At 33.2% G+C, this 68,085-nt stretch overlaps 8 protein-coding genes across 11 annotated transcripts in view; 4 read left to right on the top strand and 4 right to left on the bottom strand.

The window, feature by feature from the left end:
* Nucleotides 1-7,905: 7,905 nt before the first annotated feature.
* On the top strand, nucleotides 7,906-9,021 carry LOC127093439 (UPF0496 protein At1g20180). The gene is made up of 2 exons (XM_051032363.1): nucleotides 7,906-7,982; nucleotides 8,077-9,021. Exons 1-2 carry the CDS (start codon nucleotides 7,940-7,942, stop codon nucleotides 8,991-8,993), a joined length of 960 nt encoding a protein of 319 aa, XP_050888320.1. The 5' UTR covers nucleotides 7,906-7,939; the 3' UTR covers nucleotides 8,994-9,021.
* Nucleotides 9,022-9,032: 11 nt separating this feature from the next.
* Nucleotides 9,033-10,380, bottom strand: LOC127093438 (peroxidase 64). 2 transcript variants are annotated; one of them, XM_051032361.1, is made up of 4 exons: nucleotides 10,136-10,380; nucleotides 9,872-10,060; nucleotides 9,639-9,801; nucleotides 9,033-9,554 (listed from the first exon to the last, which is right to left on the bottom strand). In XM_051032361.1, exons 1-4 carry the CDS (start codon nucleotides 10,343-10,345, stop codon nucleotides 9,157-9,159), a joined length of 960 nt encoding a protein of 319 aa, XP_050888318.1. In that variant the 5' UTR covers nucleotides 10,346-10,380; the 3' UTR covers nucleotides 9,033-9,156. The 2 variants fall into 2 exon arrangements, with proteins under 2 accessions (XP_050888318.1, XP_050888319.1); XM_051032362.1 differs by having other exon boundaries at nucleotides 9,872-10,027.
* A 7,069-nt stretch (nucleotides 10,381-17,449) lies between these two features.
* LOC127093435 (expansin-A11) lies at nucleotides 17,450-19,447 on the bottom strand. Its single transcript, XM_051032357.1, has 3 exons — nucleotides 18,938-19,447; nucleotides 18,360-18,681; nucleotides 17,450-18,155 (listed from the first exon to the last, which is right to left on the bottom strand). Exons 1-3 carry the CDS (start codon nucleotides 19,074-19,076, stop codon nucleotides 17,849-17,851), a joined length of 768 nt encoding a protein of 255 aa, XP_050888314.1. The 5' UTR covers nucleotides 19,077-19,447; the 3' UTR covers nucleotides 17,450-17,848.
* Nucleotides 19,448-20,500: 1,053 nt separating this feature from the next.
* Nucleotides 20,501-24,637, bottom strand: LOC127093434 (probable 26S proteasome non-ATPase regulatory subunit 3). The gene is made up of 8 exons (XM_051032356.1): nucleotides 24,411-24,637; nucleotides 24,119-24,315; nucleotides 23,648-23,788; nucleotides 23,418-23,554; nucleotides 23,216-23,270; nucleotides 23,031-23,141; nucleotides 22,568-22,807; nucleotides 20,501-21,182 (listed from the first exon to the last, which is right to left on the bottom strand). Exons 1-8 carry the CDS (start codon nucleotides 24,487-24,489, stop codon nucleotides 20,667-20,669), a joined length of 1,476 nt encoding a protein of 491 aa, XP_050888313.1. The 5' UTR covers nucleotides 24,490-24,637; the 3' UTR covers nucleotides 20,501-20,666.
* Nucleotides 24,638-25,931: 1,294 nt separating this feature from the next.
* On the top strand, nucleotides 25,932-30,084 carry LOC127092699 (pentatricopeptide repeat-containing protein At2g15820, chloroplastic). Of its 2 annotated transcripts, XR_007792264.1 has the most exons (3): nucleotides 25,932-26,558; nucleotides 27,368-29,281; nucleotides 29,535-30,084. XR_007792264.1 is itself a non-coding variant. In XM_051031579.1 (2 exons), exons 1-2 carry the CDS (start codon nucleotides 26,043-26,045, stop codon nucleotides 29,207-29,209), a joined length of 2,358 nt encoding a protein of 785 aa, XP_050887536.1. In that variant the 5' UTR covers nucleotides 25,932-26,042; the 3' UTR covers nucleotides 29,210-29,508. The 2 variants fall into 2 exon arrangements, 1 of the variants encoding a protein (XP_050887536.1); XM_051031579.1 differs by lacking the exon at nucleotides 29,535-30,084 and having other exon boundaries at nucleotides 27,368-29,508.
* Nucleotides 30,085-43,536: 13,452 nt separating this feature from the next.
* On the top strand, nucleotides 43,537-44,317 carry LOC127098688 (E3 ubiquitin-protein ligase ATL23). Its single transcript, XM_051037348.1, has one exon. The coding sequence runs from the start codon at nucleotides 43,859-43,861 to the stop codon at nucleotides 44,243-44,245; it is 387 nt and encodes a 128-aa protein (XP_050893305.1). The 5' UTR covers nucleotides 43,537-43,858; the 3' UTR covers nucleotides 44,246-44,317.
* A 17,552-nt stretch (nucleotides 44,318-61,869) lies between these two features.
* LOC127098686 (calcium-dependent protein kinase 29) lies at nucleotides 61,870-67,514 on the top strand. 2 transcript variants are annotated; one of them, XM_051037346.1, is made up of 8 exons: nucleotides 61,870-62,599; nucleotides 65,482-65,625; nucleotides 65,711-65,863; nucleotides 65,989-66,104; nucleotides 66,228-66,395; nucleotides 66,670-66,797; nucleotides 67,004-67,103; nucleotides 67,209-67,514. In XM_051037346.1, exons 1-8 carry the CDS (start codon nucleotides 61,915-61,917, stop codon nucleotides 67,287-67,289), a joined length of 1,575 nt encoding a protein of 524 aa, XP_050893303.1. In that variant the 5' UTR covers nucleotides 61,870-61,914; the 3' UTR covers nucleotides 67,290-67,514. The 2 variants fall into 2 exon arrangements, with proteins under 2 accessions (XP_050893303.1, XP_050893302.1); XM_051037345.1 differs by lacking the exon at nucleotides 61,870-62,599 and adding an exon at nucleotides 63,414-64,267.
* A 381-nt stretch (nucleotides 67,515-67,895) lies between these two features.
* Nucleotides 67,896-68,085, bottom strand: part of LOC127098687 (uncharacterized) — a 2,379-nt gene continuing 2,189 nt past the window's right edge. Inside the window, exon 2 of the mRNA XM_051037347.1 lies at nucleotides 67,896-68,085. This exon is cut by the window's right edge and continues 80 nt beyond it. The gene's annotated coding sequence lies outside the window, so the exon portion shown is untranslated.

The following is a 68,085-nucleotide window of genomic DNA, read 5'->3' as shown; positions in this document are numbered from 1 at the left end:
GGTTTAGGATTTTTCTACTTAGTATACAAGTTAGTTGTATATAAATAGGCATATTTTGAAATTCAGTTTGTATAATCATAATTCAATAATATCAATTCTTATTTTCATTCTCTCTCATTCTTTTTATCCTTATTAAATGTGCCTCATGCACTAACACAAACCACTCTACTCTTTGGTTTACAGCCTAACCAATTCGATCCGCATTTAAAAACACTGATATATGTTCTCTATTCTTCTCTCTCAATCTCTTCTCTCTCAATCTCTTCTCTCCCAAATTGTTATGCTTAACAAAATTAGTATTAAGAGCAAGAACGATGTTAGAGATTCAACTGGTTGTAAGTGAATTCTATCATGGTGGTTCATGGAAATTTTGCAGTACCAACTCTTGATGGAAGGAGTTTGGATAAATGAGTGACTCAAATGAAGGTCTTTTTTGATGTAAAAGTTGTTTGTGATACAGTGGAAACGAGCTTGAAAGCTTTACATGAAGAAGCAAGTGTAGTGTAAAGGAAATAATTCAAAAAAGACAAGAAAAAAGAATGCAATATCTTATTCTTTATCCAAATAAGTGTGTATTTAAAGGTTTTTAAAAGATATTAGGGGAAACTAGATCCAAGGCCGTATGAGATACGTTGGAATATGTATTATGGTTGGGATGCCAAAGTCAAGAAAGTGAAGTTGCAACCATTGAGAAGGAAATTTGAGCTATTGAAGATGAATAATGGTGAAAAATAAGTGATTACATCTTAAGGTTACTGGCTCTTACAAACCAAATGAAGCAACATGGTGAATCCCCAAGTTAAGTGAAGATCATTGAGAAAATCTTGAGAACATGTCCCTTTCTTTAATCACATAGTGGTGACCATCGAAGAGATAGAGAATTTGGATAGCATGAAGATTGAGGACTTGCAAATTACTATTTAAGCTCATGAAATGAAGATAGATAAAAAAGAAACTGAGAACCAAGATGAACAAGTTATTTTAGAAAAGTTTAAGAAACAAGAAGCAATCAGAGGAAATGGAAGAAGAACAAAGAAAAGAATCAATATAAATAAAAACACATTTTGAAGTAAAGCATGAATCATCATGTATGAATGGTGGAGGGTTTGTTAAGAGGAAAGAAAGAAGAAACGCTTTGATAAAGGAAAGGCATAATACTACAATTGTGAGAAGCTAGGACATTGTGCAGCTGAATGTTGTCTAGGCAAAGGAAAAAAAGTCCAAGAATGAAGAAGAATGAGCCAATGTCATGGAGATTGATTGTTTTAATTTGTTTAATTCAAAGAAGAGGATATTTTTGAAGTATTGTTTGTCAAAAAACATTACTTTTGCGACATGTATTCAAAATGTAGATGTGAAATGCTTTGTTGCAAACACATGAACAAAAAGTTGAGTTATAGCACAAGAAGTATGGTGACTTAAACTTCAAGAGCTTGAGTCAACTGAATTCCAAAAGAAGGGTTATATGAGTTCATAATATGCAGGTTCCTGGAAGTTCATGTATTATATCCTTAATATTGAAGCAACATATACTAGTTTTTAAATCTAGTTTTCTTATGAGAGCTAAGAAAGGGCTAAGTGTAGTTCAATCAAATATTTATGGACCACAAGAAGTACCTAGTTATAGTGGGAGCATGTATTTAATCATCTTTGTGGATGAATTATCCATGATGTTATGGATAATTTTTTAGCAAGGCTAATAGTGAAGCGTTTAATGTTTTTTTATTATAAAAAAATCAAAGTGATGGTGGAAAAGTAGAGTGATAAGATGGTGAAGATCTTGTGAACTGGTGGTGGAGTTGAGTACACATCAAAGAAATTTGAATCTTTTTGTTCAAGCTAAATGTATCATTAATGAAGTCATAACTCCCTACACTCTTCTATACAATGGTCTAGATGAGATGAGGAATAAAAGCATTCTCAACTTTTCCGAAAGTATGATAAAGTAAAAGAAACTACCACATGAGTTATAGGAAGAAGGTGTAACAACTGTGACATAAATTCTAAACAGGTATCCCATAAAGAAATTAATGAATAGAGTTCCATAAGAAACTTAGTTAGTAATAAAGCTTAGTGTCAATAGCCCAAGTGTCTTTGGATTTTTATGTGAAAAACATATCTCTGATGCCAAGAGAAGGAAATTGGAGGAAAATAGTAAGCCATTGATTCTTGTAGGTTACCACAATACATGTGATTATAGAGTGATTGATCCTGAGGCAAAGCAAGTTTTCATTAGTAGAGATGTGGTTATCTTGGAGGATGAAGCTTGGAATAGGGACGTCAAAGGTGAAGATAGGGCAAGCATATTAGTGTCATTTCATACTAAAACTTGTGAAGTATAAGAGAATAACACATGACATATAATGCATACTCGGAAGAAGAACCTGCACCAGCACAAGCTAGGCCACAAAAGGCAAACCAACATCCAATAAGACTAACTGATTGTGAGCTAGTTCATGACAATGAAGTAAATCTTGATCGAGAGATAATGCATATTGTAATATTTGAAAATGTTGAACCAATCTAATATTAAGAATCATTGAAGGAGAGAACATGGAATGATTTTGATTGAAGAACCAACTTCCATTGAGAAGAACAAATCTTGGGAGTTAAAAGAAGTTATTTATTGGTAAAAAAATATACTAATGTGAGATGGGTGTTCAAACTCAAGATAAATCTTGAGAGAAAGGTTGTCAAGCGCAAATTTAGGTTGGTTTCAAAAGGCTTCTTACAAAGGTAATACGTTAATTATGATGAAGTCTTTTCATCTATGGGAAGCAGGAGACCCTCAGACTAGTGATTGCCTCGACCTATATAAGAAGTGTTCATATCACAATCTCTAGAAGAATAAGTGTTCATAGAATTAAATCTTGATTTTGTAGTTAAGGAGAAATAGCATAGTGTATACTGGTTGCACAAAGTCGTGTATGGTCTGAAACAAGCACCAATGACCTGAAACAAAAGGACAGGCAATTTCTTCATGGACAATGGATTCAAAAAGTGTAATTCTAAAAATGGAGTCTACATTAAAGGCAAATAAAAGGAAATTTCACTTATTATTTTCCTTTATGTAGAGGACATCCTTGTAACATAAAGCCATAAGAAATAAATCTACCAGTTCAAAGCTAAGATGAAACTAGATTTTAAAATGAATGATCTTGGTAAGGTAATTTATTTTCTTGGCATGGAATTATTATACAACTCAATGGGATTGATTATGCATCAAGAAAAGTATGCAAATAAAATTTAAAAAAATAATATTTTTAACACAAAGCCGTGAGAAATAAATCTATCAAATCAAAGTTAAGACGAGATTAGCTTTTAAAATAACTGATCTTGCTAAGATAGCTTATTTTCTTTGCATGTAATTTTATACAAATTTATGGGATTTATTATGCATCAAACAAAGTATGCAAATGAAATATTGAAAAAAAAATCATATGTTACAATGCAACTCTGCGATCAGACTAGCTGATACAAACTTGAAGTTTGGAGAATCAGATGGAGATGAAGGATACAAGGTATATGATACCTTGTGCGTAAAATTGGTAACATGACTGAGAAACTTATGTCAAAGAAGGCCAAACATGAGCTCTCAGTAGGATTGGTAAACAGGTTTGTGGAGTTAATTTGTTGTCGCTCACGAGTCAAAAACGAGTTAATAAAAGGGTAGTATAAGGAAGCGAGACTCAAGTCGTATCATAAGGACTCTAAGTTAATTTAACCGAAATAAAGAAACTAATGGGAGTTAGGTTTTTGAAAATTGAAAGTAAAAAGAGTTTGTTCTGATTATGATTAACGAATTACTGGTTCGGTAATTTCAGACTTATCATTGATTATTATATTGCCAATTCCCTAAGAGGATTCCAATTCCTATTTGATTAAAGAATCGATTAAACAAGCGTTATGAACACTATATGAATTATATTCCTATTTCCTGCATTAAGCATGACAACTATGTCGCGGCGTAAAAAATTACACGGGTGCTCGCACGCCCGAAATAGTAACAAAGTCACCACTGAAGTTTATTTATTCTAAAAGTAAAGGAAAAATATCGATAAAACCCTTAAAGAAAAACAATGGTCATCGCAACCAAATTCGATCGAGAGTCAGTTATGTGAGAGGAAGGTATTAGCTTTACGAATATGAGTATTAACTTTAGTTTGGTTCTTCTAATTATTAAAAGTTTGAAAAAAAGAAAAGGACTAAAAATAAGTTTTTTATTAGGGTGCTTGACGAGACGTTGATTCTCGCTCCTACGTATCCCTAGGTGCGATGGAGAACTCAAGGCTATATAGTTCTGGATAGCAAATGTTTGTTGGTTGTTCGTGTTTAGCGAAAGGTACTTAGTCGCATTTGAGAGGAAAATATTGCTTGCTATCCAAAACATGGCGAAGTGAACATTAGTGTCGCATCAGAATGGACAATATAACTTGGAATGTCACAGGGTTATGTTCTCACCGTATTCAAGCGGAAAGCGTTCTTACTTGTTGCGCATGGTAGGAATGAAGCGTTATTTGCATCATCTCGGAATGGATGAAGCATCTTTCGTTTATAAAATGATTTTGACATCACACTAAGGCGGAAAAAATGTTTGATTGGTTAAGTTTATTTTTGGTAGATGGTGAGTATTTCATGTCTTCCCCTTTATTTTGCAATATTCTTCACAATCTCCCCCTTTTTGATGACGACAAAATATATTTATGGCAAGTGTTTGCTTGACACTTGATTTCTTCCCCTATCTTGTATATCTTTCCCTTTCTTGTATGTATCCCCCTTTCTTGCATATCTCCCCCTTTATTTTTCAATATATTCCATGTCTTTGGTATCCTAAAAAATAATAAAAACAACCATCTCTCTTCTCCCCCTTTTTAACATTAACAAAAAGAAAAAGACTAAGATCCAAGGAAATATAATATAAGGGAAATGATATATTGTATATACAAATATTTATCTTCTTCACAATGATTTCACGTCAATGTTGATATCAAAATGTCAATGATTTTCAAATAATCTTTTAATCCAATAAAACTTTATATCTGCCATATCATATGATCTTATATCTTGAACGACTAATCTTCATTTGACAATACTAGTATATGATCTTCAAGTACCTGCAAAAAAAAAATAATAGTATTTTCTACGTACCCAATATTCTTTGGGTCATCTTGGGATAGTTCCCTTCCTTACCCATACATACTCACCATAAGGAACACCATGGGTTCTTATGTAACAAATATTAGGAGTATGACATTTTTTACTACAATAAGAGCATGTAGGTCTAAAGACATGATTCTTTTCATAGACATAATAATCATTTCTAACATAAGACCTTTTGTGCAAGATTTAATAAATATGATTTTACTTGTGCTTGATTTATCAAATTTGGAGTATCTAATCCATATTTATCATTTGAGTATCTTTGTTTACTAAGAAAATTATAGAAACTATTTTTTATTTTTATATTTCTTGATCATTTGGTTTAATTCAAAAATATTAAATTCAAGAAATTGACATTTATTACATGTTATATTTTTTACTCTATTTAATTCCACTTTCATGTCATTAGACTTATTTCTAGAGATAAAATGGTTTTCTTTTGATTTGAATATTTTCTATAAATATTCAACCATTCCTCATGTAAATTTATAGAAAGCCTTTTGCAATTCATTGTATGAAGGTATATCATTAATTTCAGAATCAATAACATCATTTTCTTCATTATTAGAATGGTGTGAAGCCACTAATGTCATGCTTGCTTCCTCTTCATCTAAAGATGAACTTATCTCATTGTCATCTCATGTCACATATGTTTTCTTTGACCTTTTGTCCTTCTTGCTATTGACTTTGTTCTTCTTTAGAAATATAGGGCAATCTTTTTTGACATGTTCTCTTATTCCACATTCAATGCAAGTAACTTTTTGGTGCTTCCTTTTGACTGATTTCCTTCGTTCTTTCCTTCCTTAAGAAAATTTCAAATTTCTTGATTAGAGCATCATCTTCATCACTAGTGGATTGAAATTCATACTCTTGATTACTATCACAATTTTTTACTCCAGTTTTTAAGATAAGACTTTTGGATTTCTTTTTTGGATTTTCATGTTTTTCTAACCCTTCAAGTTATATCTCACGTTCTTGAGGTTTTCTTAACAATGTGGCAGAAGACATTTTGTAGAGACTTTTCTTTTTCAATGTTGTCGTTACCTTTGGTTTACATGCCCTTGTCAACGATCTAAGAATTTTAAGATTTAAATCATCATTTTAAAATATTTTTTCAAGAATCATCGTATGATTTATTAAGTGTGAGAATCTTTGTTGCAAATCAAGAATTGATTCAACTGGTTGCATTATAAATAATTCATAATCTTGTGATAAAGTATTTAGTTTGAATCTGTTTACCTTTACACTGCCTTTGTGTGTTACTTGTAACGTATCCCAATTTTCTTTTGTTGTATTACAATTTGAAATACTAAAGTATTCATCCATACCTAATGGAAGCAAGAATATTTTCTATCTTTTTATCATACAACACTTTCTTTATGTCTTCATTGTTCCAAGAGGTTTTCACACTTGGTTGTTCTATACTGTTTATGACAACTGAAAAATGAATGAACAATTTTCAACAGAATCTCATATTTCTTCTCCTTGTGATTCTAAATAGATTTGCATGCGAGTTTTCCAGAAGTCATGTCGGTTGACCTCCTTAAAAATTTGAAATTTCTCTAACTTAAAGATGCAACTTGAAATCATTTGATGCAAAATTGTTAGGATTTATTTAGATAAAAATATTCGAGCACCTAAAGTATATTTACAAATTAATTGTATTGATACCTTATTACATGATTAAATCTCTTGAATTCCAAAGCTTAAGAAATCTTGATACATTATTCCAATCTTTTTTTTTCTTTGATCTTTCTTCATTTATAAGCTTTTGTCTTCATCAAAACCAAGTTATGATAAATGATCAACATCTTCACATTGTGTTGGTGTTTCTGATTCACAAAAATACAGGTTAGAAAAATAAGAATTCTGTAAAAAAAAAAATATATATATATATATATATATTTTAAAAAATTAAAATATTTCACCAGGGTTGATTCTGACAACTGTAGTGATAGTTATAGAAAAATATTTCAACCAGTCACCTTTAAATTTTCATTATGGTTGTTCGTTCCAACCGTTGTGATTTATAACGCGTTTTTCAATTTATTACTACACTTAATAGCTCGTGGTGGTAAATATCTCACTTACAATCACACTCTACATACCCACATACCTATAACCGTGTTTAAATGTTTATTCCAACCATTATGAGATATATATTTTGTAGTAGTTATTAAATTATTTAAATAATTAATAATGTTTTTTTTGGATTAAATAATCACTTATAAAATAATATCTTATTTAATTGTAAAAGAGAATGAAATTAGTAAACGCTTTGAATATTAGTTTTAGATTAACCTTAAATTTGTCATTCATTAAGAAGTTCATGATTAATTTAAATTCTTAAAGATTTAATTTCTAATAAAAGCTACGATTTTATAATCTTGGAGATGGATAATATCTTACTCACAATACAAGCGCGTTGGTTATGAATTAACAACACTCCATAATAATAGTGCAGCAAAGATGACATTTGGATATTTATTTATCCAAATCCATACATTGGAAGGAGCTACGTAAACGTGTCAGGTTCCAATAACTTGCGCTTAAAGCTAACAATATATCCATTTTTGTGGTTATTCTAACTGCCAACTCGATTTCTTTCTCTTTTCTTTCTTAATTAACTTCTCCCTAAGCTACACCTATAGATACACAACACGTATACACTCACCCTCAAATATTCTCTCTCTATATATATTCTTGATACTCATTTCTTCTTCTAGTTTTAACATTCAAAGCTATTAATTGGAGTCCAAACATCTACAACATTTTCTACATGATGCCATGTACTAGATGGCTTTGTTCTTTTCGGAGATCAGGTTAGTTTATAGATTCAACTCTCACCTTCATTCATTCTTTATCCAACAAATGATAATATTGAAGTTCATTATTTTGTGCAAATTAATTAAACAGGTAGGTCACGAAAAGAATGCGACAAGGAAGATAGCTTGTGTAACAAGTCAAACGTAAATGAAGAATATCTCCGAACATTTAGAACTAAGTCTTATATTGAAATATGCAACAAAGCACAAGCTAGCAACAGATCAAGACTCTCTTCCTCTTGCTCAACATCTCTTCCTCCTATATGTATGAATCTAACCGAGTCTTTGCTTGAACCGCGACAAGAAATCATAAACAACTTGACACAAAATTTTAAGGTTCATCGTCTTATAGTTGATTATTTCGAAGCTAGCTTAGATGCGTGCCGTTGTTGTGACATTATCCTTGAAGGAATTCACTCAACAAGACTTTCTTATACAAGAATCACACGAGTTGTTAAGCTAGGTAATATCGTGCTTAATGATTTCAACGATAGCGGCAATGAGAAAACAAAGAAGGATATACACAAAGAGGTTGCTTCATTTTTAATAAAACTAGAAAACAGCCGTTTGTCGGTTATTAGTACAATGCAGTTCCGTGACAGGTTCATTGAACTTCTTCAAAGACTAACATCAAAGAGGAAGAAAATGAAAAGAGAATTAACATTGATTCGTGTTTGCAAGAAAGTTACAGGAATTGCTCTTGTTACTTCACATGGTGCTATTCTTAATGCTGCTGCGAAAGGGGTATTTATAATGATAAATGATTTGGATACTATGAGTAGGATGGTGAAGAGGCTGAATGATGAGGTGGAACATAAGAAAATGGTCGCTGATGTTTGTGTGAAGAATGTTAGAAGTAAATGTGAAATAGTGAAGCAGGTTATGAATGAGTTCAGTGATCAAGAGAGTAGGTTTTTGGAGCAATTGGAAGAACTTGAAAAACATGTTTACTTGTGCTTTCTCATGGTAAACAAATCCAGAAGACTTGTTATGCAACAAATTATATAGACTAATAAATATATATAATTTGATTGAAGATTAATTGGATCATAAACAAAATAAATTTCACTCAACACTTACCTGCAATTTCAATTAAATACAACATGATATGCTATGGAGTTTTTTTCTTCTCCATACATTTAACATTAAAGGGTTAGAATGCATAAAGTGATCATCTAATGAGATTACATTGGAGCCTGATTTCTTGTCCACCATTGATGATGCTACTCATCTTAATCATAGATTTAACAAAAGCTCTTTCAAATTCAATTTGGGAATCAGCATATTTGGAAACCAAAGCTTTAGTGGTTGGATGAGTGAGTAGAGCTTGATCAGAAGAGAGTATACTTTTTCCTCCAAGTAGTAGTTTGTAGTAAGCATTATCAAAATATGTTGCACTTGAATCCAATGTGGACCCTGCATTTTTCACCTTGTTTTCAATGTGACATTTGCTTTGGAGTGTGTTTGCAAATGATGGGTTCAAAGATGGGTCAATGCCTTGTTTGGGGCTGAATTTATGTATTCTATTTTGGAAGGATGAACAGTGTGCAAATCCCAAGGTGTGACCTCCTACATATTATACCATATTAAAAATCTTACTTTTTGATTATGAATGAAATGAATTTACTCAACTGAATTAACTATGTTCTTTACCTGATAGGGCAACAAGATCTTCCAAAGAAAGTCCCCTTTGCGAGAAGCTTTGTTGTAACTGAGAGATGTTGAAAGTGGGAGCTGGTAATTGTCTTGTTTCAACAGCCTTTGATATTCTACCATCCTTTCTTCCTTTAGGTACTTCCCAACTTGGTCCTCCACTCTAATGCCACTCACACATTTTAACACAGAAAATCATAATTCATAACTAAGAAAAGCTGTGAGTGACTAACCAGAGTGACAGCATCCCTAGCAGCAAGAGCCAAAATATCAGAACAAGATACAACACCAGGACAAATGGCTTCCAATGCTTTCTTAGCATTCTCAATTACATAAAATGCATGCAATGATATGTTTGGTGGCCCGTCTTTTTCTGCTTTATTCTTTCCCTTTGATTCCAAAAGAATAGACCCATCACACCCCTTCATAAATTATCAAATTTACTAGTATTATATAATGTGATTCATATTAGTGGCTAGAAAAAGAAGCATGCATACCCTTATGAAGCAATCATGAAAATGCATGCGAAGCAAAGCAGATGGAACGGTTTTGTCATTCATGGTTGCTTTGTGTACTGCACCAGCTACAATGGAGTCTACATGAGGGCATGTATGCTCATAGTAATCCACACTTAGTTCACTTGCTAGACAAGTTAAGGGCACCATCATCATCATCATCATCATCACAATGCCAATAGTTGATGCCATGTTTCAAATAAATAAACTTAATTAATCTGTGATTTGTGAGAAACAGTAACGAGAGTAGTATTTATAGGGTAGGTGACGATGACACATATGAAACTTGGAGTTGTTAAATCCACACTTAGTAGCAGGTATGTCTAGTTGTTAAGCATATTTGGTTATCTACTACCCAATTAGTGGAGTGGTCAGTTCAAGTATCTTCTTTTAAATACCATGAACCATGTTTTATTATAAAAATGAAATGATTTTTCATTTAAAAAATATAAAATTATTTTTATTTTTATTTTTAAAAAAATTGAATTAAGGGGTACTGAAATAATATTGTGTGATTAATCAATTTTATGATTTTATTAAATATTTTATTACTAAAATTATTTTTAATATACGGACGTTTATTAATCAACTTCATCACTTTATTAACCAATTTTTTACTTTTCATTAACCAACTTTGTTTTACTATAAAAAGTCATTATACATGCACTGTGCACGAACACTGTTCATGGGGGTAGTGTTCATGCACATGTTAATGTTCACCTGGCATTGTTCACGCCATTGTTCATGCGCCGTTCACTATTCACCGTATTTGTGAACAATGTGATTAGATAAGGAATAAATCATATCTATATATGATAATTCTAGATCGGAAAGGAGGTCTGAGACTTCCTGGGAGGAAGAAATATCTCTCTTATGGGTCGTTAGATGCTCTTATATCAAATTTTGGCAGAAGAGCGAATCGAGTCGAGGTCCCCATGCCCCCTCATATCTTGTCTGAAAATGAGGTATGAGCCAACTTACAAAGGAGAGAACGTGCCATGGATTTCATTCAGACTCGCCTGAAGATTGTAGGTTGTGAACCTAGTGACCCTAAGGTGTTGGAACATTTAAATCTTTCATGTCGGTCGGGTGCGGTGATGTACGGCTGGGTAGATGCAATGGTAGCGGGCACTTCCTCGACTCTGATAACTGAGGTTGCCCATAGTAATGTTGACATTGTGTTCGACGATCCTTTGGAGTGGTTGGTCCTTCCAGTGTTAGGAGAGAATAAGATATGCAGCTCTTTTGATGACTGCATGGTTTTGTTATATATGTTTGTTTACAAGACTAGAACTCTGGCTGCCTTTTTCTGAAGTTGAGGTAGTCGTCCTGAAACATTTGAAAGTTGTTTTTTCCTAGCTTCATCTTGAATCTTAGGCCTATATAAGGGTCTTTCAATTGTGTTCTAAAGACAAGTCTTGGAAGCCCTCTCTTAATTTATTCTTCGGTTTTTTCTATCTGAGACATACATCCCCACATAACTTTCGTAATCTGGGGCTCATTTATTTCCACCTGGTCAACATTTGGTTTAACCCCTTCACTATGTATTGGGGCGATTTTCTAGGACATTTCATATAAGTGAAGCTCTTCACCCCCTACAGGTCACTCTATTTTTTACTACATCTCTGCTGATTCTCATCGTTACTATCACTTTTCATACCCGAAATATTGGTCCAATATCCACTTTAACTAGTATGCTCGCTCTTATTGTACCAAGTCAGGAAAGAATAGGATATGCGGCTCATTTGATGACTGCATCGTTTCAAGGGCTTGGTTATGAGGAAGGGTTTGGCCCTAGTTAGGGTTTTCATGTTTTTTTTTTACATGCATGATTGCATTTTGCATATAGCATGCATAAATAAGCAAGTTAAGCATGTCCTATAAGCTTGTCGATGCTCAAGGTATTCGGATTGTGGTGAATACTATAACTTATTCTTCTACCCCCACTCCTGCTTCGACCCTTTCTTCTACCTCGGCTATAGAAGCTCCAACTTTAGTACTCGAGGTGGATCATCTAATGGATGTTGCAGCCACTTTAATGGTGGGGGAAGCAATTTCTCCCCTAGTTTCAACAAAGAGGGTCTAAGAGGAGGAACAACAATCTCCTCAGGATATGCTTCTCCGAAAAGGACTTGTGTCATTAACGATGATGCTTTTAGGGAGATGTCTCATTTCATAAAGATACTAGATATTTTCTCTTCCTGAATTCCACGCGCTCTTGTGGAGGCAGCTGCTATTGTTTCGATGTCAGATTTATCCTTTGTCCAGAATCTCCCTGAGGGGGAATAAGATGGAATTGGCTTCCCAACTTGCTCATATCATGTTTAAAGTCGGTATCGTTTTTTCTCTTGTTTCTGCTGGATGGGATGATGTATTAGCCTCGGATAATCCTTTCAATGAAAGGGATACTTGGAAACCTAAATCTAAAGTTATGGAGTTGAAGTGCACCAACCTTCAAAAAGAGCTTATTACTCTGCAGAAGGAAGTTGAAGTTGCGAACTCTTTACAAGAGGCAATGAAATTAAATGGCCCACCTTCTACCTTGGTACCTCGTGTGACTGAACTGGAGGGTTGACTCTGAGATGTAGAGAAGCAATATAAGGCCGCTTTTGATTATGTAGAGGAATATGCTTGCTAGGTGGAATAGTTCCAAAAATATGTAGAGGACTTGAAATATCTCTAGGACGAAGTGGTCGGCTTAAGGTGGGTGCTTCATGATGCTCTTGTATAGACCATGTGGTACATGCTTGGAGTCCGAGAATGATTTATGGAGTAGGCGAGAAGGCTCTACCCTAGTGTAATAATTTATGTTGAGGTACTAGACCCGTTTAAGTCTGTTACTAGGATAAATCAGGGAGGTGGTCATCAGTAGCAATCTTCATGGTTTCTTCTCCTAGCTCCCTTTTAGCTTCAAACCTTATTTTAAGAACATAGTTCCATTTATGAACACTTGTTTTATAATGGAAAGACACATTATCCATTTGAGCACAGGTGATATTCACATGAGTTCTCTTTTATCTCCTCAGGGAAAACACACTATTCTGGACCATTGCTTCAAAACCTATATGAGATTGACAAGTTTGAATAGGCTTGTCAATAGCAATGGAAGCTTGCCCATCCTTCCTCTGAGTTGGAAAATAAATCAAAGACATGTCACACATGTTATCTGGAGTATCTTGGTTGACATCTTCATTACCCTTTTTGATGACATCATAGTTAATTTGGTTGCTCCAAAACAATTGAGATAAATTTCTAGCATGAACACCTTCGTAACCACAAGAGAAGTTCTTCTCTAGAAACAGGAAGGAATCTTACATCTTCTACCATGCTCAACTCAAAGTCATGTTGCATTTGGTGAACAACATGATCCACCACATATAAGACCTCTCTCAAGATTCTCATTAATCTTTCACAATGACTTCCTTCAGTAGTTAAGCATTCTCTTTAAATGTCAAAGCCTCTTTTGGAAGCATCCTTTTAGGGTCTACATACTCCCACTTCAGCATAATATCGTCATAAATAAGAGACATGTTACAAAGATCATCATCCTTAGTAACATATTCATTGACTGGTTCAAACCCATCATGAATGTCATTATTCATAAAGATAGAATCCTCATCAGCACTAACAGAGTCTTTAACAACATTATCAATGTTGTTACTCATATTTTTCTTCTCCTGATCCTTTCCTTGAGAAGCCTTGTCTTGAGACTTGGTAAAATTCTCAATTATGTTGGCAATATAAAAGTCTTCAACTTCTACATTCAAGTTCCTATTGAGGAAGGTACTTTGTACATCCATCTGGTTAAGTTTGAGCTTCATAATACATTACATTCTTGGTATCAATCAGATGGCTCCAAGACGGTCAACAATATCGGCATCACGAAGACTTCCATCTTCTTCAGTATATAGCGTTGTCTTTCTTAGCAAGACAGTAATAACTTGCTCCATATCAAGATCCATGGGATCACAATCTTCATCATTAAGGGGATTCATATCATCTATAGATTGTGTGCCCTTGGTAAATAATCTACATACCTTGTTATCTATAGCATAAACTACAAGTAAGCTTTCATCCTTATTTATCATATTTTCACACAATGTCTCCATATAATCATGAGTATTAACAGCTCCATAATCAACCTTAGTGTGATCAACCTTAACATCTTCATGGATATGATCACCATTCTCCTTAAGCCTTTGAGACTTTGTCAACATGTCGGACAAGATGTCTGGCACATCTTTATCAGCATCTTCATTTCCCATATTGGATTCCTGGGATTCTTCACCAACAAACATGAGATGATAATTTCTCAATGGCGCACACATGAGTGGGACATCCATCATAATTCCACCAGTAGTCAGATCAGACTTATCAACATGTGGAATGTCATAGAGAGCAATATCTGGAACATATTTCTTGACATACATCTTGTGGTTGGACTTCAAGACATTAAGAGTAACACTATTTCCAGTTTTACCAAACGCATTATCATGATTTTGGTCAAACAAAACTCCAAACATATGAGAAGGAATTCCATAATTCTTATTCTTCTTCTGAACCACTCTTGGTTGTTCAAAGTTGGGAGGACCTTCTGACTGACCATCAGTCACCCCTTTAATGACAACTCCTTGCAATAAGAAGCATTTAATGTCACCTAACAAAATATAACAACTTTAAAACACATGTTATAACAACATTACAAGTTGTTGGACAACATTTCAAGATGTTTGGCAATATTTCACAATAGTAAAAACATGTTAAAACAAGTTAAAAATTATAGCAAGTATCTGATAATGTTATAAAACAAACTACATACATTTAACAAACTATTATTTAACATGTGAGAACTTGATTATCCTCTAGCGGTAGAAGATAGATTTTGAGAGGTTATGGATGATGAAGTATGAAAGAAAATATACATCTCAAATAGAGTGTACAACTTCTACTAATTTCTTCTATTTGAAGTTTTGAGGTAAGTGGATCAAATTTTTCATACATATATTCCATAGAGGTAAGCTTTATCCTCGGGTCAAGAACCGCTCCTAGAGCAAGAACTACATTATAACCACTCTAATACTTCTCAATCATGATCATCATTCTTTCAGTCATTTCTCTAATAAGAGTGTCTTCATATTTGATGTTTTCTATCAAAACACATTGAATACTCCAATTTTTCAAAAAAAAATACAAATTGGAAATAGGATATCGTGTTCCGAAATCGAGTTTGTGGTCTCATAAATAGCAACAAGAATGTGCATATCTTATCTTCTCTTTTACAGTCTTCTTCTGAAGGGAAAACCTTAGAATTGTCATCATGAAACCTAAGACTTCCAAATACACGTTGGAACTTCAATTCACTTTGGACTTGTTGGTTGAGTTAAGCAAGGGTAACGACTTTGTTAATCAGCATAGTAGGCGCATCAAAAACATATCCATACACGTTGGAACTTCAATGCACTTTGAACTTGTTGGTTGAGTTAAGAAAGTTTGTACGATGTATTTGTCACATTTTCCCTAAAAAAAACATATCAAAAAATTTAAATTAAACAACTTATAATTAGAGGGTCATCTCTACCTAGAAACCTTTTCATAGTCCAGCATTTAAGAAGAAACATTTTGTCCTTTCAGTTAAAGACCTGTCCATTCTCTTTGTCATACCATTTTTTATGGTGTCTTGAAAATTGAGAAATGAATTTGAATATTATGTTCTTCACATAGTCTTTTGAACTTCAAATTAGTGTATTTTATCCTATTATCTAATCGCAAATACTTGATTTTTTTGCTTGTTTAATTCTCTACCTCTTTCTTCAACAACTTGAATTTTGTAAAGACTTTAGATTTCAGTTTCAAGAAATACACTCAAACCTTGCGAAAAAATCTTTTGTTAAAGTCACAATATATAAAACCACCCATGGAAACCTCTTTCATAGGTCCCCACGTGTCAAAATGCACATAGTCTAAAATTTTCAGTGTATTGTGCTTTTCAGGCTTGAATCGAACATTGTGTTGTTTCCCAAGATTACAATACTTGCATAATTCCAACTTTAAACTAAGAACACCTTTTAATAGATTTCTCTTATGAAGTTTCTTCATCTCACGCTCATTAAGATGATCGAGACACATATTCCATAGTTTGGTTGAATCATTATCATACTCAACTGATGCAACATCACTTACAACAGTGTTCTCCAACAATTTGTAGATGTTAATTGTTGTCCTCCATGCTCTCATCATAGTCAATGCACCCTTTCTAACCCTCAATTTTAGAATATATCTGACTTCCTTCAATATTCACACACTACCATCCTCCATTGAAATTTTAATTTGGCTCATTACAATGATAGTGCATGATTTATCATCACCTAGATAAACAAATCAAAAATTACCTAACATGGATGTATTGAACCATTCTTGTTGCGGTGTCATGTGGTAAGAGTAACCAGAGTTAAGAATTCACATATTTGTGCACTTTTCTAGATGAAACACATGGTACATCTGCTTCACTGGCAGAATCATCAATTTGAACCATATTTGCAGAACTAGGTGAACCTTGCTTTTGGTTTGGACAATCTCTCTTCCAATGCCTAGTGTATTTGCAACTATAACACTGAGCACTTTTACGATTTCTAGATTTTGACCTTTTTCTTCCAAAACCTTCATTACCTTTGTTTCTCCCACGATTTTGATCTCTTTCTCTTCCAAAACCTTCATTACCTTCATTATCTTTGATACTAAGACAAAAGCGTAGCAGTAATCACATCAAGACTAAAAGCATTTTTCCCGTAGGTAAGAGTAGTCACCACACCAAGTGATCATAAGAATTTGGTAACAAGCAGAGTAAGATAATTGTCTTATCTTCGTCATCAATCTTCACTCCTAACCTAACTAGATGGGTGATTATGTTGTTAAAGACGTTGACATGTTGTTGCAAATCATATCCTTCATTCAGATTGTATAGTCGTTGCTTAGATTGTATAATCGTTGCTTCGCGAACAATTTATTCATCCGCATGTTTGACATATTAACTCTCTAATTTTTCCCAAAACTCCTTCGGAGTCATCAGATCCAAAATATTATAAATCCCCTTGTCTAAAAAACATAGACAAATCAATATTGCAATTTTCTCATTCATCTTTACTGAATCACCATATCCTTAACCCTTATTGATGCAACTTGTAGTGATGTTCTTCTTTAATTATTATCATTTTATCAAAGATATTACTTGCCATTTTGTAACATGGTGACTTTTTTTAAATTTTCAAATGTTTGATGGAGATAACAAACAGTACAACATTAAAAACCAACAAGTTAACAACACTATAATAATCGAAAATTCTCCAATGAAACAATTCAACTACAAGGATAACACTCCAGGAAAGAAAAAGTACAATAATAGAACTACTCGTATTACACTATTACATTTTGTAGTCTAAATTATATAAACTTGAAAAATGCTTACTAATTTCTGCATTCCAAATAATAAAGTGATGAATTTTCATAAGAATGAATAACAAATCCATGCAAGCCAGAGAGGTATGGCGGGCTGCTCCAGTAATAAAATGAAAAAGCACGCCTCAGCATTAAGATGATTTCTTCGAATTATCTAGCCAGATTGACTTTGAGAGGAACACACTCTCAAAACTCGAGTTTTCACGACTAGATCACACACACGCAAACTGATTTTAAGGTTAATTAAAACTGGACCCTACTGGAGAAAGTTTGGCCAAAGCCCCAATTAGAAGGAACAATATTTTCGAAAGTTCTTGTTTCACCATCTGTGGTTTTAACCTGGAATGACAAGGATTGGCCATTCAAATAAGAGTTGGATTGCCAATTAGCACCCCAATTTCTTGACATAGGCATCCAATCTGTTTTCGATCCTTTAATCAAAACAGATTGGACTGATCCAGCACCCCCAAGATTGCTAATCAACACTAACTCAAAGTAGTCTCTCCCATTCACACTGAATCTTACTCCTCCATGCTTTTTGCAAGGTACCCTGCTCAAAAATAAATTAGCATTTAATTTTCAAAAAAGAATAAATTATGATATGATTCATATGTTACTATACTATAAAAATATATTATGCTACAAAGAGAATATTACATTATTATGCTACAAGTTAGTAGTTACGTCAGATGCAATTGTGCAGATTCAATTATTATGTATAATGTATAGTACGAGTTCATTAAAATTCTCTAACCTTTGGAATAAGACAGGGATGATTCCTCCTCGGTAGATACCAATTTTTTGCCAAGCTGGTTGAGCCATATCAAAATGTTTGAGAGGTGGATTGCACCATCCTCCATTGTCATTGGGTAGATCATAATTAGGAGGACAGAAATTTGTGGCGGTTACGGTGATAGATCTTCCTTTTACGCACCATCTTGGGTCGGAAAGAAAATCACAAATGATTTTGTAGCATTGTCCACAAGAAGCACCGTCATTAAACAAAGCAGTACTTAATGCAGCAGTTCTTGTCCCGTATCCGGCTGAATATAGATCTCCGTAACCACAAGCTCCTCCTACATCACACACATCATTAAAAAAACTAGCTTGTAACTAACTACCTTAAACAATGTTAACAATGTTCAATTAAGTACGTTTGTTATTACAACAGATTTGTCATAATCACGGTGAGTCGCGATTTAGTTTGACAGGACTCACTCAATCGTGATTCTAACAAATCAACTGTGATATCAAACGTGATGCGATTTAGATTGTGAAAATTGTATTGGAAATCTATAAAACTAGAAATAGAATGATGAAAAGGTGGCTTACCCATAGTGCCTGAGGCATCACTGCCTCCATAAAAAGTGGCATGACCTTTGGTCCATGCAGAAGGTGAAAAGGCACAGGAGACATTTGTGAAACAACATAATCCAATGAGAGAAACCAAAATTAATAAAGGTTTGACCATTTTGATCTTTGATTTGTTGAATGTCGAAACCAAAAGCTCAAGTGAAGGATTGTAGAGGGAAACAACAGAAATAGAATGGAATTTGTATTTAGAGTATTGTCATTTTCAAGTAGTAAGGTTTGTGTTTAAATAAGGATTAGAGTAAGGTAAGGATGGGACATGTGATGTACTGTGAGATGAGATAGCTAAGAAATGATTATTTTTATGAATTTAATGTGTGCAAGTGCATAAGGTTTTTTTGAGGGTTATTCAATAATTCCCATGTTCTCTTCGGACTTTGTCTTACAACCCACATGCTTGTTCCAACGTAAGAGGCGTGAATGAATCAAATCCCACAACTCCATTTGGTCTCTATATTCTTCTCTCCTCCTTATTTTCCTCATTCAAGATCGCAATGTTTGCTTAATACTTGTAATACTAATTCTTAAATCTTTCTTTGTTAAAAATTAATCTCTATTAAACTCTTAAAACAATTTAAGTAATAATTTTATTATTTTATTTTATGAGTTTTTGATATTCACATCAGAATTGCTCTGGTACTTTTTTGGTCCTATATGGATCTCTTGTGAATAAAACGACAGAGAATAGTTTTAAGAAATGGAACAAGCGGCATAGATTGTCACATGGAAATGCATGGCAATGTCGTTTTTGATAAGTTACATCCACATGTCTCATAATACCTATATACATTGTCAGTTGTCTCTTAGCAAGCAACTCTTAAATAATCACCGATGAAAATTATTCAATATGAAAGATCCAACAAAATACTAGTATAGATTTATCCATCTAACTTTGAACACTTAAAATTCATTCTTAACTGTGTATAAGTTATGTAATAGTTCACCAAATTGAATATTTAGAATTCATTCTTAATGCTATATATGTTTGGATTTGTAGTATTGGATGAAATACATAACTAAATTAAATTTCATTTTTTGTATTTGTACATGATGAAATGAAACAAGAAAGGAATCTATTTCATCTAATTTCATTTTTTTTTAATTTGAGGCCTAATTTGAAGTGTATGCAAAAAACTTAAATATTATTAACAAAATATATAAACAAGACTGAAATCATTACACACAATTTGAAGTGTATGAAAAATATATATATTATAAATAAAATATTTAAATAATAAATTAAATTACATCAATCCAAACAATAATAATGTTTAAGCTTGATTTAAGCGAGCCCTTCTAGGCCAACATAGCACCCACAAGCAAGTTCACAATGGATTTTAATGGATGTCCATGCCCAACAATACTTAAATTATTTGTGTGGCCAGTGAGTAAATTCTTTTTCGACATTCAAATTTTACAACTAAATCACTGATATGGTTTTAAATAATTGATTTAAGTTTTTCAGAACCTAAGATAAAAACCTAAGATTATTTTCCAAACAAGAGAAACCATAGCTAACAATGGTTGGAAACAAACAGTGAATATTTCAGGGATCTTCCATCTAAAAGGTAAATCCACATTACAAAAAGCTGATATTTAATGGAAGTTCTCCACAGTATAAATATGAGCAAAGGTAGCAAATGGAGATCCTAACAGTAATTGTTAAGATAAAAAGAACATAATCATATCATCAGAAGTCGTCGTCATCATCTTCCTCTTCAATATGCTTTGCCAGTTCTTGCTCTTGTTGTTGCCTCTCTCTGCGCTTCTCAGCTATTTCCTTTTCCTTATGAGTGTTTTTTGGAAAACGCAGTGCTTGAACAGCCTCATTGTGCATGTTAAGACAGAAGGCAATCCGAGAATTAAAGGCCAACTGAGGCTCATTTGTAGAGTAAATATCTCCCGTTTCCTTGGACAACATCCATTTATTAGCATGATCTAATGTTGCATCAATTGCTCCATCACGGATAGCCTTTGATATAATGCTTTCTGCATCAGCAATGGGATCTGCAGAGCTCAACCTCAACTTCTGAGCTACATCAGCCAGTGAGATGCGAGAATATGATATACTGATGTTGCGCAAACCAGTCCTAATGACATTATGACGCAATCGAACAATCAAATTATTGGTCCCGTCTGTCTTGAAAGTGGTGGCATACTTCTCTGCAACATTCCGAAACAGCTCTAAATCACCAATCCTGACAGCCTGAAATTCCATAAAACATACAAAAATTAGCACAAAGAAGCACCACAATAATAATAAAAACTTGCATGTTGAATTTGGAAGAGACCTCGATCAAATGAAAAATTGTGGATTAAGATTTAGAAACAGAAAATAAATTAGCTTCTTTCATATTTCACAATAAATCAGTCCGACTTCTTAATTCAAGGTTTTTGTTCATACTATTTTGATTGGATACAACTCTGAAAATAAAGTTTAATGATTGAATGTAGAGAGTATTCAAAAGTCAACAACAGTATTTAATTATGAAATGATGCTTGTCTATTAGCTTCTATTATGTTTCAAAATAAATAAATCAGATTAACTCAATTTGATGTTTGTTAACAAAAATTGGCTTTGATATAACAAACTCTTCAATAAAGTGTGACAACTGCAATTTAGAGAGTAATACAAAACTTCTATGCATTTTCTATTTCATTATAGTAAAAGTATTGCTAACTCATTATTATGAGAAAATAAATACAGAAGGAAAAGTGAATCACAAATCAACCTGTTGGGTTATCATCCCAAACTTAATATTTATTCAAAGCCTAATGCACTTTCAAATAATAGATTCACTAGAACATTATGTCCCTAAAGTTTCAGCTTATTCTGAAATAACAAGATTTGGAGTCGGATTAAATTTTGTTCTAATTGATTAGTTATTTATAACAATCTATGGGAGTATGTGTACGTTTCAAATGACACATAGTCTGGTGAGGCTAGATGACAAAGGGACTGCTGAGTTTATTTTAACAGGACAACATTTGTTTACATCAATGAAAGTTCTCCCCCAATAACTGCCAAAAAAACTCAGATGAAAAATCAACTTTTTTTAAAAAAAGTATCCATACGTCCATATTCTTCATTGTCCACTTTACTTTCAGCTGAGCATGACTATGCCTTCTCTTTCAGTTAAATCTAGCTGAAAGCAGCACCTAAACTTGGTTCACAATTCTTCTATTTAGGTCAATGTAAATTTGCATTGCCAACAGAGAGAAAAATAATGCTTGGGAGTTTCATCACTAAAGAGATAATAGAGCAGAAATAAAGAGTTCAGAGGATAGAAATTAGAATAGTGGCAAGGCACCACCACCGACACTAAAAAATAGTAGGGTGGCTGTGTTGAAAATTTCAGCCACACTATACCAGTCATGTGGCTGACATTTAAACTGCCACGTCATGATTTTAAGAGTTACATAATACAATAATAGCAGCTATATATCCGAAAGAAGAAGAAAAAAACTGTAGGAACTATATCAAAATAGATGAAACTAAAGAACTATGTTTATAATCAAACCAATAAAAAAAACGTTCAGTTTTATTCCAGACCTTAATAAAATTAAGCATAGTGGATAACATAAACTTACATTGGTAAGTTCAAAGTATGGCCTCAAAGCTTTCTCCATTCCTTTCTGCACAAAGACAGTCCTCTCAGGAATTTCTCCCAACAGTAAACGAACTATAATGGCCCACTTGTTACACTGAATTCGAAAACCCTGTGCTGCAACTGGTGCTTTACGAGCAGCCTGCAGGAGAGACTCCTTTGCATCGGTATACTCCAACTGAATAGTCCGAATTTTCCCAAGGTAGAAGAGATAGCGACAAAACTAAAACAGATGCAGACATGTCAAGAAAAGACGAATAAAATGTGGATTTTCAACAACAATTAAAGAGAAGAAATAAAAAACTAAAATGTAGAATCATCAAGAAAATTCAACACAAGGGTATCATTTCAAACAGTCCTTAGACTTTAACAACAGTAAGAGAATGTGGAAACTGCATTCACTAAAAAGGAAAAAATATTGGTTGACACATAGAATAACGGAATACCTGCTGGTTTGAATGTGCCTCGAATCGCGGAGCCTTAGACCTCAGCTTCTCTGCCTGATCATATAGGTTATAGTGGAGGTAGTTACGTAGTAACAGATTAAGAAGTGTTTCCTGCATCACATCACTAGGTAAGTACATGATCCATAACCTTCGTAAAAGGAACCACAGAGGAATTCAAAACCAACCTGACCAAGTTCATCATGGCGCAGGGTAGCAATCCTGTGCAACTGAAAGAGGTTTCTGAAAATAAACATGCCATTCGATTAGAAATATTTCAAACGCCGCTCAGTTGGAAATCTCACTAACTGTTGAATCAAACACATATATATACACATCTGTCTCTGAATTCACTTGTTCTTAAACTACATAGACAAACCCCTAACTTACCCACGAATTTCAGCAAGATCTCCAGTAAGCTCATAGCTATATGAGTAATAAAAGTACAGTCTTGAGGCTATAACATCAACAGTTCTTCTATTCAAGTTCTTGAGCCGGTCAATGCTAGCTGAGGAACAAGCTTTGGCCTAAAATGAACAATTAAAGTAACCTCAGCATATACTCAACCATCAGTTGCCAATTAACATAGTAACATATTTGATAACAGTATATATTCTAACCTCTTCATATCGTTTCTGATCAATAAGAAAAAGAAGCACAAGGAAGTAACAGTAGATTTCTAGCTCAGGCAACAAGTATTTGGCGGGGGTTTGAATAGCTGCAGATGTTGCAGAATCCACTTCCATCTCATGATCATCATCCTATACAACCAATGAAAAAGAATATCGCTTGAAGACCAAACCATAAACTATAAAATAAAATGGCTCTATTAAAAGTCAGTGAACAACAGATGCAATAAATTATAAAACATAAAGCTATATCTCAGCTCTAAAGCTGCAGATGTTTATAAGATGCTTATGAACTGTTTCAAATATAAGTTGTTTTCTGCCGACGCAATAAGTTTTTATCAGCTAATGGGCGTGTATTAAGTTGTTTTTAAAATAAGTTCTGTCACAGTAGATAAGCTCAATTAAGTCAATCCAAACAGACCTAATCCAGTGTAAAGGGTGAAATCAAAGAAAACGAATTACCTTGGGATTGGGAAGATAAGAAGATAACCTAGAATGAGACTCAGAAGCTGTAGGAAGAACGTGATCGATGAACGATGAGAGAACCGGAGCTGTGAGTTTGGACCTCAAAGCAATAGTAAGGCGCACGGCACGAGAAATTCTGCGAACTTCCTTAGAGTTTGAACCAGTTTCAATGATTGATGCTATTTCCTTCAAATCTGTTAGGTCGTGATTCAAAACCAAAACGAAATTTTAGGTTAAACAAAACTAGAGTTGGAATCAAGGAGAAAGTGGTTTTGAATAAGATACTTACGATGCAATGTAGAAGGAATAGCTGCGGAAACGGAGTGAGAAGGTGTAGGGTGATCCTTCATTTCTTCGTCTTGAGTCATCTTCTTCTTCGGAAACTTGAACTTCTATAGAAGATGCGAGAATTTGAGATTGAGTTTGAGTTGACAAACCCTAACACGGTGGAGTGAGGAATACGACGACGGTGTTTAGAGAAATCACAGCGTTTTTCTTTTCAAACAAAGTCTAAACTGTGAACTACAACAGCAATTACAAAAACCCCACCACTCAATGGGCTTTTTCACTAATTCATGGGCTATGTCTCTAATTAATTCGGGCATTACTCATTGCATCCCCCATCTTACAATTACACACTGACAAAATTATAAAAATAATCCTAGATTATGGATTTTTAAATTATGACGCGTTTCAAATACACTAACATGTCAAATTTAATGTTAAAAAAATTCCAAAATTATCAATTTCGAATAATAATAAAAAATTATCCTAGGAATATATCCGGATTTTGAAATCCAAAATATATCTTATTATAAAAAAATCATAAGTAATTTTAGCTAAAACATGAAGAAAATAAAAGCTAACATAAGAAAATAAAAACTAACATAATATATTTATCATATACATCAAATATGTAACATTACGTCAATGATGATAATAGAACAAATTTACTTTTTGAGAGGTAAGTTTTTATGGTGGATAATCCACAACAAATTTGGATTAAATCTCTTAGATCCATAAATTATATGTTGTAACTAATTTTTGATCTCATATCTGTATCATTGTTGATATAGAAGTCTCTTTAGCTTAATTGTTTAGTAGGGGTTAGGGTAAGTGGGTAGTTGTGGCATAAAGTTTATTTGAGTTTGAGGAAGAATCGGTAAACTGTTGTATGATTTGTTAGGTTAATTCATTTTACAAGATTCAATGTTAACTCTTGATCATTGATCTATTGTGTTTAGGGTGAATACACTTTTAAGAAAGTTATAGATTATTGGCTCAAGTTGACCAGAGTATAACATTATATTTTATGATATTATTTGAAGAAAGTTAGATTATGATGAAATACGAAGAAGTGGAGTGCGAGATTAAATGAAATAAAATTCTAATGTTTGTATTAGTTAAAATTCTATCATTTTCTTGACAAAAAAAGTTCATCAATTTCTACCATTTTTCTTCTATTTTGATTTGAGAGAAATTAAAATTTTACTATGATTCCTCATAATACATCTAGACAAAAATAAATCATCACTCCATTCAATTTTAGGATGATTCATTTTATTTTATAACAGAGTCTTCACTCGACTCAATTCTATTACGACTCATTTCAGATTATAATAATAAGTCTTCGCTCCACTCAATTTTATTAAAACTCATTTCACTCCGTTTGATTTCGTTATTTCATTATGCTTCAATGATTTTAAAATATCCCCACATAATTGTAATTTTTAAATAAAAAATTATTATTTGTGTGAGATAGTTAAATAATAAGGCATGGTGCAAATAACAGATATGAGGTTAGTGACGGTTTTATGGGCTGAAGCAAGAAAACCCAACCGCAAACAACATCGGTTCCTAATCCCTCTTCTCTAGCTAGCTTCAATGGAGGAACTTGACAAACAAGACATACAAACGGAACATGGTGGTTAGAGCCACAGGTTTTGAACCCTTTCTTCCTCCACTTCCACTTTCACCTTCACTCACTACATTTTCCCTCAACTCTTTCTCAAACCCTAACTTCTCCTCTTCAATGCGTTCTACATTCACACTATTTCGCAATCTCATGCTCTCCACTTTCCACCAACCCCGCACGCTCCCTTCCCAACTCCTCCCTCGCCGGTTTCCGCGCCTCTGCGTTGGCGCCGAGCAGTGGGCACTCCATGAAGAACTTCCGGAACACGAAATTTTCCGTTTTGCGGCGGAGGCTGGTGAGAAGCGGCTGCCGCGTCCGGAGGTGGAGGTGAAGGAGTTGAGTGAAGTTCCGGAGCTGTGGCGAAGGTCGAGAGTTGCTTGGCTGTGCAAGGAGCTGCCGGCGCATAAGGCGGGAACTCTAATTAGGATTTTGAATGCGCAGAGGAAGTGGATGAGGCAGGAAGATGCCACATATGTCATTATGCATTGCTTGCGGATTCGCGAGAACGAAACTGCGTTTAGGGTCAGTCTCTTCCTCTTTCAGTTGCATTTATTTACATTTTGGCATCTGTTATGAAGTGTTTATGCTGATGGGAATTGATAAGAACAGTATTCTTCAATTCAGTTTGTTTGAGGGAGTTTTTATATGAATGCTAGATATTCATGAAATTAGCATTTTACCGAAATTCCGGGCTGTGAAACCAAGTCTTGTTTATAGTTTTTGACTATTAAGTAGGGACACCGGACACAGCATCAACACTGACAAGTTGATATAGTTTTTGACTATTAAGTAGGGACACCGGACACAACACCAACACCGACAGGTTGACATCGATAACAATTTGAAAAAACAAGTAAATTGAACTTATCACACATGTCGTGTGTTGGTGTCGGACACGGACACATGTTACACACATTACATACCATTGTCCAAGGTGTCAGTGTCAGATATTATTGATGCTGCAAGCTTAGGGAGGAAATATAGTTTCAGCTAAAGATTTTAGTTTACTGATATCGGTTGATTATTAGTTGGTATGCCTGTATTTCCGGTGAATTATAGGTCAAGGGACATAGAATTGAGTGGTATAAAGCTTCCTTGTTGTTAGTTCCATCAATATTTATTATTTTTAGAAAGAAACCTTCAATTCTTTATCAAGTCAGTCCTTTATGCCTCCAGGTTATTGGTTGTTTATTCGGCATTTCCTTCTACTGATTGGAGTTGGTATGTGGCTGCAATTATTTATTTGCATGATTACTTACGTTGAACATCTTAGAAAATATCACTAAGCTGTAATTTGTTCTCAAATTTAATTATTTTTATCTTATCTAAAGGTATACAAATGGATGATGCAACGGAGTTGGTACCGATTTGATTTTGCTCTTTCTACCAGGCTAGCTGATTACATGGGTAAAGAGCGGAAATTTTCTAAGTGCCGTGAGGTATTTGATGATATTATCAATCAAGGCCGTGTTCCCAGCGAATCAACATTCCATATATTGGTCGTGGCTTACCTTAGTTCTTCTGTTCAAGGTTGCTTGGATGAAGCATGTGGTATTTTCCACCGAATGATTCAGTTGGGTGGATACCAGCCATGTCTTAGCTTGCATAATTCCCTCTTTAAAGCTCTTGTTGGCAAACCAGGGAACTTTTCAAAGCAGTACCTTAAGCAAGCTGAGTTTATATATCACCGTTTGGTTTCAACTGGACTTGATGTACATAAGGATATTTATGGTGGCCTAATTTGGCTGCATAGCTATCAGGATTGCATAGACAAAAAGAGAATAGAAGCATTGAGGGAAGAGATGCGACGCGCTGGAATTGGTGAGAGAGAAGAGGTGCTGGTGTCAATCTTGAGGGCTTGTGCAAGGGAGGGAGAGGTGGAGGAAGCAGAGAAAACTTGGTCCAAACTTTTGCAGTTTGAAAGTAACCCCCCATCACAGGCTTTTGTGTACAAAATGGAAGTCTACTCTAAGGTTGGCGTGCCTATGAAGGCCTTGGAGGTATTTAGGGAAATGCAGTTGAAACTAGGTAAGACAGGTGTGCCAGCATATAATAAAATAATAGAAATACTGTGCAAAGCACAAGAATCCGAATTTGCAGAATCAATCATGACAGAATTTGTCAATAGTGGTCTGAAGCCCCTTACACCATCATATGTTTATTTATTAAACATGTACTTCAACTTGGAATCACATGATAAATTGGAAGAGGCGTTCTCTCAATGCCTAGAGAAATGTCGTCCTAATAGTGCCATATACAGTATATATTTGGATTCTTTGGTGAAAGTTGGTAAACTTAACAAGGCTGAGGATATCTTTTGCCAAATGTTTCGTGATGCAAGTATTGGTGTCAATGCCCGATCATGTAACAACATCTTACACGGATACCTATATTCGGGAAACAACTTCAAGGCGGAAAAGATCTATGACTTAATGTGCCAAAAGAAGTATGAAATTGATGCCCCATTAATTGAAAAGCTTGACTATATCCTGAGTTTGAGAAGGAGGATTACTAAAAAGCCAATGAGCCTGAAGCTAAACAAAGAACAGAGAGAGATGCTGATTGGGATGCTTTTAGGTGGCTTGCAGATTGATTCTGATGGTCAAAGGAAGAACCACATCATTGGCTTCAATTTTGATGGCAATTCTGTGAGCCATAATGTCTTGAAAAGTCATATACATCACCAATTTTATGAGTGGCTACATCCTACTTTTAAGCCAAGTGATGACAGTAAGAACATACCAGATAAGTTTTGCACCATTGCAAGCTCTCATTTTGGCTTTTACGCTGATCAGTTTTGGTCAGGAGGTCAACCTACGATTCCAAAACTTGTTCATAGGTGGTTGTCACCGTGTGTTCTTGCATATTGGTATATGTATGGGGGCCATAGAAACTCATCAGGGGATATTTTGCTGAAGATTAAGGGAAGTCGTGAGGGTGTGGAGAACATTGTCAAAAAGTTTAAAGCCATGTCCATTGATTGTAAAGTCAAGGGAAAGGGAAAGGTATTCTGGATTGGTATTCTGGGAAGCAATACGACATGGTTCTGGAAATTGGTTGAGCCATATATTCTAGAAGATGTAAGAGATTTCACTAAGTCAGGTGTGAATATGATGGGACGGGATTTATTGGAAACTCAAGACATTAACTTCAATAGAGAATCAGAGGAATGAGAAAGGGCGATACGGAATTGATGATAATGGTTGGACTTTGGAAAAGCTTTTCTTAGTAGTTTGCCAGACTAGGTTAGTTTTTACCCTGGTGGCTAGAAGCTGAAAACATGTCTGACTTTTGTACTTCATGTTTTTTTTCTTTGGGCTGAAGTAACCGCCATGGTTGCAAAAATGAAAGCCTTGAATATTTTGATCACTATCCTTTGAAATATCTACATGTAAATGTTTTTGAGAAGACTACCTGTATATGTTTACATACTTATTTATGTCCATTTTATAAATGGATGCTCTATTGATCATGCTTATCTATCTATTACTCTTTTAGAACTTTAAACCCTTCTGAGACACACTAAGTTCTGGCGCTTCAGTTTCCCACACAACTCATGCCAATCTTCAGAAGTACACGCCATTTTAGATTATGTTATTTCTCTGTTATTCTCTGTCAGGTGAGTTCTGATGATCTTCTGAATCCTGCTCTCCTTGTTGTATTTACTTTAGTTCTTATTCGTGCCTTTGATTTTTTCTTTCCAGTGGTCTTCATAATATTATTATGATGTCATTTCATCTATGTAGCCAACCCTACCTTGTGGGGTAAGTCTTGGTTGTTGTTGTTGTTGTGGTCTTCATAATCTTCTTTAAGTTTTATAAGGTATGAATTGTTGACAGAGAATAACGTGGGTTGCAACTTTTTTACTATTATATCGGTCAGTTTTCTAAAAACAATTTCTTTTGTTTTGTCTCATGATTGTCCAGAGATTTTCGGTGAGTTTATCTTTTTGTTTGCTTTTTATTCGTTTGATGATTGTCCTGCATTTATGAAAAGGTCATTGACTTTAGGAATTAGAATGATTCTTTGATGGGGGAATTCTGTATCCTTTTATAGGATCTTATGAAGATTGGTAGATCTTTTTATATCTACCTGAAAGATAGCCAGGATTATGGAAATTCCTACACAATGTCAATCTAGAGATAAATTTTCCATGTCTGATGAAAAGTTGAAGTGTGATTAAAATAATACTACCTTGGTTTCTTTATATAAGAGACAATTCAATTTTTAGGTTCATTGAATAACCAATGTATTTGGTCAGTTTATAGACTAGATACATTGTTTCTTTTTTTACTTTGATGAGATTTTTTTTTTCTTCATGATTCTGTGTTTCAATAATTTCTCTTTTGTTAGAATTAAGAATGATTTATTAATTTGAGGAGAACGTGTAGATTCTCTTTTAGTAGCACTGCATTGAGAAGACTGTAGAGAGTGAAACATTCTTTTGTTGATTTTTTTTTTTTTGCAAACAAGTTGTGTTAGGCCTTATTTCTGATTCTCTTGTCATATGAAAATACTATATCTAAATGATGATATGTCAAATTCAGTTTTCATGACGTTAATTTGGTTGGACATACCTATGATAGTCTATCACATAATTCTCATTCTTAATAATATCGTCTATAAATTGAACTACATGAGGGGGAAATTGGTACATGGAAGAAGAAAACATAGCCAACTTTGTTCTGCAGGTTCCAACTGCTTTTAGGCATTTCACCGTGTTTGCATCGTCCAATTCCAACGGTACACTATTCTGTTCTTTTCTTTACCCTAATTAAACTCTATCATTTAGTTTTTGTCTATTTCTCTTCCTTTTTATGCTTAAAGATTTTGCTTTAAAATTAAGTTACTTTTCCTGGTGGTTTTCAAGGAGTTTTGACAACGATGGAGTAATGCTGGAGCTTCCTCTAGATTAGACAAGAAAGAATGTGATAAGGACAACAGGAAATGATCCAAACCAAGTTCAAAAACTCAGATAATAATAATATTAGTGAAATTGGTCTTCAAGTGCTTGCAAGTATTTTTGTCCCTTGTGCAAATATATGAAATTCTGCTCTATTGGGTTCGCAGATTGATTGCTTTATGGAGAAGTGTTGGAAAATAAAGTTTTTGCTTTTGTGTCTCATCATGTCATGAGGATCCAGTGGATCAAATTTGAACAGGACTGCACTGTATCAGCTGATATAGTGTATGTATTCTTTGTTCTATAAGTTTTGTTTGCTCAATGTGAGAGATTTTGAGAGTACAGAAACATGCAAAAATACAAAATTTGAAGTCATTGTTTATGGATTTGTTGCAACTATTTTCACCTGCAAGTTGGGATGGCTATATTTTCGTTACATGCTACCGAATTAGTGCCTATTATTTGTATCACAACACTTTTATAAATGTCAGGAGAAAGTTAGTAAACTGGCAAGTTTTTCTTTCTTCTAATTGTTGTTTTTGTTGACATTATTTCTGCAATTCATGCACTAAGATAGTATATTGTATCAAATCAGATTGATTATGCGAAATACTGAGCGTCAAATCAAAAAAAATCGGGTAAAGGTTGCTTCTCTTTTTTATGATGATAAAACTTTAGGGGGAGGAGATGATGCTTTAACTATAGGTATGGAACAAAAGGGTTTATATTTATCTCTCTTCAAAGACAGTAATAGAGTGAACTCAGAATCTCCTAATTTAATACGAATCTGTTTGCCACCAGACTAAATTTATTAGAGTTTCCTATCCTTTTACTTTTTCTTTGATATTGAGAAATAGAGGGGATCTAAACTCCCTAATGTTAGTGCAAAATCAAGACTAAAGAGGTTGTAAATTGCCATCACATGCCAAAATACATGTGGTTTATTACATTGCTATAGTTTAAAATCTTATTATTTAATTGGTTTCCAAGGAATTACAGAACGAATGGAAAATAAAGTAAACGAATTACCAATTGTATTCATTAGTGTTGCAACTTGCAACAAGAATTGATGTTCAATAACAACTAACGCATACAAGTATCTGCCTACGGTCGGTATGTACTTTATGGTTTATGCTAAGCACCATCATTATTATTATTATTTTTAATTTGTGAATCTTGTAAAGGCAAGTAAGTTACATGACATGATAGATTTTAAGATTGAGTTGTCTTAGTATTTAACATGATTAGGGTTAGAATATATTGAATGGAGTTAGGCTTGTCAAATATAAATTTCAACTATTAAAAAATTCAAAGCTAATTTTTGTTTGTAATCTATTAAAAAATTATTTTGAATTCTGAAATCTGAAATTTTCAATGGTTTGATTCATCTATTAATCTACCTAAAAATATATTTTATTTAATCATTTGTAAATAAGTAATTTAATAATGTTTAAATAGATTAACAAATTAAAATATTAATGAAATTAAATATTTGTTTGTATTGATTTATTTGAATTTTTTTAAAAGACTATTTGCTTTTGAATACTTATGAAAATAAGTTATGATATTGTTCATATTTTTTTTTCAATATTATTTTTCTAAGCTCTTCAAAATAAATAAATTTTATTTTTTTTAATTTTAATTTAAAGTGTAAAATAAAATATAATAATAAATTTGTTATATTTATTTAAATAAGTCGATCTGATTAAATATTTTTATATGACAAATAATTCAATTCTTTTAACCAATTAGATTTTTAAAAAATCAAATCTAACTTAAACCTGGGTTAGATTGTATGTTCTTGTTAATTAATCCGACTTTTTTTATCCCCTTCTATATTTTTGATCCATCGGCAAATCTAGTCATCAAATTTAGTAACAATGATATATCACATGTTTTTTTTTTAAATTCTAAAAAAATCACGTTGCTTTCCACATGGATTTTTAATTTTTAATTTTAATTTTTAAAATATATATTTATTAAACTATAATTATTTCGTTTGATAATTTAGCATTTATATATAATTTTTAACATTATATGTATTTAATAATGAGCATACAATTTTGTATATAAAATCAATTTAATTATGAACACATCATTTTACAAATAAAAATTCATTTAATTATAAATACACTATTTTGCTATAATGATTTAAAATTCATACAAACTAAAATCACATTTAAATGGATAATACCATGTTTGTAAAGGAAGTTGGAAATAAAACATGGTTGATATATTCTTTATTATTGTCTAATCAAACTTTTTTTTATACTTTTTTTAAATTGTGTTTGTACCTAATTTAGCATTCATAAAAAAAAAACTAAGTTACTCGAGTACAATAAACGAGATAAATAATTTTGCATCAAAAATTTAAGAGACTGAGAATAAATACTATTAAATGAGAACTTTTATTAGAATTAGAATGAAAATAAACACAATTGTGTTTTTGCTAACCTACAAACTTTAAATTTAAAAGACTCAACATATAATTGAAAAAACAAATATGAAAATATATACTTAATTATTTAAAAAAATGGAGGAGGTTCAAGGCGCTTATGTTGAAGTCAAATTTGTGAGATAGAAGAGGAAGACTCGGATAGGAGACAAGAGGACAACATCTTTTTACCATCTAATACATTAGTAGTATAACTCGTCCTTTTCTTTAGCAATTCCAATAGTCTCCCTTATGGTAAAGTCCTGGAAAATATAATGAGAAGAAATGTTACTTTTCAATTTTGATCGCAAGTTTATGGATGAAAATAAAATTGATGGAAAATATGGGAACACGGAGCGTAAATTATAGCTTGAATGAAGTTTGCAATTCAATATTTAAAGTGCCAACAACACGAGCATGAGATCTTTTTAGAAACGATTATATAAGGAATACTTAAAGGTACATGAAAGTAATGATGAATCAAAAGTCATACGGTTAGTAGCCCTAGAGTCAAGAACCCTTGTATTATTAAGTATAATATCACCAATAGTAAAAGATTGAGAGCACAAAATTTTCTAGTGATCCAATTCTAGAAGGCTTACTAATGGGGTTGAGAAGAGATTTCAAATGTTCTACGTCCTTCTGAATGAAAGAGGAAAGGTTTGTGCTCACTTAGCGAATCTTTCAGTATCATCGGGGGTATGTGCAACTAAATGTGTCTGATTCTAATGCATATATCGAGAGCCTCCTCCTTGGCTAAGAACTTTCTCCTTTCTATGTAGTTTGAAACACATGTCCTTTGTATGTTTGGTCTGTTTGTAGTGCTTATAGTAGTATTTATCACGACCATTCTTGAATGAGGATGATGTTGGTCATTGTTTTCCTTTGTCGGGTACTAGTACTAACACATCATGAGGATGCTCATTAGTCATCGATCGAAATACCTCCCTATTTGGTTTTGTAGATTTTCCTTTTTAAGTTATAACAAGCAACCGTCATGTTTCATGGAATAACTGCGACAAAGATGATCCTAAATTACTCGTGTGGGAGGGAGGAACATGCAATTTTTGCTAGTTTCTAGAGAGATAAAGTTCCAAATCCTAGTAATAATAATAATCTTTATTCTAAAAATAAAAATAAGGAGAAATGACTGAAGGAAGATTTCCTTCAAAATGGTCAATCATATCACATATTTTCAATGTCTGACAAATCAATTGAGATCATTGGATATAATTTTTTTCCATTGAGTGAATAACCCTTTTAAATGATAAAATCCTTAAAATTGAACATGGTAGGTGGATATTTTGGAGGTGGTGGAGGTAGTAAAGGTGGTGAAGGAGGCACTTGTGTACCTTAATTAACAACTTATTCCATTGGATAAACGAGAGTGAAAGATGTAGTAAAAAAATAATTGATCGATAAATAGTGATGATTCAAAAAAGGTTATGGAAAAAAGTAACAGGAATCTGCAGTAAAAGAAAAAACAAAATGAGCGACAATTCCAGCTAGGGTTTATGCGGAAGCGAGTTCCAAAAATCGAGATCTATGTGTGTTGCTTGAAAACATGTTATATGCAAGTATACATGTTTGTTATAAGTATAAAGTGATAAAAAAAAAGTAGGAATATCGTACCCACAGGGAGTGGAAGTAACTTAGGTTGATATTATAAGAAACTATCTTTAGAAATTAAGCATGAGCAAAAGTAAAGAGAATAACAGGTTGTCACAAGTTTAGTGTTTCTCAAATCAGTAAATTAATATTGCAAAGAAACTGTTGTGAATATATCAAGAGAGTGCATGTTGAGTTGTGATCCATTAATATGCCTGAAGCAATTATGTGTATATGTTGTAAAGTGTCGTTCTAGAAAAAGTTAGTGAGTGATCTAGGAGTGTATTTCTACAACATCAAAAGCATGAATACAAGGGCAAGGGACCATATCTCTAAGTCTCACTTATAACCCTACGTTTGTTTGTCTCCTGAAATTCCTTTATAGTTGTAGTTTCTTATCTCTAAGAAAACTAAATGAATGAATATTTCTATCCTACTTGTGCAACTACTTTTATTCTAAAATTCACTTGTTGTTGGATCTCTCACAACAACAAGCTTTTATCTTTCTCTAAGTTGATCATTCAAAGAAATAGATTTAAACATGTTACCACATAATAAAACAAGGCAATAAACAACACACCATTTCAACATAACACCAACTTCATATTAACTTCTCATTGCTCAACAAACAAAAGGTTTATCTCATGATGAGTTGAGTACAACATACAAAGATGGTTCTGAAAGGAAACAATCTTAAACAAAAGATGAAAAAGAAATAATAACCTAAGAGTAATGTGAAGCTTCCTTGTGGTAGATAAACAACAACTGATGACTCCAACCGCGCCAGGCTTCAGCGATTAGCATTAGAAAAGTTGAGAAGAAGAAGAAGAAGTTATCTTTTCTCTCCACTCTTTCTTACAATAATATTCACTGTGTTTTTCTCTCTAAGATGTTGAACTCTTCGAGCAAGCTTCAATATTGTCTATTTATAGGCCTTAAACTAGGGTTTCTATCTCTCTTGTCTTGGATCATGGGCCTTTGTAGGATCACATAAAGCCCAAATATCAAATTAGATTATTCCCTTCCTTCCTTCCTTCAGCTTCGTCTACAAGAAATCGCGTACAAGGATAGTAATGGGGGACAAAGTGTATCATGATAATCTACTGTGGCAGGAGGTGTAGGCGGCGTTGTCCTTTTTGTATAGAGTGTTCCTTTGAGGATGTACTATTGTACCTTATTTTGTCTTCTAGCTCCATGAGTCTTATTCACCCATCTTAAGGGAGCTCTACCAACACACGAACAAATATTCCTTCCCAATGTAGCTCCTTATCAATGTATGCCCTAGGGATTCAGCTGGTTCTTCATTTCATTCCTTAACTAAATTCATTTTTGTTCTAGCTTGAACTCCCAGGTCCCTTCCTCAAGAGGTGAAACAAACCTAACAAGTGGTGAAAATACCACATGGTCAAGAGCCATCATATTGACGACATCCACAAGCTGATGAGGGAAATATAGCCTTTTATCCAATAAGGTCATTTGAGAAAGTATCTTCATGAAATTCTCAACGAATTAGAGGAAGATCTCTCCCTCATGGGAGGGACCAATCTATAGTCCCCGTGTCCAAGAAAGATAAAGAGTCAAAAGGAGTACAATTTTGATCTTCCATACAATCAACACCATAAAGGTTCAACTGTCAGACTGGTAAATAAAACGAGTTTTGATATATCTTGGAAGCTTGATTAACGTCTTTCAATAGGATATAATTGGATCTAAAAGACCCACAATCGTTCAGAGGATCTCTAGTTGTAGTGTCAAGCAAGCAAGTCCAAGTCAAGGAGTACATCACCCTTAAAATTGTGTTTGTGTTGAAGGAGAATTCCAAGTGACTCTAAGGTGTTTTTCTGAGTTAAGGGAAGGTGAAAACAAAGGATATTGTCATGAAACTATGTGCTTCCAAGAACTGTTATCATCAGATGTTCTTGGTGGTTTTGATAATGAAAACACCTAATGAAAAACAACGTTCGATGGAGTCCCTGAGAATTTATAGTCAAGCAACCTCTGATGATGGTGTCTATTAAAGAAGTTATATCAAGCCTAGTTACTTAGAAGTCAATCCCCTAATGAAGATAGTTAAAATAATGATGAAACAAGCAAGGGATCTTTAAACATCAAGGTTGTGAAAGAGAGAAAATGTGAAAGCTTCCCTAGTTATGTGTTTGAGTAATCATATATTATAAAATTATAAGAGTATCCCTAAGATACTAAGGCAATTCGTACACACACGCACACTCAAGTATTTTTGAAGCCTATCTCATTTTATAAAATCACCAGAAAACACTAAACGCGAGTACCTAATTGGTTACTAGTTTAGTTAAACCTCTAGAAGTGATTTTTACACTGGATAATTGATTAATAATTTAGAATTAATCAATCAAATATTTTGTATGGATCTATGTGTTTATATGTATAAAGTTAAAGTTCCCGCAAATGATCCATCTGAAGTTTTAATGACAAAGATGATTAAATTCGGTGGCAATAGATTTCAACTCTCTGATGATGGTGACATAGCCAGAGAAACATCACATACCTCATCTACAGAAAGAGGCTCAAGAGTAAAGTGCATATATGATCAAAATAATCCAACAAAGAATCTTGAAGCCTTAGATAAAGTATGAAAGCTCTCCAGTTCATGTCTATTTGTCTGTTTGAGTGACCTGAGTTCTATAAAAGTAACGAAAGAGTTTGGAAGTATTAAGGAAAATCACACACATACACACACGCACACACGCACACATACACATGCGCACACCCTTACACACACTGTAACACCTTGTATAAATTAGTCGTTTATTTATTTCTTGATTTATTTAATTAATTAATTTAAATATTATTTTGTGTGATTTTGGACGGTTTGACCGGTTAGTGGCGGCTTCAGAAAATTGTGTTAATTAATTAGATTTTAGTGGAATTTAATTAATTAATTAATTGAAAATTGGAAGGTCAGCAAGAGATTGGGTAAAAAAAGTGTAATTATAAGAAAATAGTGAGTTAGTGGAGAGAGCTTATGTTTTAGTTTAGCCATAATTGAATTAGAGAAATTTAATTAGGTTATAATATATATTAAGAGAAATAGAAGAGAGATGGGTTTTTAGAGCATTTCTCAGTACGTGAAAAGAAAAGAGGAGAGTAAGAGCTTTTGGAAAGAGAGAGTTAGGGCTTTTGGAGAGAAGACCATATGAGCTTGCTTGCTTGTGCTTTTGTTGAATTTACAAGGTAGGGGAGATTACTCATCTAAGAATGCATTAATCATGAAAGGGTAGAGAGGTTTCCCTTAACCTCCAATAGGGTTCTCTTTTCTCTATTTTTTTGATGTTAATATGATAAATGATGATTGTGATTATGTTTTTATGCCATGAATTAATGGAAAATTTGTGTTTGATGTCATGATGCTTTATGTTCATGAGTTAATTGATTAATTGATGAATTTGTGTTGAAATTGGGTGTTTCAGAGTATGAACATGATTGAGTTAATTCATGATAAAATGGATGGAATAATTGTTTAATCAGTGAGTAATCGATGTACTAATCATAGTAGGATATGTATTTGAAGTGTTGTTGTTGTTTGGTGATGTTATATGATGTATTTGAATGTTATAATGAGAGTTGGGATGATGTATAAGGGATAGGGGATGGGTAAGATGAAGTTAACGTGTGAAAACTAGCAAACTTCCATGCATTGCCCTGTGGAGCCTCATGCTCTGGAAACTCTCATGCATTGCCCTATGGAACCTCATGCTCTGACAACTTTCATATATTTCCTTGTGGAGCTTCATGCTCTAGAAACCCCCTTTATAGGTCTTTGATTTAGATACACCTACCTTATGGTCTCAAACAACACACCATGGTCCAAACAATAATGTCAACAAACTTTCATAATACTTTTCACTTCACAACACTTTCTATTTCTACTATTATCTTTCTTTTAATGCAATTCAATCAACTCTTTATTTTATTTTATCACTTAAACCTTTTCAAAATAATTTTCTTTCTTTTCAGAAAATAACTTTTATAATGCGTTCCTTAGCAGTCAGACTGAAAGCTTGGAGCATCCGAACTATGATTAATTCAGCTAACGTCTATACACTTTTAGGATACGATTATAATTTTTCCCTAAAATCAACCAATACATCCTATTTTCTACCACAAACTACGGAGCTCTGATTTCCTTATTGCACTATGAGTATGCATAGGCACAATGGTTCGAATCCTTGGCGAACACACTAATTATTAAACCTTTTTTTACCTTTTGCATTTTGCAAGTAACCACTAGATAACACCCATTCGAGCAAAGAAAAATCAAAATGGTTCCTGTTGAGTACAATGGATGTGAGATGTGTTAATACCTTACCCTTGTATAACCGACTTCCTTACCCTTTTTCTCTTCCCGTTGGGTTTTATCGATATTTTTCCTTTCCTTCGGGAATAAATAAAGTTCGGTGGAAACTTTATTGTATCTTCGAGCGTGTGGTGCGCTCAAATATTTTTCGCGGCGGGACCCCAAAGTAATTAAGCAAGAGTTGATATGAAAAAGGAATATGATAAAATAAGGAAAACTAGGTACCTAAATCCAAAGGTTTAAGCCTACTATCCCAAATTATCCTACCTTGACATAAGTCACGTTACAACCTTAAAAGACCTCCAAAAGCGTGTGTTTATATGACTTTGATTTATTTTATTATAAATTTTATAAACTTATGGTAAAAATACTTTTGTACATTGATTGTGTGATTACCCTGTCAATTCGAGTGAAAAAATAGTGACTTGAGAGACAGGTTGAGTACTTGTTGTGTTGGAAGAAGTTTTCTAATATTTCTCGATTAAAGTCAAGAACTGGGATGATGATCAAATAACATAATTGGTGATGTTCATTCGTTATTATTTCCATTCATTTTTCATTTTAAATGTGCAGTTGCAGACGAGTTACTTGAGGACAAACAACAAATTAAATTTGGGGTTGTGATGACAGTTTGTCATTACATGATTTTTATGAGTATTTGAATTCGATGAAATTTCAAGTTAAAGATGAGGTAAACATGAATAAGCATGGAGAAAATGAATTAGTCTAAGAAATAGAGCAAAGCAGAGAAATCATGAAGAAACGAGCATTTCTCAGCACAATTTACATCTTGATATATGTCTAGTAAATTGATCATATCTGGAGAACCGTAACTCGTTTTGAGACAGGTTTTTTTGCAAAATGAATCTAAAAGGAATAACTAACTTCCAGAATAATCACATGCATGATGAAAATTATTGCACGCGCGATGTAGCATGTGCAAGAATCATGTGCGTGATGGACAATAACGCGCGCGCGGTGAGTACGTTTTTTGGGCTTTTCTGTCGCATTCTGATCCTTTCTGAAAGCTTTAAAAGGGGAAGTTTGATACTTTTTTGAAGGTTCTGAAATTTTACTTATGAAGTAAGGATTTTCAGCACCAAAAGGTATATTTGGAGAGCATTTGATGCCATTGGAGGTCAATTCTTCAAGGGATTTCTCATTCAACCTTCTTATTTGTATTTGGTATTGTAATTTGCATTATGAGTAGCTAATTCTCTTTAGGTTTGGATGTGTGTGATAAACTTACTTTAATAATATTGGGACACATGTTTGATTTGATATTGCATGAATACTTTGAGTTATAATTCTATTCAATTTCACATTGTTCTTAATGCTTTTTATGTGAGCTACTCTTTTAATCTGAATTTGGGCACATAGGAAATACTGACCATTAGCCTATGTGTTAGATCTATGACAATTTTTGTGCTTACGCCGATTGAATAGGGATAGGAGACCTCGAGTAATGGCTTAGGAATTAACGTTCTATTGCATTGCCCAATCTTGCTTATGCTGGTGAACTAGGGATCAAAATCTCTGAGTATAGATTAATGAGTTATACACCAAGGGATTGGGTATATAGTTTTTGTTAATTTATTGTGGAATTATAGTTACAATCTAATTCATGTAATACATCGAACATCAACAATAAAAAAATAAGGGATTATATACACAACGTGACTACTTCTGTATTATTGTCAAAACACTTTATTTTATTTTCGTAATTAAACTCGACCCCCTCCCCCCCAATTTAGTAATTTCTACGCATTTCACAATATTGTCTTGTTAAATAGTATTCATTGTGGATTTGATCTTTTTATTACTGCAACATTATCGGTACACTTCAAAAAGTCATCAGGGAGCGCTCCATAATGGTCATAACGTAAGACACTTCAACGAGGCTCTTGCCCAGAATGGTCTCAAATATTGGTTTCTTCATGTTTTTTAACAAAAAAAATTCACTAAGAAATGATAGACAATTTTCTAACGTATCTCCAATCAGATGTGTCATAGCCTAGTGAGTTATGTTTGAGCCTTACTTTTGTTGATTCTAACTTCCAAATCTCCTGTGACAGTTTCACCTACATGAGGATAAAGGTGTATTTGACTCATTCCCTTCATCACAACCAACAAACCACATACAAATTTTAAATTTTAGTTTTCCATAGCTATTTTGTAAACATTTTCCTCTAAAACACCAAGAGAAATAAAGTTTTTTCTACAAATTCAGAATGTGTCTCACATTCATTAGAGTTCTCATTGTTTCATCATGCTTCTTGATTCTTATTGTATTAGACCTCATAATTTTACAAGCACGGTTGTTTCCCATTAAAACATTTACATCATTTGTATTTTTGTAGGTAGTAAATCACTTCATATTTATGCTCATATAGTGTGAGGCTACTGAATCAAGCATCCACTTACCAGAAGTATCATGGTCTTTCTTTGAGACAAAGAAACATTCTCATCATTCGAGACATAAATCGCCTTTGACAAATCTTATTGTTTTCCTTTAGAGTTATTGTAGTTTTTGTACTATTTATTAAATAATACCCTTTTATTTGGACAACTTTCTTTAAACTTACCAAGCTAATTATATTTAAAGCAAGTTCTTTCTACAGGAGCTCTAGATTTAGATATAGACTTCCTTCCCATTCTTTGTCGTCTTTCATTAGTCCTCTCTCTAGTAGCAACAAACCCTTGAGCTTATTACCTATGTTCTCTTCTACTGCTATACATCCCAATTATAGCAACCTTTAAACGATAATCCACTCAAAGTAATGTTCTAGTCTCGTCCATGGTTAGAGTATCACCTACAAGCATAATTTATGAACTAGTTTTGATATGACTCTGTTAATTAAAGCAAAAAATTGAGTGCTTGATGTTATTCATCAATCTTAACTTCTATACCCTTCAAGTATGTTATAATCCTATCAAACTTGTTGGCAGCAACCTGGTGATCTTGGAACATCTCTTCACGGTGTATGGTGCCTTCGATGGTGGAGATGACCTGGTGATATTGGAACATTTCCTTGCTCTAATGTAGGTCGATTCTGGAAAAACGACTTGATTTCTTTGGGAGGCAATTTATTGCTTCGTTCTGTTCTTCGGGTTAACATGTTTTAGGCTTTCTTCAATTATGAATAACCTTTCTAATAGGGCCTATGAATTATGTTGTTGCACCAAGTATTAAACATTATTCAACATATTATTTGCTTCATGCATGCTGAGGTTAGCCTGTAATTGCTGAACATGGGGAAGTATTTCTTGTCCAGGTATCACAGGTAGTGGCAAAGGCCTATGTGAATGCTCTTCTTGGTGAAATCATTGTGCAAATTCGGGGAACAGAAAAGGCCGAAATACTTGCCCTGGGTTGAATATAATCTTGTTGTTAAAGGGCGAATAAAGATGTTATCAATACGAGATCATCTACTCTTTGAGGAAGAGGCGATAGATCTTTGGCAGCTTCATCAGTGGTGGCATTGCAAATGGCTTTGAACATCGGGGAAAGTGGTTTTATATGCCACCATAATTGATGGATTTGACTGAGAGGAAGTTGAGATTCGAGAAAGGTGACAAGGAAATGGAGATATGTATTTTGAATGGAGGAGATATAAACTTGGAAATGAGTTGGAATTAGATTTCGCTTCCCACAAACAACACGAATGTTCCATTGTGGAACCATAATTGATCAGTAAACAAGGAGGCAAAGCTTACTCCGATGATCTTGAAGTTCTGATGCAGTGGAGAAGGGGATGACCTGCAAAATTAGCCCTCCAACATCCAATTCAGTAAAAGAGTGAAAAGTTATGTGTGAATGAGAATGAATTCGAATACATGAGAAATGACACGCTTTCCTTCTTAAATAGAAGAAATGATTATCAACTAATAACATGAAGTGAAACGTGTATCACGATCAGTCGTCAGATTGATCTAACCGACCAACAAAATTTTCTTGGATGAAATTGTCTGTATTTTCAGAAGAGAGAAACTCTACCTATTATATCACTTCTACCGCTTACACTGAATCTTTCATCTTTGAAATTTGCAAACCACCTAGAACAATTTATAAATCATTAATTCATTTTTATTGCAAAAATTTGAAAGTAAATTTAAATTGTTTACATTTAAAATAAATAAAATAAAAGTAGAAAATAAAAATTATAATTAAGCATCGATTTGTTTTCACATTGCGTTTGGCCAATGCTTGTTTGTTTAAATTATATTTGTAAGAGGTATCGCGAAAAGCAATAGGCAGCGCACACGGATAACTACACAAATTTCCACCCATTCCTATCATTACCCCCTCACTTCTCATTTCCCATACTCTCAATTACTAATACTCATCATCATCCTACTCTAATTATCATCATTCCTTTCTATTTTCAAACCTTCTTGCACCTCACACTTTATCAACAACAAAATTCTTTCATTCTGATTCCCCAATATGCTCTTTGTCTCCATACAATCTCTTCATCCACACCTTCTCCACCAAACACAAACACATTAACAATCAACAACAAACACACAAACTGGATTCTATGTTGGATGCAGTTCTTCTGGCGCTATTCTTGCCGTGTCTCGGCATGGCCGCCATCTTCCTAGTCTACATATGTCTTCTCTGGTACGCCACTACTCACTCCACTACCGGAATCATTATCAAACCGGTCACCAATACCGGTCTTTCCCCTTCTGAACTCCAAAAGCTACCTACTATCACCGGTAAAGATCTCGTCGCTGGTCCTGAATGCGCCGTCTGTCTCGACGACATAAGCGAGGAACAATCAGCACGTGTGATTCCAGGTTGTAACCACGCTTTCCATTTGGAATGTGCTGACACGTGGCTTTCGAAACATCCTCTGTGTCCTGTTTGTAGAGCTAAACTCGATCCTAAACTCTTTGCCGATTCTTCTCAAAATCCATGTTAATCAAATCATTATTAGTACTGTCTTGTTTGTTTCACATATTGATTTCAATGGATCCTCATGGACTCTTCTCAAGATCAACCTGCCTTTGTTATTTATTTATTTTAATTTCATGTTTCAGTTGTCTGCAATATTTAGAAATTAGTACAAGTGTTGGAGTCAGAGGCGTAGCTAGCTTTTCCAGAAATTTCCGACAGAATATGTCTTTTTGCCCCCAGTTTTTTATTTTTACCGAATGAACGAAAGAGAGTGCGTGAAAGCGTGATGTGGCATAAAAGGAAACTTGGTAGCAAGGTAACGTTACAGTACTCGGATACGGAAGGACCACGCAAGATACATTACATCAACTCTAGTTTTGTTCTCATAATTTATAAAAAGAATAAAATAATTATTAAAATTTATAAAATTCTATAAAATATACCTCTTAAGTCAATGTTGTAATTTATTGGTTTGGAAGTTAGTTTGTTATGATTAGTTACTTGACTTACAAGTAAATTATTTGTATATATTTGTATAATGTAATTTAATTTTCAACAATTCAATATAATTACCTCTTTTTATATATTTTTCTATCATTCCTTCGTCACTCAAGTGTTTCTACATTAATAAATTGGTATATAGAGCTTTTGGTTCGTCCATCTTGATCAAACATTCAAGAACTGTACATTGGTGATCGTGTTTTCAGGGATCGTGAATCGTGTTTGCTGTAAAGATGAATGGTAACAATAATATTCTCAATTCTCTTCCAATTCTTGATGGCAAAAATTGGATCCGATAGAGAAAACAAATGCAGTCATTATTTGGTTTTCATAAAATCCTAGAAGTGGTTACTAATAACGTTCCAAAGCTTGCTCACAGTGCAAATGATATGCTCAAAAATTATTCACAAGGATGCCAAGAAGAAAGATTGCAAGGTTGCATTTTGTATTCAATCTGCATTAGATACGACGAATTTTGGTCGAATTTCTCATGCTGAATCGGCAAAGGAGGCATGTGATATTCTTGTCAAGTATTATGAAGGTGGTGAGAAGTTCAAAGTTGTCAAGTTGCAAGCATTGTGAAGGCAGTATGAGTTACTGTAGATGGGAGAAGATGAAAAGATTGCAGATTATGTCTCAAAAGTGTAGAATCTTATCCATCTCATGAAAGATTGTGGTGAAGTCCTAAGTGATAAGATGATAGTTGATAAGGTAATTCATACGTTGACCTCTCACTTTGATCACGTTGTCATAGTCATTCAAGAATCCAACAATCTTGAAATTTTGAAATTGGAAGATTTGATTGGTTCGTTGGAGACACATGAGTTAAGGATTGTCGAGAGGAAAAGATTTCAAGATTTGATACAAGCACTATAGGCCCAGACATGGGAGAAGCATGTTGGTTCCAACAAGTTCAAAGGCAAAGAAGACAAGACTCTGAGTAAGAAGTCTTTGGTGAACCCTCAAAAGCATAAAATCAATTATAGGGCTTCTGAATCCTCGAAAAGAGGAGAAAGAACCTCATATCACAAAGACAAACAGGAGGAGAAAAGTGTGAAGTGTTATAACTATGAAAATTAGGGTCACTTGGCCAATAATTGTTGGTACAAGAAAGACAATGGAGCGACAAAAGGCAAGGATGATAAAGGATCAAACTTTGTACGACAAGATTCAGATGATTCTGTTGGTATGGTACTTATGGCTGCAGTAGCATATGAGCATTTCGAATCCAAGATCTAGTTTCTCGACACAGGCTACTCAAATCACATGACTGGTCAAAGAGTATGGTTAGAAGATTTGGATGAGTTGAATAATAGCAAGGTCAGACTTGCAAATAATAACTCATTGCAAGCAGAAGATACATGCAACATAGTTATTTAAAGGAGTATTGAAGCAAAAGTTATGATCAAATATTTACATTATGTACCTGGAATAAAGTGAAATTTGCTAAGTGTTGGACAACTGGTCGAGAAAGGTTTCTCAGTGGTTATGAAAGATGGACCCTTAGAATTGTTCGACACCCAAAATAACTTGGCCTTAAAATCTCCTTTATTAAATAATATGACATTTAAGACCATGATCAGTTCGACTGAGGTATAATGCCTAAAAACAGTTGTCGACCACAAGCATAATTTATTGCGGCATTTGAGGTTTGGCCATTTGAATTTAAGGTTACACAATCAACTGATTACTGAAGATATGGTAACTGGTATACCAAGTCTTGTGATTCCCGACAAACTTTGTGAAGGTTGTTTACTAGGGAAGCAATCCAGAAATTCTTTTGCTTTGACTATGCCAATGAGATCCTCCTCCATACTAGACTTAGTACATTCAGACGTATGTGACCCATTTTAGGATCATACCATTGGTGGAAACAGTTATTTTGTCTCATTTTTTGATGAGTATAGTCAAAAAAATTGGATCTATGTGATCAGGTGCAAAGACAAAGTATTTGCAATCTTTAAGAGATTCAAAATGCTTGTAGAAAACTAGAGTGAAAAGAAGATCAAGGTTCTGTGAATAGATGGAGATATCGAGTACACATCTAAGATATTTGAAGAGCTTTGTGTAGAAAATGGTATTGATCATGAGGTAACTGCTCCTTATACACCTCAATATATTGGATACGGTTAGATGCATGTTAAAGAAAAAGAATTTGTCAAACTCCTTATGGGGTGAAGTAGTCACTACTGCTATTTATATTCTTAACATGTGCCCTACCAAGAAATTGAAGAACAAGGTCCTAAGGAAGTATGTAGTGGAAAACACCCATCAGTGAGTGATCTAAAGGTATTTGGCTCTATTTCCTACAAGCATGTTCCTGATGCAAGAAGAAGGAAACTTGATGATAAAAGTGAACCTATGATCCTGGTAGGATATCATAAGACTAGATCATACAAATTGTTTAATTCAATCAATGATAAGGTCGTGATGAGTCGAGACATTGTGATTGATGAGAACTTTGCTTGGGATTAGAATTCATGTGATGCAACTAACTAGTCATTGATGAGCTATCGAATTGATGAAGAAAATAGTGAGCAATAAGAAATTCAAGCTAATGATGTTCTAGTCACATTAGTAGTCGAAGCAGACAATAGAGAGGGTGTGGTTACCACAAGCCAAATACCTCAAAGAACTAGAGTTCTCCCAGCAAGGCTTGAAGAATATGAAGTGGTAGATGATGATAAAGTCACACCAGATGGAGAATTGGTTCATTTTTATTTACTTGCAGGTGTTGAACCAATCAAATATATTGAGGCCTTAAGGAATAAACATTGGAAGGAGGTTATGGTCAAAGAGTTACAAGTAATTGAAATAAATAATTCATGGGAGCTAGTCGAATTGCCAACACACACACAAAAGATATCAAATTGATGTGGGTGTTCAAGATGAAGCACAATCCTAACGGATCGATCGCAAGACATAAAGAAATATTAGTAGCTCTAGGATTTCTTCAGAGAGAATGACTCGACCTCAGTGAAGTATATACATCGGTAGCAATATTGGAGACTGCCAATTTGGTGGTAGCCTTGGCATGCAAGCAAGGTTGGTCAACATTTCACTTAGATGTGAAATAAACATTTTTGAATGGTCCCCTATATGAAGTCGTATATGTCACACAACCTCTTGGGTTTGTGATACAGGAGGATGCAAGGAAAGTGTACAAGTTACACAAAGCCCTTTATGGTCTCAAATAGGCACCTAGGGCATGGAACAAGAAAATTGACTCATAATTAGTTTAATTGAGATTCATTAAATGCAGTTATGTGTATAGTGTCTATGTACAGGCCATGGAAAAGGATATAATAACCATCTACTTATAAGTCGGCGACTAAAGGCATCAAACTTACATTTGCATCTAAATCCAGTAGTGATTTGTCAATAACATGTCTTCCTAGAACACATGGTATAAAAAAACTTTTGGGATCTTTATCCTTCTTGGCTAGTTTGTTCTTAGCAATTGTGTTGCATTCTAAAGGTTTGGGATCGTCAAGCTTGCGCTTTTTTGTTAAGATGTCTTTCAGGAATTTAGCGTATGATGGTATTTGGGTGATAACCTTAGTGAAAGGTATTTCGACATGAAGTTTCTCAATTACCTTCACAAACTTCTTACATTGGATGTCTTGTTTTGTTTGTTTAAGTCTTTACGGATAAGGAATTGGGGGTTTATAAGGAGGGGTGGTACATAGACTTGGCTACCATTTACTACTACTTTATATTTAACTTCTTATTTTCTTGGTTTCACTGGTTCTACTGGTTTTTCTACTGCTTGTGTTTTCGATGTAGTCACCACGTTTCCTTTTTATGGCTCTGGCTTGTTGTTTAACCTAGGATCTACATGCTCATCACATGTAGTTCCGCTTCGCAATGAAATAGCATTAGCATGGCCTTTAGGTTTAGGTTGAGGCTATCCATAAAATGATCCTCCTGGTGTAGCCTAAGCAACTTGTTGTTGTGCTACTTGAGAGATTTGAGTTTTCAGCACCTTATTATGGGTTACCATAAAATCGACTTTGTTACCTAGTTGTGTAATAATCTTATTAATATGAATGTTTTGATTCATAAATTCATTATTCTATTGAGTATGAGCTTAAATGAAATTTCCATGACCTTTTCAAGGTTTGATTTCTGAGGAGTAGCTTGTACAGACTGAGTCGGTCTTTGGGCTTGGAAACCTGGTGATCTTTGAGGTGCATTGTTTTGAGGAAAAATAGAGTTATTGTTATTGTAAGAGAAGTTTGGATTATTTCTCCATCCAGGGTTGTAAGTGTTTGAATAAGGCTTTCCTTGTGCATAGTTGACCTGATATGGGATTGATTCAGCTAGAAGACTGCACTCGACAGTGATATGTCATGGGGTACCACTGATTTCACATATGGGTTGCAAAGCTGATAATAATAAGAACTTGCTCCAAACGGAGTCTTGAATCTAGTACATAAATAAATCGAAGGAAAAATTGAACGGGAAAATAAATGCTAACAAAATAAAACTAAAAGTGCTCCAAACTCAATGACAACCGCTATGCGATAACCCTCTGATGTGAAGAATTAAAGCGCTCGAAAATATGAATATATGGCTTAAGTTGTACTAAGATTTGATCCTTTAAAATGTGAAATTCAACCTCTATTTATAGTGTTACAAAATCATGGATACCAAGTTAATGTGGCTAAATTCGTGTGAGAGAAAAAAAGGGAAAGTGGGGAAGAATGCTTCAACCCTTTGGTCGCTTCACACTTATAGGGGATGGCGATCGCCATACCCCCTATGGCGAACGCCAACTTCACAAAACACGGGGACTTGGTCTTTATGACCGTTGGGTCATGGGACACGTCAGCCACATCATGGCTAGCTCTACGGCGATCGCCATGCTGGTCGCCGTGAGTGCAAAATATGCATTTTTCTCCATTTTCCATCCGATTTGCCCCGTTTCTTCGTGTACGGCTTCCACATGGTTAAGTAGTTGAAATCCAGAAAAAGTACCACCATAATACTAAAAATGAAATCAAAATGACAGTAAAACATGTGCAAATCGAGTCAAACATGTGGTGCATTTCAGTGTTATCATGCAAGTATGAGACTGCATGGTTGAAGGAAGACTTATAAGGGTTAATTGATACTATCTATAGCAACAAGATGCATCTTCTATTTGGTAGCCTAACAAATAAAAACTTTATAGTTAAGCGTGTTTGACTTGAAGTAGTATTTGGATGGGTGACCTTCTGGGAAGTTTCCTAAAAAGCGTGTGAGCAAGGACAAAGCATGCTAAAAAGACTCGTGTTGGTTTATGGGTCAGTCAGTAATCCTGAAAGCAGTATGGGACGTTACATCTTTGGTTGCACATGCTTTGTTCATGACCTCAGTCCAGGTAAAGACAAAATTTATGCTAAATCTCTCAAATGTGATTTTCTCGGTTACTCACGTATACAAAAAGGATATCGTTGCTTTTGTCGCCAACTTCAACAATACTCCTCTGATGTCACATTCTTTGAAACCTCACCATTTTTATCTGCCTTTGTGTTACTTGATGAGAATGGTACTTCCGATATTCAAGATATCCCTTATATCATCCCCATTCCAATTCCATCCCTTACACCTCCATTGCAGGTCTACCAGTGATGAATACCCGTCTATCGGAGGTAAGAGATGATATTGATCCACCATCACAAACTCCTGTTCCAATTGTTCCTCCAGTTACATCACATGAACTTGACCTTTCAATAGCATTATGAAAAAGTATTCGACTTGTCGTCCTAATCCTAAATATGCTTGTTTTTTAAATTATGACAGACTCTCTACTTCTTATGTCTCTTTTGTTTCTGCTATGTATTATGTGTATATTCCTAAGTTTACAAGTGAAAATATATGATTAATGCTAATTGGCCTCAGACGATGGTGGAAGAAATGGTTGCATTGCATTCAAATAACACTTGGGATATTGTTACTTTACCTCCAAACAAAACTATAGTTGGATGTCTATGGGTTTATACATTGAAAGTTGGACCATATGGCCAGATCGATCATTTAAAAGCCCGTTTGGTAGCCAAAGGATACACACATATATTTGATCTTGATTATGGTGACACTTTTTCTCCGGTGGTCAAGATCAGTTCAACTAGCTCTTTCTTGCAATGGTTTCTAATCATCATTATCCGCTTCATCAATTGGACATTAAAAATGTCTTTTTACACGGAGAATTGGAGGAGAAAGTTTATATGGATCAACCTTCAGGTTTTACTATTATTGCCAATTCTAGACTTGTTTTCCGGCTTCTTCGTTTTATTTATGGGATGAAACAGTCCCCACGTGGCTGGTTTGGTTGCTTCTCTCTTCCTTGATACAATTTAGTATGACTAGATATGAAGCAAATCACTCTGTTTTCTTCCTTCATTCCTCCACCAGACGACACATTTTTGTGTGGTATATGTTGATAACATTGTTATCACTAAAGATGATATAGAGATTGTCCAACTTTTCAAAACTCATCTTTTCAAAAATATTCAGACAAATACTTGGGTCCACTCAGATAATTCTTAGGCATTGAAGTTATCCGGTCCTCATCATACATTGCAATCAACCAACACAAGTATACATTAGAAATCCTTAGTCAAACTGGTATGCTTAATTTTCGTCCCATTGATACTCCTACGGATCCCAACGTCAACCTTCTTCTGGGTCAGGGGGAGCCATCAAAAGACCCAGGAAGATGTTGACGGCTTGTGGGTAGACTAAACTATCTTACAGTCCCCATACCAAAAATTACATTTGCAGTGAGCTTTGTGAGTCGGTTTTTGAATGCTCCTTATGATAGTCATTGGGATGCAATCATTTGAATTCTTAGATATATAAAGAATGCACCAGAAAGTTGACTATTATATGAAGATAAAGGTGATGCTAAAATAATTTGTTATTCAGATGGAGACTAGGCATGATCACCGTTGGATGGGAGATCCACGTCTGAATATTGTGTTCTTATTGAAGGTAATATGATCTCATGGAGAAACAAGAAACAAAATATTGTTGCATTATCTAATATTGAAGTTGAATATCGTGTTATGATAGAAGCCTCAAAGGAGCTTGCATGACATAAAAATTTATTCTTAGAGCTTAAATTGAGAGATTTGCAGGCCACAAAACTCATATGCGACAATCAAGTGACACTCCACATTGCATCTAATATGATTTTCCATGAATAGGCAAACACATAGAAATAGACACTCATTATGTAAGGGACAAGGTACTATCAGGAGAAATCACCACAAATTTCGTCAAATCTGAAGACCAATTGATTGATATGTTCACCAAATCTCTTAGAGGTTCTCTAGTGGATTACATTTGTAATAAGCTTGACTCATATAACATATATGATCCAACTTGAGGGGGAGTGTTAAAAATCAATTATGTTATGAGTGTATATATAATACTTCTTAGCCTAACTAGAATAGAATAACACATGGTGTAGTATATTCCTTATGTAATAAGTTGTAAATCTAAAAAAAAAAAAACATATATATATATATATATATATATATATATATATATATATATATATATATATATATATATATATATATATATATATATATATATATATATATATATATATATATATATATATATATATATATATATATATATAATCTTTATATTATTATTCAAACACGCAATTTTATTAAATGTCCTTCACTCTCTCATATTTCAACATATAAGTCATGTTAGTATTTAATAGTGACATGTCATTTCATGTTAGATTTAATTAACAATAAAAATTTGTTTGGTAAAACAAAAAAAATTAACTTTTAATTTTTAGCTTTTCAACTCATATTAATAAAAAAAAACTTAATTTGATAACTATTTCTTAGCAGAAGCTTGTAGTTTTTTCATTAGTTTATAATATTTTCTCAAAAACTATTTAAGTAGCTTTTAGCTGTCATTTTTTTCTCATGTTAATCTTTATTATTTTAATTAAAAATTATTTTTATTTTTTAAAATTTAAAATAATATAAGAGATTAATTGAAATACACTGTCAGTGTAAAAGGATTTTACATCATCAGTTAATTATAGATATTGGATATTAAAAGAAGTTTGACTTTTATTTTAAAAATCTATAAAGTAATACAAACGGGTGATGGTGATGAATCGACGGTGTAAAATTTTTTACACTGACAGTGTATAGTAATTAATCTCATAAAATAAATATATTTTAAATGCATGCAAAGAAAAAAATCAAAATTTATATTAAAAAAATTATGAATTTCTTACTCAACTTTTTTCATCCTTTTTTATATTATTTCCACTTCGCCTTCCTCCATTTTCTTCTTTGATTTCAATTCTATTATATATATATATATATATATATATATATATATATATATATATATATATATATATATATATATATATATATATATATATATATGTATATATATATATATATATATATATATATATATATATATATATATATATATATATATATATATATATATATATATATATATATATAATTTACATATGTTGATTGTGATATTTAATTTAAATTAATAATAATAATATATAAAAGGTAATATAATTACTAAGTTATTAATTAAAGAATATACTTTTATGTACTTTATATTTATCACCTATTAGAATCATTATTTTACTAAACATTTCAATTAATTTATCATTTATTAATTATTAATTATTAATTATAAACTATCAACTATTAATCATTAGTTATAGATTATTCATTAAATTATCAACTACTATCTTTATTTCTTAATTAGTGTCTTATTTGAGTTACTCAGATTTTAAAAAAAAATCAAATGTATTGATTTTAGTGGTAAAATGTACTATCATTTATTAAAATATTTTATTAATTATAATTAGTGAAATAGTTAAATAAAGTAAAATCTAATAAATAAAAATATAATAATTAAAATAAATAATGAATATTATATTAATAGTGTAAACATATATTTATATTTAAGATTAAAAAAATATGTAAATGAAATATATTTTATGAGCATAAGGAGTATCATTCATTTTTATTAATAGGAGATTAAGTACTCTAAAAAATTGTGACGGAAAACTTTAATGATTACCAAAATTTAAGGAAAATTTTGAGATAAAAAAACAAAATTTAAAATATTTATATAAATTAATAATAAAATATTTAGATACAGTAAAAATTAATTATTAGGAATGGAATATAAAGAGGGGTAGCTGAGTGTTTTATTGTCCATGGGTGAATAAGAATAGAAAGAAGAGTAATTAAGTTTTGGAGGTTGGGGGGTTGTTGTGAATTGTGATGATTGATGAAACAAAATTTATTGATTGCATGAAGCGCCACGTCACAGTACAAATAGGTACTGTGCTTGCCGTGATGAAATGGGCAGGTAGGTGGGTCCCACCAAGTTGTGGAGTAGTATATATATATAGGTGGCGACTGGCAGTTCATGGACTAGTTTGACCTTAGCTAGATGGGAGATAGTAAAGCATTTATGAAAAAATTTCATGTGGGTCATTACTTTTGCAATTTGCAATGGTTATAATACGACTATTTATAACCCTTGAATTATTCTCCCTCTCGTCTTTTCTAAGAGTTTTTTTTTTTTGACATTTTATATCTAAAAAAACACTAATTATTATTACTTTTTAAATAATAATTCTCTTTTATTTATAATATATTTAATTATTTATTTTATTTTTTCTCTCTTTGTAATAATTATATAAGGGTGATTTTGACAAAAATACAGTTAATATTATTTTAAACTTTACAAACGACAATTAAAAAGATATAATTTTTTTTCTCAAGAAAATGACATTTAAAAAGAAAGAGAGGGGGATAATAGTTTATACTCCATCTGTTCTTTAATGAATGACTTATTTAAAATAAAAGAATATTCTAAAATGAATTACCCATAACCTATTTAGAAGGATTAAAAAAGTCTAGAATGATAAAGATTTCAATCATTAAACCCTCTATTTGGTCCTTTCTTTAGATCCTCGGCTATATAAATATTCTCTTGACTCTTTATTTTTAATTTTAAGCCTTTATATTTTTGTTTTTTCATGAGTCCTAAGTAAGATCTCAAAATCTAATTTGTTTTTAATTATATATTTTTTAAAAAATAAATATTTTTAAAAATTAGTTTATATATATATATATATATATATATATATATATATATATATATATATAAAAAATAAAATTTCTACTAAATAATAAAGTTGATATTTTTCTATAATATAAAAATCTGATTTTTTTCAAAAATAAAAGTCAAATTTTTTATTAAAAAGAAAAATCTTTTTTTTTTGAAAAAAATTGATTTCATATTGAAAATAACAAAAAAAGCCAATTTTTTTTAAAAACTATTTTTTCTAAAATCAAAAAGCTGATTTTTTCAAAAATAAAAAATTTGATTATTTTTCTTAAAAAACTGATTTTCTCCGAAAATAAAAAAAAAAGACGATTTTTGCAACAAAAAAATTGATTATTTTCGAAAATAAAGAAAGTAATTTGTTTTCGAAAATTAAAAATAGTTGATCTTTTTCAAAAATGAAAAAGTCGATTTATAAAAGTCAATTTATAGTTGAAAATAAAAAAAGTCAATATTTAAAAAAATACATTTTTTTTCTTCTAAAAAGTTGTCTTTTTGAAAATTTGGGACCTTGAGGTCCTACCTGAGTTTTAGGGACCTCTAGTTTAGGGGTTCATTTATTTTTAAAATTTTGGATCCCCTATTCTTTTGTTGCTTTAAAAGTTAGACTCTGACCCCTTAAATTGATATTTTTAAACATATTACTATTAATATGATCAACTATTTTCCTATGTAATTGCATCTCATAACTATATTATAAATGATGTTGTCTTTCAATTTTTCCTCTAACTTTTGATGGTTAAACAAAATATCATTCCCTGCCCTCCAAACTCTCCAAACTGTATACACAGTTTCTGCTATAGCCACTTTTAGTATTTGTCTTTTCCATCATTTCTTTTTAGTCTCATTTACTATCAGAACTTTTTAATGGTTCTAACTATTCGGTTGCATCTTATACCCATGTTATACACTTGTTGTCATCGTTTGTAACTCCAAATCGGGTAAGCCTATCCTTAGTTGGAAGGTGACCCATGAAAATTAACCACATTATGAAAAGAGCTCTTGGACTCACATAATTAGTGAATAAGACTTTATTCCATATCACATAGGTTACATCTCCTCGAATCTCTTTGTACATTTTGGATGTTTTAAACATGTCCTTCTGTCTGGCCTCCTCCCAGTATCGAGTTTGGCTCACGATTTCTCTACTTTTCAAAATTCTTTTGGGCATCCATGAGCATTGGTGTGGAGCCTGCCAGGTCATGATGTCATGATTCTTGAGATAATATACATTGATCCATTTTATCCAAAGTTTGTCAGCCTTTGCTTGAAGGTTCCAAAATAAATTGGCAATGATAGCTTGGTTCAAACTAGCAATCTCTGTCACATTTAAACCTCCAACATTCTTTGGTTCACAAACTTTTGGTCAAGTCACGTGAGCTTTTTTGTTGTTTCCCTCTTTATCACTCCATAAGAAATTTCTACACAAAACTTTAATGTGATGAATAACTTTTTTAGGAAATGGGAACACTTACATCTAATAAGTTGTTATAGCAAATATCACACTTTTAATTAACTGACACCTACCAACATAACTCAGAAGCCTTGCAGTCCAATGGAGGATTCTCATCATAATTTTATCGATAAGAGGTTGACATTGGATAATGGTGAGTCTCCTGCTTGAGAGAGGGACACCAAGGTACCTGAAAGGTAAATAACCAACAACAAATCCATGTTCAAAGATGATAACTTGCTGCTCCTGAGTTGGTACACCTCCAAAATATATATTTCATTTGGCAGGATTAGCCTTCAAACCAGTTGATGCAGAGAAATTATGGAATTCTCCCATTAAGAGCTGAACAAATGTTGAATCACCTCCAGCAAACAAGATCAAGTCAGATGCAAAAGATGTATTAGTAATATTTAGCTTTGCAGACTTGGGATGGAAGTTAAAATTTGGCTGCTTGTGCAAGCTTTTCAAAATCCTATGCAAATATTCCATGATCAAGACAAAAAGTAGGCGTGAGATTGGATCCCCTTGTGTGATCCCTCTCTTTGCTTTAACTATCCACTAAGTTGACCTTTTATGACATATTTATAGGATACAATTGTGTTGGTGTAAGCCCTAGAGGTCAATACTTTTAATACTTGTATCAAATTATTTATTAATAATAAAAGGCTTTTTCTTTATTATGTTTGTTTAATAAAGTCCCTAGAATAGTTAGTCCGTTTAATGTATCAAGTATGACTTAATCATGAGATCCCATTAAACATAAGGATATTATTCTTAAAGTATCTATAGTCGAGATTTGTTATGAAGTGGGATAACATTAAAACATTAAGACTATTATGTATATAGACTGATGATCATATCTCATGGATCATGGATAAGGAGTTATCAAGTCTTAAACATAGGTATGAATATTAGGAGTAATATTTATACTGGATTGACCCGCTATGAGAATACTATATAGAATGTTATGTAAAGTGTCATAAGTTATTCTCATGGTGATAATGGTGTATACCACCCTTCGACCTGAAACCACTATGGATCTTAGATGTAGAGTCGAGTGCCTTATTGTTGATCAAACATTGTCCATAACTGGATGACCATAAAGACAGTTTATGGGTACTCCACGAAGCATACTGAGGGACATGAGTGACCTAGATGTAATTTGCCCATCCCGCGTAACAGGATAAATGTCTATGGACCCAATATTGAACTGGACAAGGATGACACGGTCTATGCCTTGTGTTCAATATAGACATAAGGGCAAAATGGTAATTGTACACACAAGTATTATCACAAAAGGATTTGTCAAATCACATGACATTTTCGTGTCTTGGGTAGCAGTGATGTGTTGCTAGACACCGCTCACTATTTATTATGTTAAATACGTGATTTAATATAATTGCCAATGTCGCGAAAACCTACATGGTCACACACAAAAAGGACGGATTGATGAGAGATAGAGTAAGGTACACTTAAGTAGAATACGAAATATGGTAAGGTACCACGCGCTTAAGTGATTTTGGTATATCATAAGATATGGGTCACATAGACTTAAGTGAGCTTTTTAGCTTACAGCCCACATGAGTGGTTCTACAAATAGAACCCTTGTGCGGAAGCATTTGTTCATATGAAAATTTAATTTCTCTCTCTCTCTCTCTCACTCACTCACTTAAAGCCTTCATTTGTAGAAGCTAGCACTGAGACTGAAGGGATCTGTTCATGTGGACTGAGTAGAGGCGTTGTCACCATTTAATGTTCGTGATCACTCCTTCGATCTGCATCAAGGGTTTCAATCGCCACAAGAGGTGACTATTCTATCACTGATCATGCCCATTCATAAGGATCACTAAAGGGGAAATTTTTAATTTTCGTTGTGTTTTGGATTGCTATTCTCCTTCAGTGACATACTTCATGACCCAATCAATGTACCTAAGAGGTAAGCTCATTTCTCTCATGATAGTTTCAAGGGCTCCCCATTCCACAATGTCATATGCTTTATGTAAGTTCATTTTGATTTCACATCTGGAGATATGTATTTGCAATTATACCATCTAATCAGCTCATGAGAAATAAGGATGGTGTCATGAATAACTCTTTCTGACACAAGAGTTGCTTGACTATCATCCACCAAATCATCAATTACCTTGTTGAGCCTTGAGGCTAAGATTTTTGTGATCATCTTATAAATGGTGGTGCAACAAGCAATAGGCCTCAACTTCTTCATAGTTTTTGCCTTAGGATTCTTAGGAATCATAGTGACAAGAGTGAAATTAATAGTTGTATAAAGCTTGTTGTTGTCAAAGAACTCATGCATTGCTGCTAATACATATGCCTTGATGACATTCCAACTGGATTTGAAAAAATCGGCATCCAAATGATAAACTCTTGGGGCCTTGTTATCCCCAATATCCTTAAGGGAATCTCATATCTCGTTCTCAGAAATAGGTTGGATGAGGCTATCTTGTTGATCTCTTTGCACCTGGGCTCCACTTCTAAGAGCCTTTACATTTACTTGTCTAAGCTCTTGAGTAGTAGTGACAATCAGCTCCTTATAGACTCCGAGGATCTCATGCTCTACATCTTTAGAACCAGTTAGAATGTTCCCATGTTGATCTTCTAGCTTGTGAAGTCCAGACTGTTTATTCTTTCCTTTAATATATCATGAAAATAAGTATTATTCTCATCACCCAATCTTAGCCATTCCACCTTAGCTTTCTGACATAAGATTTTTTCCTCTAGCTCTGTGCTTTGAATGACTTTATCAGATAAGTATTTGAAACTTTTGATGAGCTCCTGGTTGAACATATCTGCATCTAGCAAATAGTGGGCCTTCTCCAACTACTCTCTTGAATTCTTTTCACTCTTGCAGTGTTTTATTGGTTAAGCTTCCTAAAAATGGGTTGAAGTCTTTTTAATTTTCTTTACAGGACATACATAGGTGTACCCTCTTTCTTCTTTGTCCCAACTATCCTTAATGATCTCAATGAAATTTGCTCTCTCTACAGTACCGTTTAGGAACTTGAACCATGTTGTATATCTAGAAACTTCACTACTCTCCTGCATCCTAACTTTCATAGGAGAATGGTCTGAGACGTGAGGTTGAAGAACTTCAATGTCATAGTTAGGGTATGTAAGAAACTAGTATTTGTCTCATATAACCCTATCAATTCTTGAATAAATCATCTCGTTGGTGTGTTTATTTGACCAAGTGAAATGGCTACCTCTAGTTTCAGGCTCATGCAACCCAGCTTCTTCCATCATTTCTTCCAAATAATAGAATTCGGCAACTTGAATATCTTTCCCACCAATTCTATTAGTAACACTCAACACATTGTTTAAATCTCCAATTACCATCCACGAGCCTTGAATATTCGTTGTACAGTTCTTAAATATCAATCCAGAGTTTCCTTCTTTTACTACTTTGATTTTGAGCATAGATCACAATAAGATTATGAGATTTTGTTCCATCCAGATGATAGACTTCACAGTGGATAAACTGATCAGACCTAACTATAGTTTTCACATTTCAACTGTCTCTTTTCCACATCAGCCAAATTTTTCCATTATGGTGATACTCATAGTTGTCCACACAACACCAATTATTTCCAAAGAACTTTTTTTATTTTTCCAGCCTTGTTTATTTTAACCCTAGTTTCTAGTCAAGAAAAGCAATATACCTTAAATTTCTTAAGATGGGATAAACCTCAATGTACCTAGCTCTTTCATTGATCCCTATTACATTCCAGCTTATCATCATGTCACGGTCTCAGTGACTATAGAACGTTTTCCAATTCTAAGGACATCAAACCCATTTGTGTAGTTTATAATTGGTTCTCTTTTGTACTCATATGTTAGCTCTTTCCCTTTGAATGTTGATTTAACTATTTTCCAAGTTGCAAGGTCTTCTTCAGTATCTTCACATTTTAAATTGTGGGGGCGATATATTAGTTTATAAACTAGTAGTGTAATATATACAATTTATTTTTTAAAAGAAAAATTATACATTATTTTTGTATCTTTTATGATATTTAATTTTTTAAAATTATTTAATAATTTTCTTAATTTTTTATGAATTTAATTGAAAAACACTGACAGTCTAAAAGGATTTTACACCGTCAGTTAATCTTAAACGTTGGATATTGAAATAAATTTGACTTTTATTTTAAAACCTATAAAGTAATACAAACGGATGATGACGATAAATCGACGATGTAATTTTTTTTACACTTATAGTGCATAATAATTAATATCATTTTTTATTTGTGTAATTTTCTCAATTTTATTATTAACAAAATTATATATTTATCTCTATATATAAATAATTAATATAGTATGAATAATTATTTGTGATATTTAGTGATGATATCTTAATGTTAAAATAAAAATATATCAAATAAAAATTATTTTTAAAAGTTTTATTAAATTTATTTTTAAATTAAACACAACTAATTTAAGTATAATTTAATTTTAAAATACTTTCAAAAAAAACATTGTGGGGGCACATGCCCCCACTCTCATACACTTACCTCCGTCTCTGCCATTATATACAATTTTATTAAAATATATCTAATAAAAATGTTTGAATTTTTTTTAATAAATTGGGATTTTTTAAATTTTTTAATTAATATACCGAAATTTTATAAAATTCTTAATTTTTAATTTTACTTTGAAGTTTTTCTTGAATTTTGTAATATTTATTGAATTTAAATAAAAAATGGTATAAATAAACTTGTTTTTTAAAAAACACATGTTAAAAACATAATTTGTTTTCAAAATCAATAATTTTGTATTAGTTTTTTAAAAATCAATATATATATATATATATATATATATATATATATATATATATATATATATATATATATAATATAATATAATATAATATAATATAATATAATATAATATAATATAATATAATATAACGTGTCCCTTTGTTCCCGCGGGAGACAAAACATTCAAGGGTCCATGGTACTACATAATTTACTAAAATGAAAAGAAAAAAATCATCTCAAATAAAATATTAATTAAAAAGAAAGTTGATGTAATTAATGTTAATTTTTTATAAGATACATCAATTTTATATTTCAAGTAGATAAGATAAGTACAATAAGTCAAAATCAAATATTCAAGTAGTTTAATTTATCAAATTAAGCATATTAAGTTTCTCATGAAGAGTGTTTTCATTTGCAACAGACATAAAATTTACAGTATTTTGTAGCTACGGAATTGTAGTTAAAGACAATGTATAGTGTTATAGTTCTATAACAAATATGCTACAGTACATTTGTACTATGTATTTAGAGAGTCATGAACAAATAACTCATAGATATATGCGAAACTTTCATTCAATACATTCCTAACTTTTATTTGTTTTTAATGGAATAAATTCTTTCCAGGGCATAAAGCTGCAAAACTTATACTCTTACATTATATATATTCTCACTCACCCATAGTCCAAACCAAGAAGAAAAGCACCAAAACATTTGAAATCGTAACAATTAATCATTCATACCAAAATCATAATGTTAATCTATATATATAGGTTTTGAAAGAGATCTTAATTACTAAAGAAACTAGAAAATAAAAATAACTAGAGAATGGGATTAGGATTCTTTAAGGCCTTATTTTGTTGCACCACAAAGTCTCAAGACATTCCCATTGTGTCTTCTGATTCAGAGTGCTCTCCTCAACATAGCTCTGGCTATGGCTATAACCAACCATTGTTATCAATTAGTCCTAAAAAATCTCCATTTTCTTCTAGTAATCCACAAATAGGACATATTCTAGGAAAACCGTATGTCGTGATAAATCAGATATACGATATGAAGAAAGAACTCGGACGAGGTCAATCAGGTGTAACATATTTATGTACAGAGAGGAGAACCGGGAGAGAATATGCGTGCAAATCGATATCACAAGCGAAACTATTGAGCGAACAAGAGATAGATGATGTAAAGAGAGAGGTTATGATTTTACAACATCTTTCGGGACAACCGAATATAGTTGAGTTCAGAGGAGCTTATGAGGATAAACAGAATGTTTATTTGGTGATGGAGGTTTGCAAAGGTGGTGAACTTTTTGATCGGATTATTGCGAAAGGGAACTATACGGAACGTGAAGCTGCGGAAATAATGAGACAGATTGTGAATGTTGTTCATGTGTGTCATTTCATGGGTGTTATGCATCGTGATCTTAAGCCTGAGAATTTCTTGCTTGCTTCACAAGATGATAATGCTGCTGTAAAAGCTACTGATTTTGGACTCTCCATTTTCCTTGAAGAAGGTAGAGTTTTTTCATTAACTTTTCCTCTGATTTTAATTATTATATACTCCATATTCTGCAACTGCTTGTTATACCCTATTCAGTTTTAATTTATCCCTCTAGCTGCATGTATTGGGTTAAATTGAGCTTGAGCTGAATAAGAAATAGGCAAAATGTGAACATTCTTTAATCTTTCAAAAAACCGTCACATTAACCACTGTAGCATTGGCAACACTACTTTTTAGTCAATAATATGTAGGGATGGTAAAGCGGGGCCAAATACACACCATTTCGTCGCCATCAAAATGTCTGAAACAAGACGAGCGGACTAACTTGGGTAGGTGCATGAAAACTCATGTCCTTCGACCAAGCTGACGGGTCGATAACAACATACAATTAAAGTAAACGCGTTGGTTTTTAAATGAGTTGGCTAGCTAAAATAAGAAGACAAAAACTTCAAATTTTAGTCAACTATAATACTCTACCCACATCCACCATTTCTAAAACCCTAGTTCCGTTCGTTCGGATACACTGTTTCGAATAGACAAATTCCATATTATTCTCCACCTCGGTGTCGATGTATAAAGAGAAAATCACGTGTTTTGCTCGACGGTTCATCCAGATGAAATTAAGGTTTTTGAATTTGTTGAGATAAAAGCAATAAAATCCTTGACTTTTGGGCTTGGGCCTGGGCCTATAGGAATAATTCACATGAAATGGCCTATATAGATCATCTCATATGATGAAACACAAAAGCACAAAACCTGTTTCCCACTCTCTCTAGCAAAGCGTATTAATGCAAAAAGGGAAGAATATTGCTTTTCTACTGTGTGAGGACCAACCCAACCCAAGAAAAAAGCAAAGCATAAATCGATAACTAATAACATACCATACAATACATAGTTAATTATGTTTATACACATAAACTTAATTTATATAACCCATGTTTTACGTTTATAACACCCTTCAAGTCACGACCTCTCCATCAACAAACATCATTCAACATGGGACACTGCTTCACCAGACCACACGACAACAGAGTACCTATCTCCTATGACTATGGTAATCCACAATTCCCACACAGAAACCAACCTCAACCTCATCATCCTCGCTATCCATACCATAATACTGGTGCCAAATCAGCTCCATCTTCATCTTCGCATGCGAATAGTGAACAACATCAACCAATATTAGGAAGATCATACATTGATATGAAGACACTATATAGTATTGGAAAGGAACTAGGAAGGGGGCAATTTGGTGTCACTTATTTTTGCACCGAAAAGGCCACTGGAAGAAACTATGCTTGTAAGTCGATTTCGAGACGTAAGCTATTAAGAAAGAAAGAAATTGAGGATGTTAAGAGGGAAATTATGATCCTTCAGCATTTAACAGGACAACCAAACATAGTTGAGTTTAAGGGTGCTTATGAGGATAGACAGAGTGTGCATTTGGTGATGGAGTTGTGTTTGGGCGGCGAGCTTTTCGATCGGATCACTTTAAAGGGTAGTTATTCTGAGCGTGAAGCTGCTTCTATATTCAAGCAAATTATGAATGTGGTTCATGCTTGTCATTTTATGGGGGTCATGCATAGAGACCTGAAGCCTGAGAATTTCTTGCTTGCTAGTAAGGATCCTAAGGCACCTTTGAAAGCCACTGATTTTGGATCCTCTGTTTTCATTGAAGAAGGTTAGTAGTTAGTTGTCAATTCAATCTGCCTAGAGATAAAGCCCAAGTACAATTTATAAAACTTATTATATATGCTGGTTTTGTGAAATTAAGTTAAAACTTCAGTTCTCTTTGATGCTAAAAATGCAAATTTCAATGTCATTCATGACATGAACACACTCTCCATGTTATTTGGAGGAAAGGGATAAAGTCGATTTAGACAATGACACTATTCTTAGCTGAGGATAATGCTGATGAAACTGAGTCTACTATAACTATATCCAATGTTATCAAAATATCGGCTGATATTACTAGTTTTTTCACCATATTCCGCTATGACAGCGCCACAAAGCAGCCAGTATGGCAGGCTTTTGGCTCTCCACCATGGAATGTCATCCGCCATAGAAAACACTGATTAGATCTAAATCACAAATGTATAAGTTGAGGAGATATACAACTTTCTTTGATAATAGAGCAATACAACTCTGAAGTTAGGGATGGTTTTAAATTTGTTGAGCATGAATTTCGATTGAGTTTTTTTTTTCTTTTCCATTTTCCCTTTTGTTATTTTCTTGTTTCTTATCATAAGTTTTCTTTCTATTGCTCAAGAAAAGATTAAACTCAAAATCTAAGCGTAACTCTAATTAGCTTGCTTAACTCCCCTAGCTAGGTGTTAAAGCTTTGATAAATTGAAAAAACACACAAGGATAAATATGACCAAGTCAATCAGTATTATTATGGGAAACATTGAGTCAACAAAGTAAACGATAATCTCCTATGTGATATAGACAAGTCCACCAAGTAAATGGTTTCCCATTATAAAAAATGAGCAACAGAAGAAAAGCAGGGACAAGAAGCCAAGTACTAAATTGTGCATAATGGATGTTAGATGTGAAACCTACAAGTCATAAGTGGACCATCATCTTAATATATGATTCAAAAATTCAAATTGCATTATTAGAACATATATATGAAAATTTAGGATGTGGTTCCCACCATAGCAATCAGGTGGCAACCAAATTTGGATATCATACAATTTGTTTCTATTGCCTTTTGCTCTTTGCAATATTACATGGCAGAAATCAAAGTGTTAGTGATCATAATATGAATATAAAGATCTATTGACATGTTATTGAAGTAAACTAGGTAACCTAGACATATCTGCATATTATTCTCATTGAAGTAGCAAACTATATATTGATATGGTACTAATTAAATAATAAGAAAATGTACAGGTAAAGTATATAGAGAGCTTGTTGGAAGTGCATACTATGTGGCTCCAGAGGTGTTAAAAAGGAACTATGGAAAGGAGATTGATGTGTGGAGTGCAGGAATCATTTTATACATCCTCCTATGTGGGGTGCCTCCATTTTGGGCTGGTAAACTACAATCTTCTAGCTATGTTCAGTTTACATACATCGGTAAAACTTTTGTTCAGTGACATTTTTTGTTGAATCGTTTTAGAAACCGAAAAGGGCATATTTCAAGCTATTTTGGAAGGTAAGCTTGATCTGGAGAGTGCACCATGGCCTTCTATTTCAGCTTCTGCAAAAGATTTGATCAGGAAAATGTTGAGTTATGACCCTAAGAAACGCATTACAGCTTCTGATGCCCTTGGTAAGTTCTTATAGAAACCAATTGAGTTAATTACAGTTGATTGAGATGGAGCTTTATTTTATTTATAATTATAGAGACCAAGTTTTGTTACTAATACGGTCTCTCATATTATTGGTTTTAAGCAGAACACCCATGGATGAAAGAAGGTGGTGAGGCATCAGATAAGCCCTTAGACAATGCTGTTTTAATTAGGATGAAACAGTTCAGAGCAATGAACAAGATGAAGAAACTTGCTTTAAAGGTACCTCAAATTTGAATATACATTACCACTTAGACATTTATACTTTCTTGGTATGACTAAAGAATTAGAAGATAAAAAAATAAAATATACTTATAATGTTTTTTCTTATTTTTGATATGGAAGGTAATAGCAGAAAACCTTGCAGAGGAAGAAATCAAGGGCTTGAAGCAAATGTTCAACAATATAGATACAGATCGAAGTGGCACAATCACATATGAAGAACTAAAATCTGGACTGTCCAAATTGGGATCCAAGCTTAGTGAATTTGAAATTAAGCAGCTAATGGAGGCTGTAAGTTCACTCTACTGCAATTGTATAAATTAAAGAGAAGTTTCATTTGAGACAACATTTTCTGTTCTGTTTTCATGAACTGTTTTTTTTTTTCCTTTTTAATTATAAATCTGACATCATTTTAACTTTGACAAATCTTTAACCAAAACTATAAAGATGAAAACAAAATACACTTGCTCACATCAAACATACCCTAGTTTTTCTGCCCTTCTATTTTCATGAAGAAAGAAACAAGAATTGTTGCATACTTCTCCTAATTCACATGTTTGGTCAGGCTGATGTTGACCAGAATGGAACTATTGACTATCATGAATTCATTACTGCCACTATAAACCGGCATAAACTTGAGAGGGAAGAGAACTTGTTCAAGGCTTTTCAATACTTTGACAAGGATAACAGCGGGTCAGTATTGCTTGATTAATTCTATTAATATATTCAAGTACCACAGTATGTTCAGTAACTTGAATCAGAATCACTAATTAACAAGTAATTCAGAAGTTAAGTACAAGCTAGCTTTGATTTTCATCGGTATCAGATTTTCGTCTATTTGGATTGTAAATTTTCTCAGATTTTTGCTCACCTGAAATTTTGTTTATGTCTTTGTTCAGTTATGTAACAAGAGAGGAACTTAGACAAGCTTTGGCTGAATATCAAATGGGAGATGAAGCGACAATAGATGAAGTCATAGATGATGTAGACACTGACAATGTATGACATATATACTCTACTTTTGGCCTCTTGAAAATAAGCACTTCTCAATTTTCTTTGCTCTGTACGTGAAATGCGACTTATGGTTGTGCTTTCATTTTGCAGGATGGGCGAATTAATTATCAGGAGTTTGTAGCTATGATGAAAAAGGGGACCTTGGATCATGATGAGAGAGAGAAACCATGATAATTTTGTGATGTACGTCTAATAAAAAAACATTGTGTTTTCTGATTTTATTGCTGCATTCTGGTTTTTCTACAGAAGGTTGAGTCACTCTCGAATCTGTCATCGCGTGTACTATTACTTGTGTAAAATTATATGGCATTCAAAATGCAAAACACTGTACAGCTATCTGGTAAATTAGCTACATGTACCAGAAGAATATAAATAAAATTAAATTATAAAGTCCAAGACATAATTATGCTACAAATAATAGTGCCTGTTTGTCTTTTCACAGTTAAGGTCATTTACATTCCTTTTACATGAAATTTTGAAGTTCATGTTACTAGTTTTCTTCTTTCTTTTTTTTAACAAAAATAGTCGTTTAGAGTTGTTGAGTTCGATTTGGAATAGTTCATCTTATAATTATCCTACTTCTATAAAAGAAATCAAAAGTTGAAAAGAGAGTTGGACAGATCAAAATCCTAACTCGACCTCCCCTGCAGCAGCAGCTGTACTATAGTTGATACTTAAAAGGTCCAAAGCAAAATAGATGCAAAGACAACAAGGATTTTACTAAAACAGTTTTATCAAGCAATTCAAATAGATGCTAAGAAATTAACTATTTCACAATTCCAAAAAAATTGTATTCTTATTATCACAAAACAGTAAGACAGTATGTGCAAATTTCAGCTGTTATTCCAAACATTAATATCAGTGTACTAACCCACATGACAACTCATTTTAGTACAAATATAGCTTTGTTGGAGATACATAATAGATTTGATATCACAATTTTCTAACAAAACTTCTACTAGGTAGT

The sequence above is a fragment of the Lathyrus oleraceus genome, chromosome 6, assembly GCF_024323335.1.
Source record: "Lathyrus oleraceus cultivar Zhongwan6 chromosome 6, CAAS_Psat_ZW6_1.0, whole genome shotgun sequence".
In the NCBI taxonomy this organism is placed as follows: Eukaryota; Viridiplantae; Streptophyta; class Magnoliopsida; order Fabales; family Fabaceae; genus Lathyrus; species Lathyrus oleraceus.
Note: the sequence above shows the minus strand (reverse complement) of the source record. Positions and strands in the feature narration are given on the sequence as shown.

Coding starts and splice junctions, on each gene's coding strand:
- LOC127093439 (XM_051032363.1), top strand. CDS start 7,940: ATGATGCCATGTACTAGATGGCTTTGTTCTTTTCGGAGATCAG. Junction 7,983..8,076: donor TTGTTCTTTTCGGAGATCAG/GTTAGTTTATAG, acceptor TTAATTAAACAG/GTAGGTCACGAAAAGAATGC.
- LOC127093438 (XM_051032361.1), bottom strand. CDS start 10,345: ATGGCATCAACTATTGGCATTGTGATGATGATGATGATGATGATGGTG. Junction 10,061..10,135: donor TTCATGATTGCTTCATAAGG/GTATGCATGCTT, acceptor TAATTTATGAAG/GGGTGTGATGGGTCTATTCT. Junction 9,555..9,638: donor AGATCTTGTTGCCCTATCAG/GTAAAGAACATA, acceptor TATAATATGTAG/GAGGTCACACCTTGGGATTT.
- LOC127093435 (XM_051032357.1), bottom strand. CDS start 19,076: ATGGTCAAACCTTTATTAATTTTGGTTTCTCTCATTGGATTATGTTGT. Junction 18,682..18,937: donor TGATGCCTCAGGCACTATGG/GTAAGCCACCTT, acceptor TGTGTGATGTAG/GAGGAGCTTGTGGTTACGGA. Junction 18,156..18,359: donor ATCCCTGTCTTATTCCAAAG/GTTAGAGAATTT, acceptor ATTTTTGAGCAG/GGTACCTTGCAAAAAGCATG.
- LOC127093434 (XM_051032356.1), bottom strand. CDS start 24,489: ATGACTCAAGACGAAGAAATGAAGGATCACCCTACACCTTCTCACTCC. Junction 23,789..24,118: donor CTTATCTTCCCAATCCCAAG/GTAATTCGTTTT, acceptor TTGGTTGTATAG/GATGATGATCATGAGATGGA. Junction 22,808..23,030: donor AGGCACATTCAAACCAGCAG/GTATTCCGTTAT, acceptor CATCTGTTTTAG/TTTTGTCGCTATCTCTTCTA.
- LOC127092699 (XM_051031579.1), top strand. CDS start 26,043: ATGGTGGTTAGAGCCACAGGTTTTGAACCCTTTCTTCCTCCACTTCCA. Junction 26,559..27,367: donor AGAACGAAACTGCGTTTAGG/GTCAGTCTCTTC, acceptor TCTTATCTAAAG/GTATACAAATGGATGATGCA.
- LOC127098688 (XM_051037348.1), top strand. CDS start 43,859: ATGTTGGATGCAGTTCTTCTGGCGCTATTCTTGCCGTGTCTCGGCATG.
- LOC127098686 (XM_051037346.1), top strand. CDS start 61,915: ATGGGATTAGGATTCTTTAAGGCCTTATTTTGTTGCACCACAAAGTCT. Junction 66,105..66,227: donor TGAAGAAACTTGCTTTAAAG/GTACCTCAAATT, acceptor TTGATATGGAAG/GTAATAGCAGAAAACCTTGC. Junction 67,104..67,208: donor ATGATGTAGACACTGACAAT/GTATGACATATA, acceptor TTCATTTTGCAG/GATGGGCGAATTAATTATCA.